General features: G+C 62.9%; 4 protein-coding genes, 1 long non-coding RNA gene and 2 other non-coding genes across 16 annotated transcripts; 5 read left to right on the top strand and 2 right to left on the bottom strand.

The window, feature by feature from the left end:
* The first annotated feature begins 17601 nt into the window (after window positions 1-17601).
* On the top strand, window positions 17602-24238 carry PPP1R26 (protein phosphatase 1 regulatory subunit 26). 8 transcript variants are annotated; one of them, XM_037127779.2, is made up of 4 exons: window positions 17602-17679; window positions 19526-19709; window positions 20044-20177; window positions 20421-24238. In XM_037127779.2, the coding sequence occupies exon 4, from the start codon at window positions 20478-20480 to the stop codon at window positions 24066-24068; it is 3591 nt and encodes a 1196-aa protein (XP_036983674.2). In that variant the 5' UTR covers window positions 17602-17679; window positions 19526-19709; window positions 20044-20177; window positions 20421-20477; the 3' UTR covers window positions 24069-24238. The 8 variants fall into 8 exon arrangements, with proteins under 8 accessions (XP_036983674.2, XP_036983677.2, XP_036983676.2 ...); XM_037127782.2 differs by having other exon boundaries at window positions 17640-17679; window positions 19592-19709; XM_037127781.2 differs by lacking the exon at window positions 17602-17679 and adding an exon at window positions 17739-18479 and having other exon boundaries at window positions 20418-24238.
* Window positions 24239-29371: 5133 nt separating this feature from the next.
* PIERCE1 (piercer of microtubule wall 1) lies at window positions 29372-31216 on the bottom strand. 2 transcript variants are annotated; one of them, XM_037127609.2, is made up of 3 exons: window positions 30992-31216; window positions 30194-30272; window positions 29372-29604 (listed from the first exon to the last, which is right to left on the bottom strand). In XM_037127609.2, exons 1-3 carry the CDS (start codon window positions 31132-31134, stop codon window positions 29413-29415), a joined length of 414 nt encoding a protein of 137 aa, XP_036983504.2. In that variant the 5' UTR covers window positions 31135-31216; the 3' UTR covers window positions 29372-29412. The 2 variants fall into 2 exon arrangements, with proteins under 2 accessions (XP_036983504.2, XP_053523825.1); XM_053667850.1 differs by having other exon boundaries at window positions 29405-29558.
* Window positions 31217-32115: 899 nt separating this feature from the next.
* Window positions 32116-34693, top strand: MRPS2 (mitochondrial ribosomal protein S2). Its single transcript, XM_037127817.2, has 4 exons — window positions 32116-32193; window positions 32416-32541; window positions 32847-32976; window positions 34038-34693. The coding sequence occupies exons 1-4, from the start codon at window positions 32154-32156 to the stop codon at window positions 34615-34617; spliced, it is 876 nt and encodes a 291-aa protein (XP_036983712.2). The 5' UTR covers window positions 32116-32153; the 3' UTR covers window positions 34618-34693.
* A 10406-nt stretch (window positions 34694-45099) lies between these two features.
* LOC128627829 (uncharacterized) lies at window positions 45100-49499 on the top strand. Its single transcript, XR_008392133.1, has 4 exons — window positions 45100-45310; window positions 45988-46043; window positions 47133-47185; window positions 49136-49499. It is a non-coding gene; the product is annotated as an uncharacterized LOC128627829 (long non-coding RNA).
* LOC119036165 (small nucleolar RNA SNORA17) lies at window positions 45786-45914 on the top strand. The gene has a single exon (XR_005079935.1). It is a non-coding gene; the product is annotated as a small nucleolar RNA SNORA17 (small nucleolar RNA).
* On the top strand, window positions 46419-46562 carry LOC119036164 (small nucleolar RNA SNORA43). Its single transcript, XR_005079934.1, has one exon. It is a non-coding gene; the product is annotated as a small nucleolar RNA SNORA43 (small nucleolar RNA).
* A 2536-nt stretch (window positions 49500-52035) lies between the features above and the next one.
* DIPK1B (divergent protein kinase domain 1B) lies at window positions 52036-60290 on the bottom strand. 2 transcript variants are annotated; one of them, XM_053667809.1, is made up of 5 exons: window positions 60138-60290; window positions 55993-56127; window positions 53916-54023; window positions 53622-53798; window positions 52036-53173 (listed from the first exon to the last, which is right to left on the bottom strand). In XM_053667809.1, exons 1-5 carry the CDS (start codon window positions 60288-60290, stop codon window positions 52361-52363), a joined length of 1386 nt encoding a protein of 461 aa, XP_053523784.1. In that variant the 3' UTR covers window positions 52036-52360. The 2 variants fall into 2 exon arrangements, with proteins under 2 accessions (XP_053523784.1, XP_036983688.1); XM_037127793.2 differs by lacking the exon at window positions 60138-60290 and adding an exon at window positions 59150-59487.
* Between the last annotated feature and the right edge of the window lie 658 nt (window positions 60291-60948).

Here is a 60948-nt window from a genome sequence, read left to right on the forward strand (position 1 = left end):
CCGGATGGGGAAACCGAGGCCCCGGGGTGTGAGTTGACTGCCTGGCCAAGACGTACAGGGCCCGGGGGGCCACTGGGTGAGTTCCCCTGCCACAGCACGGCCCTTGGGGGGTCTGCCCCATCAGAACCCCATCCGGTCTGCTGACTCGGCCGGATTCGAACCTGCACCTGGACGTGCCCGGCATCAGGGAGGCCAGAGGGAGGTGTGGGCACCTGCCGGCCTGTGGGTGCCTGGGGTACAGGGGCCCTCCCCCACTCTGACACCCTGGAGAGCAGGGATGGTCACCTGTTCACGGGCAAGGGGGCCGAGCCCAGGAAGGCCCAGCACCCGGCACTGGGGCGGGGGGACGGGCACCAGTCGCCAACCCTGATGCCACCTCCACACTGGGCGGCACCGAGCCCCACCCCCTCTCCCCCAAAGGGAGGCAGTGAACGAACCCCCTCCCAGGCCTCCTTCGGCTCCAGCGTGGGCGGCTCGCTCCCCGAGCAGCCCTCCTCCTCCCGGACGCTGAGCCGCGGCCCAGGCGTCCAGAGGGAACTCACTCAGGGCGATAAAAGCACAGGGCACGGTATGGGCAAGGATTCTGAGTCCGAGCCAGCGAAGGGTTTCTGTGCTCGGTGACCCAGTTTCTCGAGGGGGTGTGAGGGTTTGCGTCAAGTTGGAACAAATTAAAAGGCATCCGTCTTCCATTCAGGAGGACTGGCCCCGCGGGGAAGCAAGGCCCTGTCTCCGCCAGCAAGCCCGGTGCCAGGCCATTGTAGGGACGAGGGTGCCCGGCTCAGGAACACAGCCCAGGCTGGGTCCTCACACGCACGGAGCCTCGCCCCCGCTTGGCCCGTGGCCAGGACAATCCCGGCTTCCGGAGGACCCCCCCATTCCTCAAGGTGCCTCCTCCAATCCCAGAAGGGGTGACCCTAAGACAAGACCCAGAGGCTGGGGGTAGAGCAGGGACACACCCTTGACCTGGGCTGGGGTGGCAGTGTGACCACCGAGGAGAGGACAGATGTGCTCCGGGCACAGCCTGGGGAGGGGCTGGTGACAGTGGGAGAGGGCCGACCACCGCGCCCCTCCCTGGAGAAGAGGTGGCCTCCGAGCTCACCAGCCCGTGTTCTGAGCCCGGGACCCACAGTGCGCCTCTCCCCGGCCGGGCGGGCCCTGCCGCTGGCCTCCTCCTGTGCGGGAGGCCCCCAGACACCCCGAGGCCACACCCCCTTCCTGTGCCCGGCTGCTCTGCCTGCCCCCGGGGAGGACCCCGCCACCTTCTCACCCTGACCTGGCTCCGGGGCACACCCTGCCGGCCACGTCCCAGACCAGACCCCGCCCTTCCCTCCGGCAGGTTGGGGCCGCTGCTCCCGGCCTTGAAGACACGGACTCAGCTGCGTCACCCACCTGTCCAGCCACCCTGCCCCGTTGTGCCCCCTGCCCTGACCACGGCCACCCTGCAGGGGCCCCCGCTCCCACCCACCTCACCTGGCCTCGGGCCCCCGTCACACAAAACAGATGGTTGAGGGGTTAGCAGCACCTCCTGGGGCAACTAGAGGCCCCTACAAGCCCCAAACACAGACGCCAGTGCCCGGGGGCCAGCACACTGGTCGTTGCCATGAGTTGGGGCCAAGGACTGCTGAGCTGAAGCATGGCCCAGGGCAGCAGGGACCCGGCCTGAAGTCTCACCAGGGGCAGCGCCAAACTGGGCCACCTGCCCGCCCCCCCCACCCCCGCCCCCACAGGAACTCTGCTCACACCCGGGACCGCCTTGCTGCCTGGGCCCCTCTGCCCAGCCCTCCCAGGCCTGGTGTCTGCGCAGACCAGAGCAGGCCTGCACTTGCTTGCTCTTGGCACGTGGCCAGGCAGCCCCCCCCCCAACCCACGCCCTTGCAGCAGCCCCTCACCCTCCCCCAGCTTCCAGTTCTCCCAGGCTCCTGTGGACGGGCTCCCAGCGCCCTCTTGTGGACAGTCAGGAGCAGGCCGTCCCCATGTGTCCTGGACAGCGGCAGGCCCCCTCCCCACCCCCCCACAAGGTGACTGAGGTGACCTCCCACGGTCAGGGATGGCAGGGCCCCAAGGGGACAGAAGGTCAGGCCGAGCTGAAGGGAGGACGCCCAGCATCCCTGCCTGTGCGCAGCTGTCTCTGACGTCTTGGGGCCCAGGGCCATGGTTTCAGATTTATTCAACCCAACCAAGGGCCCGAGGGCCCTGCCGTGAACCGGGCCGGGTAGCCCTGTCCCCAGAGTGCCCGGTCTGGGGCAGACAGTGGATCGAGCCACTTGGTCGCCCAACAGAGAGGTGTGTGCCGGCCCCGTGGGAGCCCCAGGGAGGGGTGCGTCCCCCACCCAAGCCTGCAGGGTCGGGTGGGGACACACCAGGCTGGGCAGGCAGCAGGGGCTGGGGACAGAGCAGAAGTGGCCGGGGCCACGGGAGCCAGCAGAGAGGGCTCAGCAGGGACCACTCCGGGGGGGCTGGGTACGGGAGTGAGGGGTCCTGAGCAGGGGACCCCGAGTGGCAGACAGATGAGTTAGGGAGAGGACCCTGGTGGCCTGGGGAGGGGAAGAGGGGACAGAGCCATGTCAGGGCAGAGCCAGCAGGCCTGGTGGCTGGGAGGATACGGGGGTGAGGGGCACAGTGGGACCCCAGGCCAAGGTGGGACCACAGGAGGGGAGATTTCCAGAGGGAGAGGTGCGTGGGCTGGGGGTCCTCAGGTGGCTCCTGCAGGGACTGGTGTTTCCAGTGCAAGGACGACAGGAGGCTGGGGACCCGGGGGCAGCATGGCCCCCAAATGCCCCCCCCACCAGCAAGGCCCACCGGCGTGTTGTCAGTCTCCCGACCTGAAGGACAGCCCCGAGGTCAGGACTCCCGTTTGCAGCCCAGCAGCTGGCGGGCAGCTGTGGTGGGAAACCCCCCTTAGGAGGAAGTGCAGGCTCTGCTGGCGAAGGGAGGAAGGAGCACAGCGTCCCGTGAAACAATGTTACACATCACTGTCCATGTGAAGCCCACCCAGGGGGCTGCAGGGGGCTGGGGTTTGCGCTGCGGAACGTCAGGAAGAGCTATCTCGGATGTCGCGGGCCATAGGCCTGGAGACAGGGGCCCAGCTCCCGGTAAGTCCTCAAAGCCTGCTGGAACACGGTGGCGGCCAGGGGACAGCGCAGGGGACGGGTACCCAGTGGGCAGCATGCGGGGAGAATGCCCTCTGACCGCAGGCACCAGCCACCCTGCACCCCCAGGAGGGCCAGGCTTCCCTCGAGCACAGGCAGGAAGCCCTGCACCGTCACACAGGGACCAGCCAGCGGTCCCCAGGGCCCCCGTCCCCACGGACGCTGAAAGGGCCTCAGAAATCCCACGAAAACAAACTCTGCCCCTGAAGCGTTTCCTCCCAGCACCTGGGACACACGTGGCCCCGCCCACCATGCTGACGGAGCGCGTGCGTTCACGTGTGCGAACCACGTGTGTGAACCAATGAACACCTTCGGCCCCCAGCCCCGGAGCGCAGGCGCAGCTTTACCCGCGCGCTCCCCATCCCCCCCCACCTTCGCGTCACCGCAGGCGCCAACGCCCGCCAGCTACGGTCAGGAGTTTGCTTCCTCTGTCACCCTCTGTCACGTGCCTCCTCATCCGTGTCCCCGCCCATCCGTGGCTTGGGCAGTGATTCTCGACCCACACGCCGCCATCAGAATTTTCAGCGCATGCTGTAACGCAGGACTGCTGGGTCAAGGGCGCTGACCTCTTTTCCCTTAAACTGTCCAATGACCACAGCCAGCACGACAGCTGTCCGGTGTGAACGAATCAAAGTTATCCCTATTTGGGGGATCAGGTCAGCAAAATATATCTTTTTTGGTGTGCTGCAGGACTTTGGTAATTAGGTTACGTGTGCCACGTGATGAAAATGTTTCGGAATCGCTGGCGTCACGTGATGCGCTGTTGGCAAGCCCCTGGCACAGGCCGGGTCTCAGTCCCAGCAGTGTGACCGTCCATCAGTGCAGCGACCCCGCAGGAAGCAACACCCGCCTTCCTGCTCCGAGCCTTCTGCTTCTGTACCAGCCGAGTGCTGTGCACTCCGTCCCGACCAGTCCCCTGCCCCCGGGGGACAGCCTTCCAACCTGAGCCCACAGTTCCCACAGCGGGTGTTCCAGCCTGTCCTTCCGTCGGTGAGAGACAGTCCTGTTGGCACAAAGTGAGCCCAGGGGCCCTCATCTCCAGGCACCAGGGCCAGTGTCCGGAGCTGATGCTGGTGGTGGACACAGTCCATCTCAGCAGAGGGCCACAGAGAGCACCTGAGGACTGCCCACCTGCCACCAACACCTGCGTGACACCCAGGCCCTCAGAACCTGCCTGCCCCCAGGAGAAGCCCGTGGGGGGCAGGAGTTCCTCCTGGTGGCCTCTCTGTGAAGCAGAACCAAAGGCCTGCCTGGGGCCAGAGGTCTGGGACCTGGCTCTGGTCACCTGGGCACTGAGCAGAGACCGTCCCCACCCCCAGGAGTCCGGGGGCTGCTGCTCTGGGAAGGGGACAGAAGACAGACAGGACACCCACGGAGACACGTGCTGAGCTCTTCCTGCCTCTTCCTCCCACCCTCGAGCCCTCCCACCCTGGGAGCCCCTGGTGGTCAGCCGGCCTGAGCAGAGAGGGCGAGAGACCCGCCTCCTCCCACCTGCAGGGCTGGACGAGACTCAGGAAACTGCCGAAGCCCTTCTTTCAAGGCAAGCGGATGGTCAGTGCCAGGAACGGCCGCCAGGAAAGGGACTTACCGCGCCCAGCTTCCAAGGAGCCGGGAGCCGGGAGCCGGGAGCCGGCGCCGGCCTTGCCTCCAGGGGGCGCTTGCGGTGTGGGGACCGGTTTCCTTGGTATTGGAGTGAATTGTCGGCAGGGCGCTACTGCCCCCTGCTGGCCGCTCTCCTGCCTGCACTCCACTCCTCTCGCGGGGGAACCCTGGCACCCGGGGGCTAGAGTCTGCTCCTCTGCACCCCGTTACCAAAACCACAGAAGCAGGGCTCGGGCTGCGTGAGGCGAGGGGCGGGCCAGGGAGGTCCGTGATGAGGCCTCCCTTCCGGGGGAGCAGAAGCTCCTCCTCGCTGTGCCCTCCCACAGCCCTCCCTCTGTGCTCCAGGACAGAGCCCCACCAGGACGTGACCCGGACCGGCCCCCACACACCCTGTCCCCAAACGCGGCCACGCTGGCCATGGGGGCTCCGAGGCGTGAGTGTTGGGTGCACCATGCAGTTCATAACCACGAGATACACATGTGAGAACCAGACAAAGCCTCCTGCCCCGCCCCTGTCTCCACCTGGCCCCCTCGGCACCCAGAGGGGCACTGCAGACCGGCAGCCGGACCGGCAGCCGGACGGCCAGGTGGCCCAGGGCCCTGCAGCCCTTTGGCGACAACAGGGGTTAGGCGTGGGCCCAAGAAGGACTGGCCTCGGCGCCCTCACCACCCAGACCAGGCTCCCCTGTCCCTCCTCACCAGCCAGGCTGCTGGGTGTGGCCGCCCCTCAGCCCATGGGGTCTCCTAGACTCAGGGCCAAGAGCAGGAGGTGGAGGAGGCCCCGGCCCACCAGGGCTCTTTCTGCCCCAGGAGGACCCTGAGGGGAAGGTGTTTAATCTCCAGGCCCCCCACAGAGGGGCCTGTCCCCCCCCCGCCCCCCCCCCCGTAACATGCCAGGTTGTGCAGACTGGCAGCCCTGGTTATTACCAGCCCGCCCCTCAGCACCGGGTCACCACAGAAGTGGGTCCTGGTTTCTCTGGGCGCCTCCAACCGAACAGAACTGATTTCCTGGGCGTGGAGCTGGAAACTCTCATCCCTGGTTCCCGAGAGAGCGGCCAGGAAGCTCAAGGAGGATTTGTCAGAAGCTGAGTCTGGGAAGCACGGCCCAGCAGGGCCCGGGGCTCTGGGACACTCCCGTGCACGTTCCCGGCACTGACCAGCGGCTTCTCCCCCATTTTTTTCAAGAGCTTCCCCAAAAGAATTGGAAACATTCTAACGAAAGCTTCCATGCAAATGTTCACAGCAGCCAAAACATGGAGCCCACCCATGTGGCCCCCCACGGGTGACAGGTGAACACGTGTGGCCCATCCACTCTGCCTTGGAGAGGGACGTGGTTCTGACACAGGCTCCGTGGATGAACCTCAAAAACATCACGCCAAGGGACACAAGAGGTCACACGTCAGGTGACCCCTTTCATGCGCACTACCCAGAATAAGCAACTCCATACGGACAGAAAGCAGACAGTGTTTCTGGGGCCGGAGCTGGGGGTGGGGGGCGGGGGTGGGGACTGATGGCCACGGGGACAGGATTTCTGCCGTGGTGACAGAAACCACTTGGAACTGGACAGGGAAGGTAGTTTCACGTCCAAAAATGGTTAATTTTGTGTTATGTGAATTCTTCATTTTATCTTTTTTAAAAGATTTTATTTATTTTATTTTTAGAGAGAGAAGAAGGGAAAGAGAGAGGGAGAGAGACATCAGTGTGTTGTTGCCTCTCATACACCCCCCCCACTGGGGACCTGGCCCTCAACCCAGGCACGTGCCCTGACTGGGAATCGAACTGGCGACCCTCTGGTTCTCAGGCTGGCACTCAGTCCACTGAGCCACACCAGCCAGGGCTCTCTCCTCCCTGCCAGACATGCTGAGCTCCAGCAGGGATGCAGCAGCTCTGAGGCTGGGGCAGTCTGCAAACCTCACCTGCCCCCGGGGGCTGGTCCCTCCTGCCCCAGACATAAGAACACGGTGTTCCTTCATTGGAAACATTTGTGTGAAGCTCCGTTCCAGCCCCGAAACGGTCTTAGGAGCCCACTTCCCATCAGGGGTCTCTGTCCCTCTCCCTGGAGCTGGGTGGGCTATGATGCCTCTTACTCCAGGAGAGGAGGGGGATGGGGACCACATGTGTCCAGGGGCTGGTCAGCACCCGCCTGGCTGCTTCATCTGGTCTTTCTGGAACCCCAGTCTCCTGGACCCTCCCTTGGGATGTCCAGTTTGGAAACTGGCCACAGCACTGGGAGAGGCCACAGGTGGATGCTCTGGCCAACGGCTACAGCTGAGCCCAGATGTCCTCACTCCGTGTGACGGTCCAGCCTCAGGTCACCTCCAGCCCAACACGGAAGAGGCAAAGCCATCCCATTGTGTGGGCCCAAAGTCCCGACCCCTGGGCCCCACGAGTGTGACAAAAGCCGGGTTGTACCATGTGATGTCACTGCAGCTGAGCGGTGCCTGTCACAGAAGTGGATCACCGGCCGTCAGGGGGGCGGCATCGTGCCATGGCTCCTTCCAGTCAGAACAACCCGAGACCAAGACTGTTTCATGTCTCAGGTTCGTGAGGGGCAAGGGTCTGAACTGGCCTGCAAAGACCAGCGGGCTTCTTGGGGCGCCAGGCCCGCTGGGTAGCCCTGCCGGTCAGACCTCTGGGCCCAACTCAGCTCACCCCAGAAAGGAAGGAGAGCAGGCGGGAGGGGCCTCAGCTGGTGACACCAGGGGAGGCGTGGCCTCGAGGGTCCAGGCTGACAGTCTCCCCTTTATGGACCCACACGGAAGGTCTCCCTCTTCAGGGCACGACACACGTGCAGAGGAGCACCCACACCCACCTGCGCACACACACACCCCGAGCCTGATGGGAGCGGGCTGCTCGGAAGATGCGCCGAGTTGATCCCTCTTACTTCTGAAGTGTGGCGGCTCTTTGAGGTCCTGCCTGTCCCCATGGGGCGGGCGCCTGTGGCCACCCTGCCGCTTCCCCTGCTGGAGTTTTCTCCCACCGTCTGCAGGCGGCCCGGTTCGGGGGAGCAGGGTGCGGGGGGCCCAGACCCTCTGCATGGAATGGACACCAGGGGCTCTGTGCCTTCTGTGCAGCGTCGGCCAGGAAAGCCACCGCTGTCTGTCCCTCGCGGCTGTGACACCAACACGCGGAACACGACGCAGCAGCAAGTGAGAGAGAGAAGTGTCCATTTCTTCCTCTTTTTTAAGATCAAATTGAGAGAAATTTGTCCTTTCAGTTGATTGTATTGGAAGGGTTTATTTAAGTTACTTTAACCTTAGCAAGTCTTCACAATGTGTACCTTTTTTTATGTTAAAATCCTATAAAGGATGTTTCTAAAACCGAGGCCACCCCAGACATTTCCTTCAGGAGAAAGCTTGTGCCCGTAACTGAAAGCTACCCCCGAGGCGTCCCCCACAGGGGGGCGCCGTCCCTGTCAAAGCCTCAAACACCCACTGGAGAAGCCCGACTCGGACCGAGCACCGCCGTTCAGTGGGACAGACACGACAGGAGAAGGAGCGGGCCCATTTCCGGGACCGAGCAGAGGCGCGCACACTCGGCTGGAAGTGCAGGGGAGGGCGGGCCTCCATCAGGCAGGAGCGGAACCGGGGAAGCTCCGGGCAGATCCCGCAGGCCACGGAGATGCTCGGTGTCACCATGTGGGGGCTGCAAGGAGAGGCAGGAGTCACCACCCCCAACTAAGCCCCCCACACCCAGTGTGGTCCAGAGTCAGTCGGAGAAGGCGGGGGACACACGTCAGGAGAGGGAGCCCAGGCCACGGAGCCCTGAGACTGGTGATTTGAAGGCGGAGGGAAGCCACTGTGTCACTGATGGAAGTCTCACGAGGCGCCACTGTGTCACAGGCCTCCAGTCACTTCAGAGGTGGGGGACCGCGGCCTCGCTCACCTGCAGGGAAGCTGCCTCCGGCAGCAAGGCCGTGATCCGCACCCCGGAGCAGCCTCGGGGGGCCCGGGCCATCCCCGCACTGCATCCCCAGAACCCAGCCCAGTCCTGGGTCGCGTTCCCCCCACTTCCCGTGATGATTTCACTCGAGGAAAGTTCAGGCCTCGGGGGGACACGAATAGGTGGGGAACCACCGCCCACCATGGGCACTTCCATATTTCCCCTGCAGAGATTTCCTATCCTCCAAATTCTCCACGCTAAGCTTCTGCTACCTTTGAACACTGGTGTTAGGAGGAGGGAAGAGACACAGAGACACCAGGTTGTGCCTCCACTTACTGGGGATCGAACCCACGGCCCTGGCGTATCAGGACGGTGCTGTAACCAACTGAGCTCCCCAGGGCTCTACACTGCTTTCATCACTTGAGAGGAGCACGCAAATGTTGGCACGGACCAGAGGTTAAATCACCTCCTCCCAAGAATGATGGCGGCTGCGAGAGGGCCCTCGAGCCCGTGAGCGAGCGCTGCAGGGCCCGGCCTTGCCATCCACCTGGACCGTTCCTGCAAACACGAATAGTGGCCCAGGGGGAACTCAGGAGAGCGGGGCGCATCAACGGGCACGTGGGGGGGTCAGGGTGACACCCCGCCCCACGGGCTCTCCCAGAACGGGCTTCCGGAGCCAGCGGCTCCCCCTGGACCCTGGGGCTGCTGTCGCTGCGGAGCACGGCCTGGTCCCCGGGGAGGGGCTGTGCCCCCTGCTCCCCGAACTCCGCGGGGAGTGCCCGGCCCCCGCTGCCAGTCCTTCCTCAGCGGACATTTCCCCAAATGTCAGGAGAGGCCTGTGGACCCTCCCTGCCCAGCCCTGGCCCAGAGCCCCGGCAGGGGCCCGCAGGCGAACAGCCCACCCCTCCCCTCGGAACCTGCAGGGGCGTGTGGGGTGGGGGCTTGGCTCATTGGTTCGCCGTTTAACAGCTTCACTGTGACGCCATTCCGAGGGCATCGGACTCTCCCACTGAAAGTGCACTGGCCTGTGGCTTTCGGGATGTCCACCAGATGTACAGTCACCACCGTGGAATTTAGGGCATGTCACCTCCACACACAGGGACTGCACCTGCACCATCACCCCAGCCCGGCCCGGGCCACCCTCATCCACTGCCCTTCTGTCTCCCGGAGAGCAGGCTGCTGCTCCGGCCCCACCGTGCTCACCCAGGGGTCTCCTGAGTGGACGTGGGGACCGTCCCCTATGAGCCTAAGTATCCCCCCTCCATGCCCCAGCTGATGGCAAGGATCCAACTCTGGCTGGGCGTCTCCTCAGAGAAACCCAACTGTCATCCATCGGGCCAGCCTTGCAGTCACTTCGGGGGGGTGTGGCCCCAGAAATGGGCAGTCAGGCCCCAAGCACAGACTGGTCCTGACTCAGGGACTTGGCAGCCGCACAGTGGCACCCACGGTGAGAGCCGGGCAGACAGACTGCGCCCGAGGCGTCACCCGGCCGGATGAAGGGCAGCCTGGCCCGCGGCGGGGGCCTGATCGCCGGCGATCCTGGCCACATCCGGCCCCGGGCCCAGGATGCCTTTCCCCGTGAGGGAGCCTCAGCCCTTTAAATGTCCAATGTCCTGGGCAGCTTCTCCTTTGCTTCCGCTGCTTTCAGAGGAAACCCAATTACTTCCCAGTCGGCGCCCTTGCTGTAAATGTCACTTGCAATGCCATGAGCAGCGAGCGCGGCTCTGAAGGTCAAGGGCACGGCAGCAACAAACACGGACTCCAGTGAGGACCCACGTTCAGCCTGCCGTGGCAGCTGAGACCCACCCTTGTCCACGGAGGGGCTTCCAGGCGGCCTGGGCCGCCCTCGCCAGCAGCTGGGCCTCCCCCTGCACACGCCGGCCGGCCCCGCACATCACCTCCACGGGTGTGAGAAAGCCGCTGGCAGACAGTCCGGGAGCAGCGGGGGTCAGCGGCCCTCCCTGGGCTCGGAGCCCCATCAGCCCTTAAAAGGCTGCCACGGAAGAGGGAAGAGGCCGGAGGAAAGTGGCAGACAGGGAACAGGCGGGTGGAGACGGGAGAGGAAGGGGCCTCGGAAGGGCCCCTCGAGGCCTCAGCCACCGTCCCCCATGGGCGCAGGGCTGGGAGGCCACCACCCCATCCTCAGAACACGACCAAGCTGCCCAAACAACCAGGAACTCGTCCTGGACCCGTCAGAGAACTGAGGTTGCGGGGTTCGCTGCCCCCCAAAATCAGAAGAGACAGGGACTTGGAGTCTCAGGGGAGGCCGGTGTGGGGCTGTGGGTGCGGAGCCCCCAGGTGCCCCAGTAGGTGCGGCGGGAAATGCTGGGGGCAGATCTCCCAGTGTCCCTGGGGACGGTCCCCCAGCCCCTCCGCCGCCAATCCCTCACAATCCATCCGGTGCAGCCCGGCCACCCCTGCTAGTTCCCTGGGCCCCGGGGGCCCCGGGGGCCCCGGCCTGCGGGTTTCCCGCAAGGTGGCAGCCAGGGCTGGGGGCTCCTGCACTTGGGCCCAGTCCCCAGGGGAACAGAAGAAGTGAGCCCCCTTCCTCGGGGGCCAGCCTGGCAGGAGGGGCACGCGGGTGACAGTCCCTCACTCCTTTTTCACTGCAGTGGAAACGCTTGGCTCCTGGACCCACCCGGGAAAAGCCGGCGCCCCGCCCTCACCTCCTCTGCACTGGCCTGTCTTTGAGGAATTGACCCTCGACCCCCCCCCCCAAGGGGCCCAACTTGGGTTCTTCTTCACAGGTTACGGTGAACCCCATATTCGCACTCGTCACCAAACGGCCGCGACCCATCGCCGCTGTCACCGTCCCTGAAGCTCGGGCCACCCATTGTCTGGCCCAGGGGCATCTCCTCAAGTGTCACTCAGTTCTTTCCAGTGGCCAGCAGGACCAGCCCGTGTCTCCGCTGAGGGGACAGAGTGGCGCACCCTCCCTGGAGGCAGAGAACCGATGAAGCCGGAAGGTGGGCCCCGGGCTCCTGCCCCCGCTCAGGGCCGCCGGCTCCAGAAGCAGAGTGGACTCCCACTTAAACGTGTCCCGGAACCAGGTGTCAGGTTCGGCTCGTTCTATCCTCCGAGGCCTTTGGTTAAGTCCCAGCACCAGCAGGGAAGACACTGCAACTCTCGGTGACCCGTGCCCTGAAGGTTCACCGCTGTCACCTACAAAGGCCTCAAGCCCAGGGCGTGAGGCAGGACATTCTGAGACAGGCTCTCGCTGCTGCCGGCCTGTCCCTAAAGCTTGGGTCCCCAGACCTCAAGAGGGCAGCCCGGCAGAAGCTCCGTCTCCCAAGTGGCACCTCCCGCCCAGGGCAGGGTCCCCTTCACCACCCCACCCGCGTTCCCGGCCGGCTCCAGGTTCCTCGGGGGAGCTCGAGTCTCTCATTTTTCAGTCCCAGGACACTGCCTGTGTCCTGCTCTGTCCTGCCAGCCCGAGGCCCGGGCCTTCAGGGGACACCAGGAACGACGGTCTTCAGGGCCCAGACTTGGAGGCCAGCTTCGGGTGTTCTAGGGGAACCTGGCAACTCGCACCGCACAGATGAGCCTTCCTCCGGACAAACCGGCCCTTTTCCAGAAGCCCAGCCAGCGACGTGAGGGGGGCAGCTCTCCCGCTCCGGCGTTGCCGCTGAATGCCCTGGGCTCCTTCTCTGGGGTCCTAGATGGAGCCCCTTCCCCAGGGGGCCGGGGCCGGCTGGCGGCCAGTGCTGGGGTGGTGTCCGGGGGAGCCGCTCGGCTGTCACGGTGACACTGCGTGACGCTGCGTGACAGCAACCCCATCCTCAGGTGGTGCCAACACGTCTGTCCACGGCTCTCAGAGTGGGGCACTTCTGTCTCTTCCTGGCCTGGGTGACCAGCTGCAGAGGGCAGTGGCTGGTCCCCCAGGGAGGCCTGACCTGTGGCCACCCGGGCCTGCTCCAGCCGATGCCCAGCTGGTGTGCAGACAGCGCCCCCCTGTGTGCAAGGAGGGTGGCACGGGACACAGGGATCCAGGGCTGTCCCCAAGTCAGTGGGCGGCGGGAAGGGAAGGTCACCGGGTCCCCAGTGGCCAACCAAACAGCGGGCACCCAGCCGGTCACTGGCGAGACGCCTCCGTGGGGCTGCGTGGCCCAGGCCACAGCCTCCCCCTCTGAGGCCCCCACACCAAGAACCACGGCTGAGTGCTATGTCCGTCTCCCTGGTCAGCCTCCCTCTGCCTTTGGCCAGCAGCAAAGCACACACCCTGTCACTGTCACTGTCACCGTCACCAGAGACTGTGGCTTCGGAAGGCGGGGGTGATGGGTGTTCCCGGCTGGTTCCTATCACAGGCTCACCCGCCGTGCAGACAAGAGCAGAAGGTGCCGGCTGGGCAGGGGCCTCCTCTCCGGGTCTCCAGCCTCGTGTCTGGCCAGCTCGCCAGGCCACACCGTCTACGCAGGGGCCAGGAGGGGCAACTCCCTGGGTCCTGCCCCCCATCTGGGCCCAGCGCCGGTGGGTTGGGCATATGGACCAAAGCCCCGGACCACTGGGCACTGGAGGGTGAGTGCGGTCACTTGTCACACTCTCGGGAAGGAGGTGGTCAACTGGAAACTGAAGAGGTGGCCCAGGGGCAGCTGCGTCTGACTGTCCAGTTTAAGGGCGAGGGACGCAACCCCGGTCACAGCTGGGGCTCCACAGTCCATGCGGCCCCGCAGCTTCCTCGGGAGGGCGGGTGCCCCGCATCAAAGAAGATGGGTCCTGAGGGTCAGTGGCCATGGCAAGGACAGTCACCCCAAGACAAGCCTGGGTCACACCCACACCAGCGCCTCCCTCCCGAAAGGGCCCAGCCGCTTGCCATCGGCCAGCGCAGACCTCTGGTCTTGTCCCGGGGCTACGGGGCCAAGGCAGGGCCGAGAGCAGAGCGGGGCTGTTCCTCCCAGTCGTGGACCAGAGTGAACAACCCCAGGGAGTGTGGGGTGGGGCAGGAGACATGCGGAAGGTGGGGGACACTGTGGAAGGCGCTCTGGAACTGACGGGGCTCAAGGCCCGGGTGTCCCTCTCCCAGAAGGTCACCGGTCAACTCCTCTGGCCCCAGTGGCCCTTTGAGGTTCGGGGAAGGCACGGCTCTGCACACGCCTGACTCTCTGCAGTGGGATGGAGCTAATGGCTCTATGAGAAACCGGAAACCTTCACCAAGGGTTGGACCCCCCAACTCATCTCGGAAACAGGCCCCCTCATTCCCAACGCAGGCGGCTTTCTGCCCAAACCATGCACCACCCCCAACCGCCTTCCCACAGCTCAGCCGGGCGGTGTGTGCCGCCTTCGGCCACAGGACGGGCACCTGGAAGGAAGTCTGCGGGCTGGGGGACATCTTCGAGGCTCTTGTCCACACTGCTCTGCGTTCGCCGCCCGGAACCCCGCCAGAGCCTGCTGGGGACACGTTGTGCCGGAATCCGCTCCTCTCTTCACACTCACAGTTTCAATCCTAACGGTGACGCTCTCGATCAGGTTGCACCTGAGTCGTCACCCTCTCACTTCTCGACAAGTGCTCGGCAGCCTTGGCCACAGCCAGCTGCCCAACCCCCCTCTGTGTGGCCCGCACAGCCCCGCTGAGTCCCCTGGGGCCACCCCAATGCCCAAGGGGTGCTCCTGGACCCAGGTCATGCCTGCCGGGCACAGCCCGCCTCTGGGGGCCTCTGTGCAGGGGTGCACAGTCCTGGCCACTTCCCTCACCCGGGGCAATGTGAGGGGCCCTCGGCTGAGGCCTCCAATGTCCCCACGCCACAGCCAGCTCCTCTGCCTGGTGCCCTATCCCGGGGTGACGCTCACTGGGCCCACCCACTGCTCATCCCGTCTGCTGGGAGCAGGCCTGAGCTGGGCTCCTGTTCCAGACCTCTTCCGGGGCAGAGGTGCTCAGGCCCAGGGGACCCCATGCCGGCCACCACTCAGCACCACCAGGCCCCCAAGGGCAGCAGCAACCCTCCAAACGTGACCCGATAAGAAGAGGGACCTTTTCCGATGTATTTTCTGCAAAGAACTGGGGCAGGAAAGTACTGTATTTTGCCGTGCATGATGCGCTCCCAGGTAAAACGAGTATCCACGTTTTTGGCCCAAACTTTCAGGGAGAAAATCGTTTGTTTTAATTTTTTAATTCACTTTTGTACTTGTTTATATTTAGAGACAAAGCCAACGCTCGTGTTCCAGGTGCCATTCCCCACGCAGCTGCTGTTGCTTTCCAGTTACGCGTGGAAGGCGTGAGCATAAATGAAAGAACTAAAAACCTTTCTCCAGCCCTGGCTGGTGTGGCTCTGGGGACTGGGTGTCATCCTGCAAACCGAAAGGTCACTGGTTCAATTCCCAGTCAGGACACAGGCCTGGGTTGCAGGCCAGGTCCCCAGTAGGGGTCGCCAGAGAGGCAACCAGACATTGATATTTCTCCTTCTCTTTCTCCTTCCTTCTCCTTTTTCTAAAAATAAGTAAGTGAAATCTAAAAAAACAAAACAGTATAACAGGAATAACAACACACTTGGCCAGCCCCCGACCCAGGCCACTCCCCACAGAAACCCCAGCAATGGCGGCTCAGGCCCACGGAGGACAGTGTGAGTCTGCTTCCCTGGGCCAGGCGGAGGGTCACCTGCCCACGACCCCTCCCCAGCCGCAAGCACACCTGGATGGGGCGCCACCTGGGCCCAAGGAGAACCCGCTCTGGCAGGCACGGCCTGACTTCATTCTCTCGGTCGGGGACTCAGCAGCACAGGGCGCCCCTCCCATTTCCCCGGCCCCTGCGTGCCGGTCATTTCAGGGGGCTTCCTCTAACAAGGGAAGGACAGTCTCTGCAGAGACCCACCTGGACAGGATGGGGGCAGGGCCCGGGGGGTGGTCCCCACAGTGCAGACGAGCGTTTTACATCCACAGACAGAGGGACTGTCACACCTCCTCCGTGGAAAACCGTCTGTGACTAGTGGTGCCATCGACCCTGTAAAGGGAAGCAGACCAGCCGGCCCCTCACTTGGAAACCCAGCCCTTACATCGGGGAGTCCATGGGAAATATCAGCGGTGAGAGCTGCCCGGACCTCTCACCCCAAAGCCGGGGACCGTGAATGAAAACCCAAGTAGACCTGGCGACGCGGCACCCTGAAAGCTTGCATGTCGCAAAGAAAACAAGCAAAAAGCCAGATCCCAATTAAAAAGAAAAGCGAGAAACTAAAAAGTAAGTGGCTAGCACACGAGTGGGTGGCGGAGATGGGCTGGCATCCCCAACAGAAAAGACGTCTGGGATGAGAAAAAGACACAGGGCCCGAAAGAAAAACACAAAATGTGCGAAGAACACAGACAGGCACCTTCCCAAAAGGCCGATGGTAAAGTGAAAACACGTTCAGCAAAACCAGCAGAAGTTAAAGGGGACGAAAAGGCAGTTCACCCACCCGTGAGACGGCCAGGCGGCACGGAGCAGCCTGCTCACCCCCATGGGGGACAGCACAGGCCGGGCCTTGCCGGGCGGCATCTGGGCAAGACCTGCCCTGGCCTCTGGCCGCGAGGGTCCCTTGTAAGCATTCACCCTGTGCACACCCCAGCCAGTCCCCGAGGGCGTGGCCTCCGGTCACCGCAGCACTTCTTCAATCACTGAGAGGACCCACCCAACATTTATCGTCCCGGTTCCTGGGCTGCTACGTGATTCATTAGGTCTGTTTCCCCCAGTTTTTGGTAGTAAATAGTGCTTTTGTAATAAGAAAACACTACTCATTAAAACAATTTGCCAAAGCACTAAATCCACATTTCAACGGGGTTCTCGACACGTGGCCCTCCAGCTCCCCAGGCTGATGGAGACAGGGAGCTTCTCCCCTCCCGGGCCCTGCGGCACAGCCTCTGGTTTCCCACCCTGTCAAACCTTGGTCATTTGCAAGACAGGAAGCGAACCCCTAGTTCATCCTGAAATCCATCTGTGACGGGGCTTCGGAGCCAGGCTGTGGGGATGGACGGACAGAGGTACTGGCGTGTCTTGCTCTTGATCTGCCCCTTCTACCAGCAGGGTGGTCCTAGCACCCTGAGCCACACCCACCACACCATGAGCCTCGGGAAAAGATCTCCAGACAGTATGAAAAGTAAAACTGGAAACTCCGACATCGTGCCTTAGGGGAGGAGACCAGAAACAGAATCAGACATCAGTCCAGGTGCGTCCCAAGTGTTTTCCTCCCTCTTCCCAAACAGGCCAGATGCCCAGCACGGGAGGAATGCTGGCACGGGCTGCGGATGTAGGAGACAGGCACGCAATTCTCCAGCCCCCGCCCCATCCTCCAGCCCCGACACACTCTCCCCCGGGTCCAGCGAGCAATTCTTGAGTGACTGAGAGAAGCTCTCCTAGGGCAAGTTCTGGGCTTCTATTAAACACGAGGCTGGAACCTGGCCGGCCTTGCTTCCTGGACCACCACCCAAAGGTGAAGGCAGCTGGAGGCCTGGGCAGTAGGCTGGACAGAAAGCTGGCCCTGCGCAGGCGGCTGCGGGGACGTGGCCTGGAGACCCGTTGCTCCCAGGGCTGGAGACCAGGCTCTACCTGCTCTGTGAAGGCAACTTCAGCCAAAGAGGGAGAAGAGGCAGGCACGGTGCGGGGCGCACAGGGGGCGCTGGACCGGCGGGAGCTTCTGGGGTCACCGCAGCCCACAATCACAGTAACGACCCCCAGAATACAGTAGCCATCCAACGCCCGCCTGCCGCCCTCCCTCCCGGCCTACACTGCCCCCTCTGGGTGGAGGAGAGGGGCAGCCTTCCCCCACTCCCAGCGCTTGGCGCAGCCCTGGCGACCGGGCAGTCAACAGTCCCCGAGGGTCCCCGCCTCTACAGCGCCGGGTGGGGGTCAGGCGTCACACCAACAAATCATTCACCAAGGGCGCCAAGACCTTTCCGGGGGCCCTGTCCGAGGCGGGGAGGGTGGGGCGTCCCCGGGCCTCCGCAGCGGCCGGCAGGTGGGCGCGCGCTCGCCGGGCGGGGGTCCGGCCGGGCCGCGCGCCTCCCCCGGAACTCGGCCGTGCCATTCCCATGATGCCCAGCCACCGGGCACGGCTTCCGGAGCGCGGCCGCAGCTCCCGCCGCTGCCGGTAGGTCCGGGGAGGGGGCGACCAGGATCGCCCCGCCCCGCGCGCCCCGCCCTCCGCGCGTCCCTCCGCGCCGGGCGGGGGTGGGAAGCGGCGGCGGGGAGACGGCGGCCCCAGCCCCCTCCGCTCGGCCCGAGGGGCGGGACGCCGGGACCCCGCCGCCCCCGCGCGCCCCCCGCGCTCCGCTCCTCCCCTGGGACGCGAGGAGGGCGGGCGCCGGGTGAGGGGCCGGGCTGCCGGGCGGCCGGGCGGAGGTGAGCGCCGGGGCCGGGGCCGGAGCCGGAGCCGAAGGGCGGCGAGGCAGGCCGCGCACGGCGGCGCTGGGCCCCCGGGGAAGGTGGGCGAGGCGGGGGCGCGCAGGGCGGGCGCTGGGGGCTAGTACTGCCCCGGGCGGGGGTCGCGGCCCCGGAGGCAGCCCTTGGCCCCGCCTCTGCGCCGGCGGCCCCGCCGCGCGCCCGGCGTTCCTGGAAGCCGGCGAGGCGCGGGAAGAAGGGTTCACCCAGGTGAAGCGCAGGTGAGGGCCAGCGGGGCAGCTTCCGGCCGACCCAGCGCTCCCGCCGTGGGAGCTCGGCCGAGGGGCCGGTCTCCCCCACCCCCGCGGAGGAGCAGTCCCGCCCGGTGCAGCTTCCGGGAGGGTCACGGGCGCCCTGCCGGCCCCTGCCCCCCCCACCTCGGACCCTTAAGCAACCCTGGGGGTGCAGGCTGCGCAGAGGCCTGCCCCCTTTCCTGCGGGAGGTGCTCGCACTTACGCGGCTGACGACCGGCTGAGCACAGGGATCAGCGCCTCAAGGCGGGGAGCCCCGGTACGCGGGGTGAAAGGGCAGGGCGGGGTCAGCTGCGAAGGCCTAGCTGGCCTCGGTCTCCGTGCTGCCTGTTGTGAGGTCTGACCTTCTGGCCAGCGGGCGGGAATTCTGGCCCACGCCCACTTCAGGTTGGCCTGCTGGGCCCTCCTTGACTCCGCGGTAGTCTCACGGGGGAGGTGACCATCCCGGGGCCGGACCGCTTTTGCTGATGTATTTGAGGCATGACGTTTAGGGAGCCATACTGTTCCGAATGAGCTGCGCTCGGTTCGCCCTCCCTGAAGGCGCGGGTCTACACTGGGAAGATGTCCCGGAGCCTCCACCACTTCGGCTTGGCTCCACTTGGCTTTGGGCTGCAGGGCTGGGCATCCTCACAGCCACTCTCCCACCTGGCTCAGGTGCGGGGAGGCAGCCTGAGGGCCGAGCCAGCCTCAGCTCCCACTCTCCCCAAGTAGAGTCCAGAGTTTGCCGGTGTGATTCATCGGTGCAGTGGGCTGCTTCAAAGCCAGGGCTGCCACTGGAGACGCCCTCTGCACTTTCCACCTCATTCCTGCGCAACGTGGTTTGACAGTTCAGGATACTGTCTCCTGGGACTCCATCCGCAGAGAGACAGCCCCCGGGGAACGGGCCGCCGCGGTGCAGCCTGGCCAGTCAGGGTCACCCCTGGGGCCACTCCAAGATGGTGTTTCTGTTGAGCCCGTTAACGGCCTTGATTCAGACCCTTCTCGCCCAGGCCTGTGCAGGTGCCCTGCAGTCTCTGATTAATGACCACAGAGAGGTGGGCACAGGTCCCCAGCCAGTGAGAGCCCCCCCATTGTTGGTCCCCCCTGGTCTGTCGGACCGAGGGGGGACCAACAGACCAACAGAGGTCATGGGCTGTTGTGGGTGTGGGCACTGGGGACCAGCTGCACACTCCCCGTGACCCCCCCCACTGCCAGCCCTACGGACGGCCAGTTCGTTGCACACTGGTGCTTACCTCTAGTGGATCTCAGGGTGAATTCCAGAATTTCATTTTGAGCCCCTAAGTTGATGCTGTTTCTTTTACAAAGTTGAGACAATGCTCGCTGCCACGTGGGCCTCTGAATGGGTGTCTCTGCTTCCCGCCCCCCTGGCAGTCTGAGGGGGCCGAGGACGCCGCGGCGTGCCCACCGGGCGACGCAGACCTCACCCCCGCGACCAGCTGGTGTCGGCCACCCCATCACCACCCTGAACCTGGGCTCAGGAGAGTTTCAGGTAAGTGCGAGCTCTCCGATGCTGTGCTTCTGCTCATTGCGCACAGATCAGCAGTAGCAAGTGGCCCTCTGGTTAAGCGCCAGTCACTCCTGCCTGGGCACGTCCGCGCCTAGGTAGGTGGCTGGGCCATCAGCGAGGGAGCTCTTGACAGAGAAGGGCCAGTGTCAGAAGCCCTTCTGGGGGCCTCTCTGCTCGTTAGCCAGAAATAACGACCTGACTCTGTGAGGACGTCTTGCCAACAGGTGTCTGACTCTTTCCAGTAACAAGCAACTCGGTGAAGACGTTCGGGGCGGCGAGTGCCACGTCACTCACTTCACGTAACGTTTTCCTGCAGGGCCTCGCCGCCGCCAAGAATGAGCCACCCCGCACGGTCCCTCTCGGCGCGCGGGGGCCCGAACCCCTTGCTCTTTAACCTGCAGAGAAGCATGTGTGGCCTTCGCCTTGCTACCACCTGGGCAGCTGTTTGAGGTAAAAAAAAAAAAAAGTCTGTTCTCTTGCCGAGAAGGTGGGGACCCACAGCCACCAGAGGGGGACGGAAACCGCAGGGGCTGGCTCCTGAGTGCGGGCGGGCAGAGGAGTGTTCCCTCGCCATCTTCATGGCTCAGGACAGGAGGCCACACAGCTCGAGTCCTGTGGCCCCTGCTGGCCGGGGGCTGCAGGCTCCGCCCCCTCCAGCCGAGGTGCCTCACCGCTCTGCTTTCCCCCCAGCAGGATGTGAAGCCAGCGGGCGGACGGAGCCCGGCCTCGGCGCGCCTGCCTGTTGCTAGAATGTTCCTCATGAACGCCCCTCCTGTGCTTGCTCTCCAGTCCACATGGGAAGCCTTCGGGCGGCCGGGGAGCTGTAGGTTTCCCGGGCGCTTCTCGGAGCCGGAGGGCGCGGGGCGCGCAGCTGTGAGCGCCAGGGTGCAGATGGTCATCAGCACGCTCCAGGGCGACCGGGCCGCACGGGGCAGGAGCCAGGAGCAAGCCCTGCACAGAGGCCCGCGGGGCCGCGAGGCCCAGCTGGCCACCAGCCCCACCTCGGCTGCCTGCGGTGGTGCTGCCGATTTTGGCCCCAGGCAGGAGGAAGAGAGCACGGACGTGGGGCCCCCAGTGCTGGATTCGGACAGTGATGACTCTGTGGACCGTGACATCGAGGAAGCCATCCAGGAGTACCTGAAGGCCAAGAGCGGGGCCGCCCAGCCCACAGCCGCCGGCGGGGACAGTCCGCGCCAGCCAGAGCCGCCTCAGAGCAGCGCCCCACCTGCCCGGTGTCCTCCCAGACTCACACCGGGTTCAGGAGGTGCCCCTGGCAGCCGCGTGGGAGCCAGCGAGGCCCCAGGCTCTTCCTCCCCGCTCAGTGTCAGTAGTGAGGACTCCTTCGAGCAGAGCATCCGGGCAGAGATAGAGCAGTTTCTGAACGAGAAAAAACAGCACGAGGCCCCCAAACTGGACGCACCTGGGGACAGGAAAACAGACCCTGGCAACAACTTGGCCAAACCCGCACTCAGATCCTTCAGGGAGCCCGGTGTGAGGGCGCAGCGGCAGGAGTTGGCCGGCGCCGGCAGGGAGTTTGTCTTCCGGAAGCCTCCCAGGTTGGCAAAGGCGCCTGCGCAGCCCAGAAGTCTCAGGTCCAGAGCCACCACCGAGCCTCTAGAGAGCTTGGGCAGCCCAAAGCCAGCAGCACCCAGGCCACCAGCAGCACCCAGGCCTCCGGCCGCCTGCCGCATGGTAGAGGCCCAGGGTAAGGGCGGGGCCAAGAGGAACCCCTGCCCTGGGAGGCGGGGCCAGGGAGCCAGGAGCGCGGCCAGTGTGCGGGAGGCTTCCGACTCTAGCAGCGACGACGGCATCGAGGAGGCCATCCAGCTGTACCAGCTGGAGAAGAGAAAGGAGGCGAGTGGAGACCCACCGGGGGAGGGGCCGCCCGAGCCCCCCGCCCGCAGCACGAGCCACGCCACGAAAAGTGCCTTGCCCGAAGCCCACAGGAAAACGCTGGGCAAGAAGAAGCCGGTGACCTCGAAGGCCGTGGATCTTGGCCCCGGTGGCCCTGACCCTGACCGTCCCTCCAAGCCACCAAAGGAAACCAAAGTCCCTGCGGCCCCAGGACACACAGCGTCCAAGAGCGAGTTGGCGGACGGGTCCTCGTGCCGGGCAGACACGTCTGCTGAGCTGATGTGCGCCGAGGCCATCCTGGACATTTCCAAAACCATCCTGCCAGCCCCTGGGGAGGGCGGTGACGGACCCCTGTCCACCAGCCCGCTCCCTTGTCCCCCCAGTGTGCCTTCCCACTCCGACGGGGACAGCAGCTCTGTGGACAGTGACGACAGCATTGAGCGGGAGATCCGGACGTTTTTGGCACTGAAGGCGCAGTCGGGTACTTTGCTGTCCAGGACGGAATCCTGCCCGCACACAGTGCAGAGCCCGCTGCCTCCGCCAGGCCCCCACGGGCAGGCCGGTGGCCTCAAGGCCCCTGCCTCTAGAACGCTGGACCTGTCCCCAAGCCGCAAAAGGAGACGCCGGGGAGGCGGCACCACCGTGTGGTCATCCACACCCAAGAAAGTGAGCGAGGTGAAGGAGGGTGCCCCGGACAGTGACCCCGGCCAGGGAAGGGCCAGCGAGGCCCCTGGCAGGGAGGGTGAGGCCCAGCCACTGCCCTGCGGGATAGTTGGGCTGGGTGACGAGCACATGGCCCCGGACGCACGGGGCAGCATGTCACCCAGCCCCGGGAAGGCGGTCGAGTCGCGGAGTCTGGACGAGAAGGGGAGCTCTGAGGACAAGAGCAGCTCGCTGGACAGCGACGAGGACCTGGACACCGCCATTAAGGACTTGCTTCGATCCAAACGGAGGCTCAAGAAGCGCTGCAGGGACCCCAGAGCCGCGTGCAGGAAGAAGGTCAGGTTCAGCACCACCGAGGCGCAGGCCGCCGGCCAGCAGGGCGGCCTCCAGCGCGGCTGGAAGGAGAGAGGCCCGCACCTGCTGAAAAGCTGCCTCTCCAAGGCCAGACGGGACGGCAGGGAGGACCCACTGAGGAAGCCTGCCAGCGTCTTCTGCTGCGGGACAGAGAGAGGGAAGCCGGGGGGCAGCACCGGGCCCGCGGACACAGCCCTGGCCCTGGCGCCGGGGCGGAGAGCCCGCCGAGGGGGCGGGTGTACCGGCGAGGCCCAGGCCGGCTCCCTTCGTGGCTCGGCCGCCGGCCCCGGCCCACGGTCTGAGGACAGCAGTTCCGTGGACAGTGATGACAGCATCGAACTGGAGATCAGGCGGTTTTTGGCTGAAAAGGCCAAGGACTCTGTGAGCGGTTTAGAGGTTCAAGGAGGAGGTCCCACCACAGTCGGGCCGGGGAGTGTGGCCAGGCCAGAGCCACCAGGCCGGAGGGCAGTGGTCCCAGGACTGGCCCTGCAGCCCGGTGTGTGCACACAGAGCCAGAGAGGCAGGGGGACCCCTCAACCAGCCGCGGGACCGAGGGGCGGCCCCCACGCAGAGCAGGCCTGCCTCCCCGCTACCCTGTCCAGAGGCCAGCAGGCGCCCCCCAGGAGCACCAGTGAGGCTGCGTCTGCCAGAGGGGCCCCTGCAGGCAGGAGAAGCCTCTACCCTCATGGGGACCGGCGCGCACGAGGCGCCGGGCCTGCCTCTGCAGACAGCGCTGTAGGTCAGCCGTCCAGTTGTGCGGAAGCGGGCACTGGGCCAGGAAGCCTCAGTGGGACCCTGCCCGTGACCTCTCAGGGCCGGAGCGCCCTGACTCGGAGCCTGGGAGCAGACAGGGAGGGAGGGCCCCAGGCCGGCCTTGCTCTCCCGTGGGGCAACTTCACCCACCAGAATCGGCTGCAGAGCGCGTGGGCGCTGAGCCCGGAAGGCAGGGATGCAGCGTGGAGGGGGGGCCTGGGGAGCGAGAGGGAGAAGGGGGTAGAGGGCCAGGCCCAGGGCGCGCCCAGCCTCGCCCCGGACCCGAAGAAGAACCTGCCTTTCACAGGCTTCTCGCCGCTGCGCTCCACACAGTTATTCCACTTTGGGAACAGCGTGGCCTGGGGGGGCAAGCCGGCCAGCCTCTTCGGCCCCAGCCTGGGCCTGCCTCTGCAGGGCCCATCCTTTTCCGCCTTCAGAGAGGCCCCGGCCGGCCCCGGCCCCGTGTTCGGGAGCTCACCCTTGCTCGCGAAGAAGGACGGCGGGCGCTGGCCTCGGAGGAAGGCTCCGGCCTCACTCGGCTTCCGCAGCAGCGGGAACCTGAGTTTGGACAAGGACGTTCTGGACCTGAGGTACGGGCGGGCGGGCAGAGACCTTGCCAAGGACCAGGAGGCCTGGGGCAGTGACGCCAGCGAGCTGAGCGACACCTCCGTGGAGGACGGCGGCCCCGTGGCCCCAGGCAAAGCCCTGAAGCTGTGAGCACGCGTGTCGGGTGGCACCATGGGCAGAGGGGGTGGGAGCCGCCGCGACCACCCAACCACCCTGTACATATGTACAGAAACGAGATCGGTGCCCCTATTTAACACGTGTCCTGGTAAATATGAGTTTTGTAGCTTTTTTGTAAATTATTTAAAGTGCTGTAAAAACTATTTTTGGAGAATAGAGCTGTTTGATTCTGTAGGGCATCTCTGATGGCAGTGTCCGTGGGTCCGTGGAGCCCCCGGGTCCTGCCCCGCATAGCCAGCTCGGGGGACTCAGAGGCTGGCACTCCGGGGTGACTGCAGGGGACATCTGGCTGTGCTGAGTGGGTGGCAGTGGTGCCCCTGAGGTCTCCGTCCGGGGGCTCCTGCACATCACTTGCTATAAGGGACCCTGGGCCGAGAGGCCAGGGCACACCCGCTGAACATGGCTGCCGGGCCCTTGGCCAGAGAAACATCAAAGCACCAACGCCAGCGAGCACGAGGGCCACTTCAGTCCCCGGGGGGCACCCACACTGTCTCCCGCCCAGTCCTGTTCCGTGACCCCATGGTTCTCACAGTTCAATAAACCTCTTTGTCCACGGGAGCCCCTGGGTCCTCATTTTTAGCCACCGCCCTCCAAGGTAACAGGAAGCCTGTGTGTCCTGAGCACCCGTGTCCAGCCCCCGTGAGCACCAAGGATGGAGCCCAGTGCCCTTGCCTCCCGTGGCGGGTGAGGAGGGCCATATGGGGTCCCACTCTGCTCTACACGGGGCCCGCGGCCACCGTAGACACGGGAGGAGCAGCTGTGTCCGCAGGGCTGGGCCCTGACCAGTCGCCACATTTGCATGCAGGTGGCCTGCGGGCCCCGACTTTAGAATCCTGGTCTCCGCCCGACTGCCGTGGCCCAGGCACGAGGTGCACTCTGCAGCCGGAGGTAGTTGGGGTGCTGACGTGCAAGTGGGTTTTCCGCAGGTCTGCACCCCCAGATCCTGGCAGTGACCCCATCCGGTGACGAACACAGCCCTGTGCCAGCACCACCATCAGCGCCTGCCGGGTTACCGGTGAGGAACAGCCCAGAAGCCAAACTGTGGGTGCCTGTGAGGTGCGCCCCCAGATCAGCGTCATCGAAGACCTGCTCCTGGAGAAGCAGTTCACGTGACCCCCGGCTTTAAATCGTCCTTGATTTTAAGGAGTGCGGTGAACGCTCAAAAACAAGAATCCGAGTGTTTTGTATACAAGGACTGGTTTTTCAGCGCCCATAAATCCAGCGCCACTCGAGAATCAGTTTACTAGTTTGCCGTCCTCTGGCGGCCCAATGTCGGGGGCCTGGGTCCGGCCCGAGCCACGGACGCCTTCCGCCCTGAGCACCCCGCTCCCTGTGCCCAGACCCGCCTCCCCAGCTCCCACCACCTCTGCGACCCAGAGCCCTGTCCCGTGTGCCAGCCGCCACTCACACGTGTCTGTTTTCACAAACCAGACAGACACCAGCAAATACCGGAGTCTCGGCTGCACCCGTCCGGGAAGGGGGCTGCAGTGGGGTGGCTGCCAGCGTCTTGCCCCCACCCCAGCTCCCGGCCTGACGGTGCGGCTCGCATGGCGGCATCACAGGACCTGCTGCTTGAGACGCTAAGTGCACACCCACGGGTGAAAGAGGGCCCCAGTGGACGATGTGACTCGGTCTAGCTGCGATGACTGTGGAGACGTGGGGACGAGCCACACCCACAGAGCCAGGGAGCAGGGTGGCGGGTCTGCGAGCCCGGGCCCAGCTGCGCTTCCTTTGGTGCAAGGCCGCAGGCAGACATGGCAGCGTCTGGGCTGGGCCTGGGGGTCACACACAGTGTCCGCCGAGCTGCTCCAGTGCTGGTCAGGAGTCTGCGGAGCAGGAATGGGGCTGGGAGGAGGGGAAAGGCCTGGCGCTTGGTGTGGGGTGCTCTCCCCCCACCTCAACCGCGTGGGGGGTGTTCTGTAGGGGAGGGTTGCCCTTTGCCCAGAATCGGAACCGGCTGGTGGTCGCTTTTCTGCCTGAGACCCACTCACATAGGGAAGTGGGGCACCTTATGGAAATACAGCAGGTCTTGTCACCTTGGCGTCCCTTCCTTGAAGTTACCTGAGGGTCAGTTTGGAGGCTGAAGCAGGACCGACCCCCCTCCCCGCCACCCACAAGCCACAGCCAGGCTCACCCGAGGCCAGACTGCCGGGGCTGTAGTTTGGGGGCTGGGGGCGGGGGCAGAGCAGGACATTCGTCACAGAACCTTCAAGGCTTCCGGAGTCCCGTGTGCTGGACGGGGTTTTTTCAGTGTGGATCTATTTTACTATGTATCTGAAATCTCATACTGTGATTGACTGTAATTAACAGGTAAAAGGTCACTGAAGAAAAACGCACAAAGGCAGGTGAGCACAGGCTTTCAGACGAAGTTACTGGGTTGCAGCCAACCCAGCCGCTAAACTAAGGGATTAGTGACGAGCTATGAAACTTCATTTATCAGCGTTTCCTTTCAGAGTGGAACGAAAGGCCAGATTAAGAAACACCTACTCGTGGCTGGAGAGAGGTTTCCAGGAATATCTGTGAGGTCGAACGTTCCGGGGAAACGGGATCGTGCCGCCCTGCGTGTTTCCGTGGCCTTTCCTGGGGCTGTTCCCATCTGATCTGAGGTCCTGAAAGCACTCAGTACACAGGGATTCCAGTTTGAAACATGCTAAAGAGGTTCAAAGTTCACAGCATCTGTGACGGGGGCGCTGCGTCTGACCCTTGCCAGTGCGTCCTAGGAAGTCGGGGCCCAGAAGTGAGGTCAGGCACTGGTGACCTCGCCCCCCAGGACATCCCCAAAGCCGGTTCAGGCCCAGAGCCACCTCCTTCAGAGCCTAATTTTCCCACCCAATAAAGGGGGTGCAGGAGTAAGATCTGCCCTGGGTGGGCGTGTCCGAGGAGGGGATGGCTTCAAAGCCCCCTGCGAACCTGAGCCTCCGGCTCCCAGCCCCGGGCACCAGAACTCGGATACCGGGAGCCAGAGCCGGAGACGGTGACGAGGTCTGGGAAGACGTGCACGTATGGCAAAGGCATTTGTTGCCATCTTTCCAGGCTGTCACCGCTCAGGATAAATGTCCCGAGTCTGACTTCCCCTTAACACGTTAGCAGCTGTTGCGGAAACATTATCAGCTACGACCAATTAATTAAAGCACTTCAGCACCCAATTACGATGCCCCCATTCACTTCGTGACGCCTGCCGGTGGGCTTGGCATCCTTTTCTTGGAAAATAGCTCCATCCCCGTTTTAACAAAGTCTAACTCATCAGCCTTTTCCTCTAACCAACCCACCCAAGGCCAGAAAGACACTTCCTAGGCCTCCTCCTGGAAACTCTGGTTTTCACTGTCCTGTCTGCATGTCAATCGCCAGCCAGAGCCCCGCAGCCGACTCAGTGCTGGTCCGGGTTCAGCGGCCCCCCCCCCCCCCCCCCCGTACTCGGCCTCGGGGAAGCCGCCTGTGCTCACAGCATCTCAGGCAGGAGAACAAGCCGTTTGCTCAGGCTTCACCACCCCCTCGCCCCTCGGTGCTGCTTAACGAGCCCTCCGCTCTGTGGCCAAGGCAGGACCGGTTCTTCCTGGTGAGTTTATGAACTAGGGTGGTCGCCATTGTTTCTTTTTTCTTTTAATTTCTGCAGAGGCAGAACACAGAAGAGTTCTTAGTATTTTGATGGTGTTTCTTTATTTTTATGTTTGATTTGAAAGAGGGAAAGAGGAAGGGAGAGAGAAACATCGATTGGTTGCCTCTCGGACACGCCCCCGACCTGGGACCAAATCTGAAACCCGGGCCTGTGCCCTGACCAGGAATTGAACCGACGACCTTTCGCTTCGCAGGATGACGCCCGACCCACTGAGCCACACCAGCCAAGGCATTTTGCGATGTTCGTGATGGGAGCTGTGAACACCGACTTTCGGTCAGATGCCTGGTGTCTCCTTTGGCTTCCAGGCTGAGGGGACACGCAGACCCTGGGTCAGGCTCCACTTCGTGTCTTTTTATTAAACGTCGATTTTCTAGGGAAAGCATCTTCACTCCAAATTGGACGTGAAGAAGACTGCCTAAATGTTTACTTGGTGTCTTAATAACAAAAGGGTTTTCGTTGTCTTAAATTTTTTTAATTTTTTAAAAGATTTTATTTATCTATCTCTAGAGGGGAAGGGAAGGAGAGAGGGAGAGAAATATCAATGTGTGGTTGCCTCTCATGGGTCCCCTGCTGGGAACTGGCCTGCAACCCAGGCATGTGCCCTGACTAGGATGTTGTCTTAAATTTTTTACATATTGATTTTAGAGCGAGACATCAGTTTGTCGTTCCATTTACCGATGCATCCATTGGTTGATGCTCGTACGTGCCCTGAGCAGGGATCAAACCCACAACCTTGGAGAACTGGGATGATGCTCCAACTGAGCTACTGGGCCAGGACAACAAAGTTTTATGAAGAAATAACCAGTTGGTGGTGAATTTCTCCCCCAAATTCATATATTAGTAAAATCTCCTTGGGGGGGAGTCCCTGTAGAGGAGATGTCGGGGGTATGAGCAACGGTTCTCCCGTCTCATCCCCAAATGTGTGCTGCATGTCTACCAAGGGAAGGGGAGACCCGCGTTTGAGAGGCACAGCAGCCGTTCCTTCCTGCGGCACCCCTAACTCCCGGAGACCACCGAGGAGCGCGGACCACACGGAGATGGAAGCCCACTCGCTACAGCTCTTCCCTCTGCCCGTTGCTCTTCCCTTTCTGTTGAAGGCTTTAAATGGACACACAGGCAAGAACTGCCCCGTGGATACCGGCCCCTCAACGGGAGCTGCTGTTTCATTGACTGGCCCTCCCACCAGACCCTCCTTCAGGGGCTGGAGGACGTCCAGCGGCACTCCGAGTCTGTCCTCTGTCCTGCCTGCTCCTGCCTGGCACCTTCCGGGTGGGCTCTGCAGCGCCGCCCCCTTGCCCAGCTCGGTCTGCCCCGGCAGGCCACTGTCCCCTCCCTCCGAGGGTGAGCAATCACCAGTAGAAACAAGACTCCCAGAGACACAGGTGGACAGCGTTCAGGACTCCGTGAGGGTCCCCAGCTGGTCTGAATTTGCTCCTTGGTCACAGATGAGTCCATGAGTCTGGAGACAGCAGCATTTTAATGCAAATTCAAGGCATCAGCATCCTTCCATCTCAGATGTAAGACTTAAGACATGAAAGTAGGATGTCTCTAATCTAGGGAAGAAAAATACATTGAGGGCAAGTGGTGTACTCAGTGCCTTCACCATCGGGCAAGTTGCCAGAGACCCGGGGACTGGACAGCAACTCCCCGGGGGGCCTGTGCTGGGGGCGGGGAGGCCTGGTGGGGAGGGGGCCTGGCTGCTCAGTCGCTGCAGATGGACGGCCTGCTGGCGTTGTAGCTCGGGTGGAAGTTCAGCCGGTCAAAGGAGGTGATGCAGTTGTCCACGCCGGTCACGATGCTCTTCTCCAGGCAGACATTGAAGGAATTGTTCTGGAACATTCCAGTGGCTGCTAGTCGAGTGGAAAATTTACTCGACTTTGCATAGAATACTTTCTGGCAATAAAAAGGGAACACAACGGTGCGTGGCGCTGCCCTCAAGCAGTCAGTCCTCGGGTGTTTGGGGAGAAAAATAAGAATTTGTTGAGGGAATGTCTCTGATTCCTGGGACTCAGAGAAGCCAGACCAGCAGGACGGCCTCGGGCGCCCAGACCATCCCGCCCCGGCCTCATGCCCGGGACCAACAGTGCCTCCCTCCACACACTCGTGGAGCCTTGACCGGGGTCCTGCAGGAGCCACCCCCGGTTTCTGGTCGGGAAGCCTGCCGCTAGGCCAGCGGCTGGGCCTTCATTTATCTGCCGCAGCAGCGCTGCCTGCAGTCGCGAGACTGGTTGTGTATCCACGTGGCCTCGTGAGCGGGTCTACAGGCGCTTGTGTCCTCCCTGAAAACGTTTCTTTGCAGGTCCGTTTCTACCTGGCCCTGACCCAGGGGCTCTGAGGCGCCCCTCCCACTGGGCCATGGTAGAGCATTGGGCCCCTCCCACCCCATCCCCAGGACGTGTTGCCCTTTGGAGAAACCCAGGGTATGGGGTGCTTCCAGAGACTCCCCCCTGTACCCCCTCGCTCTCCCGTGCTTCCTGCTTACCGGCATCTCGTGCACCGTGGGGGCCTTGCCCCCGTAAGCTTGGTTACTGGTCCTATACACCGAGACGGGCGCTTTGGTCCTGGCAGGTGAGAGAGGTTCTGCATCTTCCATCCATTTTGTCTAATTCTGCCCAAGCCACCGCCCTAACAGGTTTGGTTGGTGGAGCCTTGTGGGAAATGCCCCAGGTTGGAGATGCAGCCGTGAGCGGGGGCTCGTGGGAAGCATGGGCCCCCTGGTCCTCTCTGCTCACCTCCATTCTTGCCCTTCATAGGCAGCCCAAAACCCTAGAGAATCTCAGACAGACACCACCCAACCTTCCACCCTCCCAGTAGTCTCTCCTGGAAGACAGGGGGATAACAGCCCCACAGCACCCCACCGGGGTTGTGGAGGGCAGGGAAGGCTGCCCCACCCTTGGCACCCTGGCCCAGCCGCGCAGGAGGGAGGGAGCGCGAGTCTCGGACTCCAGGTCACATGGCCTGAGGCGGGAGGTCAGAGGCTCACTCTGAAGAGGTTCCTCTGAGCCCGGGAGGAGTGGAGACTCACCCCAGCCAGGAAGCGGGTGTGTGGCCTCTGCTGGCTGGGCCACCGACTGGTGCTTCTAAAGCTTTGGGCAGCACTTGTGCAGCTCGTGGGTTGAAGAGCTGACTTGGGAGCCAGGGCAGACTGGGGCCCTGGGGACGCTTGCACCCAGGCCTATCTGAGCAGATGCAGGACCGGCTGAACCCCTGGCTGCCCACTGAAAAAGGTGGCCTCTCTTCCCTCTGCGTTTGCCAGGTGGCCCCTCCCTGTGGTTCTCACCTGTAGCCCCGGAACCACGCCGGGTTATTGAACCTGACCGGCAGGTTCTCATCTATGCGGTAGTGGTCGCTGGTTTTCGGCAGGGGGGCCTGGGCCGCGGGCTCCGCGGGCTCCGCGCACTCTTGGGGGTTCTCCTCGGACATCCGCCGTCCGCGGGCGCAGCACCAGGGAGAGGCAAGGCAAGCAGCAGCCTCCCCTCAGCCCGCGGCACGAGGGTCGCGCGGCGTCCCGTTGCTAAGCGACGGCTCGGTCACCTGACTGGGCGGGGGACGTACTTAAGGGAGCAGTAGCTGCCGGGCCACGCCCCTCTGCTGGTCTGGAATGCGAGGTCTGGAATCTTCCGGGGCGAATACGCAGGACCGGCTGGTCGGGATAACAAAGCATCTCTTCCTGGGGTGGCAGTACCGGGTACCCGGGATGCGTGCGGGGCGGGCTGTCCTCACTCGCAGGTCACGTCCTGACCTTGTCCCGAAGGGGTGCAAGGCGGGCGCCCGGGTTTCACCAACCGCTTGCAGGACTTAATGTGCCGCAGGGCAGACCGCGCGCAGGGCTCCGCGCTCTGGGTTCTGACGCCCATGGTGCATGCCAGGGATGCTCCTTGACCCCGCCACTTCGTGCCCTTGTACCCAGAGAATGCATTTCGACTCCAGACTTGCCTAAGTTTATGGAAACCTTCTAAGCCAATAAAAATTAAAAACAATTTTGGAGTGCAAGAGGTTGGGTTAGACTGGCCGAAGGTGAGGAGGGTGCCCAGGCCCGGTGGGTTCCCACGGGGACGGCTCGTGGGGCACTCGGCCGCGAGCACTGCAGGGAGGGGACGAGCGAGAGGGCCAGGGGCCGTCCCCAACGCCGTTCCGAAGTGCTGTCGGGGTCTAGGGGAAAGGGGTCAGGGCGAGGGGACACACCCCCCGACCCCGCACTCGCTCGGACACCGGTGCGGCCCTCCGGCCTCCAGCGTCTGCAGTGCGGGCTAGGCGGGGAGCACGAGTCCGACTCAGCCGGTCCCGGCCCGCACTGCCCGCCAGGCGCCTGGCGAGCTGGGCTGCAGCACGGCGCGGAGCCCGCAGTGGCACCTCCAGGCCTGCAGAGGGCGGTGCTGCGACGGCGCAGGCCGCGGCGGAAGAAGAAGCCACTCTGGCACCGCAGCCGCCTCCTCCTCACCATGGCGCCCGCGCGCGCCCTACCCCGGCTGCTGAGCGCGGGTGAGCGCGCCCGTGGACCGCAGGGGCCTGCAGGGTCGTATTTCCAGGATCCCCGCCCCGGGTTTGCAGTGTCGCTTCACCGGGACCCTCACCCCGGGGCTGCAGGGTCGCTTCCCGGGACCTCCGTCCTGGGGCTGCAAGGTCGCTGCCGCACGGGGTCCCGGAGGCGGGAGGAAAACCGGAGGACGCGCGCCGTGACTCCGCTGTCCGCTCTCTCCACAGGTGTCTGGCCCAGGTCGCTGTGTTTACGTGTCCTCAAGGCGGCGACCCCCAGCCCGGCCCGAACGAACAGCAGGACGCTGGGAAGCGCCGCGGCCCCCGCCCCGAGCGAGTCAGAGGATAGCGGCGGTAAAGCAGATCCCTGGGCAGATGGGCGGGTGGGTGGAGGAGCCAGCGCTCACTGTTTCGGATTGAAGTCATCTGTCGCCAGGAGTCCTGAGTGCCCCTTGGTTTAGTTGTGAAACCCTGGAGGGGTCCGCGTCAAGTGGGGAGAAGGAGCGGCCTGTACCCCAGCAGCCCCACGGGCTAGGTGCTGCGCACTGAAAACGGGCTTTAGAATGACCCCCACCCACCCCTGAACGAGGCTGGGGCCAGCGCCTCCCGCCACGGTGCATCTCTGGGGCTCAGACCCAGCCTCCTGTCCTCCTGGCCAGATCTCCAAGTCAGGGTCCTCAGCGAGCCGCTGAAGCACTCCGACTTCTTCAACGTCAAGGAGCTGTTTTCCGTGAGGAGCCTCTTCGATGCGCGGGTGCACCTGGGACACAAAGCCGGCTGTCGGCACAGGCAGGTGTGGGGCCCTGGGGGGACAGAAGGTCTGGGGAGGGTGGTAGGGGCAGGCCCCGAGGCCCAGCAGAGGAGTGGTAACTGGCCCCATCCCATCCTCTCACGTGGTGGGCATGCCCGCTGCTCGGAGAATGGACCAGACAGGGCTGGAGGAGCAGGTAGAAGGCCAGCGAGGAAAGTGGCCTGACCCCTGGGGCGGAAGAGCTGGAGCAGGGGGAGGTGGAGGGGGCAGAGCTGGGGTCTGGGGTTTGGGGTTGGAGGTGAGGGATGGCAGGCAGGGCACAGCGAGAGTGTCAGTGGCCTTTACCAAGGTGACGGGAATGAGGGGAGACCTGAGGGACATCAGGAGTTGGGGTCCTGTGAGGGGTGACACCTTGGCCACCCCAGCATGGTGTCACATGGGTGCTGGGAGGGAGCACTTTGGGCCTGGATGGCTGCCTCATCAGTGGGGCACCTGGAGAGGAGGGGCGGTCCCAGGAGGGGGGGCGCAGCAGAAGGCAGAGTTTCACTGTGGGGAGGGGGAGCTGGGGGCAGGGACTCCTCCAGCTTTCTGCCAGTCGAAGGGATGAGAGCCAGGTGCGAGTGCACCGAAGGGGAAGTGCGGGTGAGAGACCCTCTGGAGCAGACCTCTGTGTCTTCGGGGTTCCCCCGCCCCGGGCCTGGCTGCCCCCTGACCTGACCTCTCACACTTGTGGTCTGGGGCTACCCCTGCTCTGCTGCTCCCTGAGCCCAGCCCCTGGACGGTCTGGATAAAGCCTCCAAAATGACAATGTGACAAAAGGGGCCATGACGTTATGTTGAAACACCCAGATGCCCCCGTGGGATGGACTGTGTTAGGGTCCCCGCATGACAAGGCGCAGGTTCCAAGGCTGAGCTGTATGTCCGAGACCTGGAGGTGGCCTGCAAGCCAGACCAGCCCCCCTCACTCCCTGCCACCCCCCAGCTGCCCCAGCCCTCACTCACAGGACAAAGTCCTCCCTCCTGTCATCCTGGGGGAGGAGTGTCCCCCACGGAGGACGAGGGGGGGCCCTCTTCACACTCCTGGGTGGGGTCTCGGGCAGGTTCATGGAGCCCTACATCTTTGGGAGCCGCCTGGACCAAGACATCATCGACCTGGAACAGACCGCCACGCATTTGCAGCTGGCCTTGAACTTCACGGCCCACGTGGCCTATCGCAAGGGCATCATCTTGTTCGTGAGCCGCAATCGGCAGTTCTCGCACCTGATCGAGAACACGGCCCGGGACTGCGGCGAGTACGCCCACACCCGCTACTTCAAGGGCGGGCTGCTGACCAACGCGCCGCTCCTGCTGGGCCCCGGGGTGCGCCTGCCGGACCTCATCATCTTCCTGAGCACGCTCAACAACGTCTTCGAGCCCCACGTGGCCGTGAGGGACGCAGCCAAGATGAACATCCCCACAGTGGGCATCGTGGACACCAACTGCAACCCCTGCCTCATCACCTACCCGGTTCCCGGCAACGATGACTCGCCCCCGTCCGTCCAGCTCTTCTGCCGGCTCTTCCGGACCACCATCACCCGGGCCAAGGCGAAGCGCCAGCAGGTCGAGGCCTTGTATCGGCTGCAGGGCCAGGAGGGCGCTGAGGGCCGGGCCCCTGCAGACCCTTCTACCCCAGGGACGTAGGCTGTCCCCCCGACTTGTCTGCCCTCCCAAATAAAAACAGCAGCCACGCCCGTACCTGGCTGCGGCCTTTAGTGCGTGTGAGTCTCCCCGGCCTGGCATCTTACTGCTGGTTGCTGTCACGGGCAGCTGCCCACAGAGCGCAAGTAGCCTGTCTGGGAAGGACCTGCCAGGAAACACACTTGTCCCCGAATCCCACAGCAGGGTCTGGGGTAGGGTGGCCCTCATATGGCTGGACATGTGCCTGGGTCCTGCAGACACGTTGGGGGCAGGAAGAACGGTCCCAAGTGTCCCGTCCAACACCTACTGGGTTTGGGAGACGGGAACTGTGCGCTGCTCTGAAACCCTGAGGCACCTTCATCTCAATGTGTAAACCTGTGAAAATGCGAGCGTCCAGCAGGGGGCCCTCTCTGCCCCTGAACCGAGTTCTGCAGAGGGGGCTCCAGAGGCCGTGGGGGGACCCAGACGCTGACACCTGAACACGAGACCAAACTCACTGAACGGAGTTCTGGCCCCCCAGGGCTGAGGGTGGCACAGAGGCCAGGCTGTCCTCAGGGGCAGGCCTGGACAGGACCGTGAGTGACACAGAGGTCTGCGCTTGGCCCTGCCCCGACACCCAGAGGCTGGGGATGTGGCCAAGTCAAGACCCTGACACCCAGTCCCTGCTCCTCAGGGACCACACACCGGCCTCCTGCCATCCTGTCCCCTGCAGACCAGCAGGGAGGGGCCCAGGAGTTTGCTTGCTCCGCTCCAGTGCCTGGGGTTCTGGGCACAGGTGGGCAGCCTACGGGGTGAGGGCAACAAGGACCTGGAGGGAGGACTCGGGTGGGCCTGGGGGCCTCTCGGAATGGACCCAGTGACGAGAGCCCAGCTGGGGAGGCTTCCAAAGGGGCGCAGGTAAAGGGGGACCCCGTCCCTGGCAGAAGGGGCCTTCACGCTTGCCACCCTGGAGGTGAACCCCAACAAGTTCCCAAAGGAGTGAGTGGGCCTGGGAGGGGCAGAGGCTGGCCCCGAGTCCCCCCTCTGCGACCAGCGTGTCTGACGTGCCCCGTTGGCCTGGCCTCCTCCGAACCCTGACCCGTAGGTGTCTTGGCAGGGAGGCACTACGGTAGTTTGAGCCACCAGAGCAAAGGCAAGAGCAGGAGGGACCCACCCCATGAGGGCAAGGGAGCTCTCCGAGTGCAGCCACCGGGGTCTCAGAACCAGTCCCAGAGACGGCCGGGGGGAGGTTTCTTGCCCAGCCAGCACCAGGGTCTGGCCTGGGGCTTTGCCTCCTGAGTGGCCGCAGCCACAACCTGTGGGGTTGGGCCCCCCTCCTCCCTGCCACCAAGCCGCAGCCTTTGCCGGGTCCAGAGTCGAGTGTGAGGTTATCCAAACCCATTCCTTCTGTTGCCCGTCGGGACCTGGGCGTGAGTGGTTTTGTCCCTCCTTCAAAAAATAGTCCCAGTGTAAGCGTGGGTTGGCCCTGAACCTGGCCGAGCCCCACAGCGTGGGCCCCGGGAGAAGTCGGCCAGGCCCCCGGTGCCCGCCTGGGAGGGCAGCGGCACCTACCGGACCTTCGCCACCACCCAGCAGGTCCGGGCCCTGCTATTCAACCCCACCCGCTTGCTGTCCCTGTCCTCGAGCCTCTTCTCGACACTTCCTGTCAACAGGGCCCTGCGGCAGGTGCCCCTGTGTCTGCCACACGTGTGTTCACGTGACGTAGCACTTGTTATTTGAAAGGGGAATCCAAAGTGGCGTCATGATTGCATGTGAACACGGGCCCTGTTAGTGAACCTGCGTGCAGCCGAAGGGTGGGGACCCCGGAGCCAGGCCAGCCCCTGGGAAAGCACTGGGGCTCGTGGAGCGGTCACCGTGGCGGCAGAGCGTGGGATCGGCGCAGGGTGTGGACAGCGTGGCATTGCCCATCGGCGCAGCCGCTGCAGGAAACAGTACAGAGGGGCCTCTAACAGTTAAAAATGGAACTCCTGTGTGATCAAGCGACTCAGCTCCTGGGTGTTTATCTGAAGGAAACGAAACACGAACTCGGAGGGGTGTTCGCGCCCCCACGTCCCCTGCAGCTTTACCCGAGACGGCCAGGAAATGGGGACAACCTGAGTGTCACCAAGGTGATGGGTGCAAACCAGACCTGTGCCGATCATTCGGCGACACGCACCTGTATGGATCGTTACATTATCACCAGAAACTCTCATGTGTTAATTTTTTAGAAATCAGTGGTGGCCCTGGCTGGTGTGGCCCAGTGGATTGAGCACAGGCCTAAGAGCCAAAAGGTCGCTGGTTCGATTCCCAGTCAGGGCACAACACGCCTGGGTTGCAGGCCAGGTCCCCAGTTGGGAGCATGCAAGACGCAACCACACACTGATGTCTCTCTCCTCCTTCTCCCTCCCTCCCCCTCTCTAAAAATAAATAAAATCTTTTAAAAATAAGTGAGTATGGAGTTTCCATGGGACCCAGCCGTTCCACTCCCAGGCACGTTCCTGAGAGGAAGGCAGGTGAGCAGCTGGTGCAGGTTGTCCCTGGCGGCCGAAAGGTGGGCGCGAACCCCACGCCCACCAACAGAGGCTGGAGAGACGAAAGGCGGGCGATCTGTTCGGTGAGAACCACACGGCATAAAATAGAGTGAATCGGGGCTGCGGGCTATGAACACGGGTGGGACTGGTGAGCACCGGGCTCAGTAAGGCCACAAAGTCCGCACTCTGTGCCTAGGACAGGTCCAAGGGGACGCGGAGGGGGCTGCAGGGATGCGGGAGGGGGCTGCTCCGCGGCGCTGTCTACATGCCCCCCCCCCCCCGTGTGCCGTGCACCGCGGCACCTTGTGCATTTTCTCGGGGCGGGTGGGAGGGGACAGCGCGCCACGCAAGGTGTAGCTCAGTAAGCCTGTTTCAGCCGGTTTCCCTTTATTTTTTTTACAGGTTTTATTTACTTATTTAGAGAGGGGAAGGGAGGGAGAAAGGGAGAGAAACATTGATGTGTGAGAGACATTCATCTGTCACCTCACAAGCCCCCAGCTGGGGACTCGACCTGCAGCCCGGGCACGTGCTCTGACTGAGAATCGAACTGGCGGCCTTTTGGTTCTCAGGCCGGCACTTGGTCCCCTGAGCCACAGCAGCCAGGGCTCCCCTCTGGCTCTTACAGTCCCTGCACCAGCTGTCATGGCGCGAAGGATGTTTGGTAACAAGGTCCTCAGCTGTCGGGGCCCCATGGACTCTCGGGAGTAGACCAGGGAATCCTGCCACCCGAGCCCCACTTTACAGATGAGGAAACTGAGGCCCAGAGGGGGCCTGGGAGGTAGACCCAGGGCCTTCTCCGGGAACGAAAGCTTCGCATCTCTCCGCAGGGGGCCACTGGGCATTAGAATGCGACATTTTTCGAAGGAGGCTGCCTTTTGAACCATGAAGTGATCTTCAGGCAAAACGTGAAGGACATTAACAACTTTTCTTATTGTTTCAAAGAAAAGCCGAGGCTTGGTGTTTTATTTTCACCAAAGGGGAAAATACAAGATCATTTAGGACTTGCCTGATCCAAAAACCAGCTGCTGGAGGGAACTCTGGGCCCTCTGGGCCCACGGCCACTTCCCTTTCACCCCCAAACCAGACCCTTCCGAACTGGCTGAGCCCTGCCCTGACCACCTCAGAGCCAACCCCGGCAAAGGCGGCATCTCCCAGCCCCCAGGGCACAAGTGAGCCCAGCACATGCATCCCCTCAGCCACGCAGCACCACAGCCAGCTGCCAGTGTGCCCCCGCCACGGGGGCCGGGGCTGCAGGTGTGCTCGTGCAGCGGCGTCATCGGGGGGAATCAGCCCTGACCCTGCCTCCATGGCCGCCATGGGGACGGGCCGCAGCTGTGCGCCTGCTCACAGGTGTCTGGACGGGGGCGGGGCAGTGGCGGCAGTGTGGCACTCCCTCTGGAGACAGGGATCAGCTCTCTCCCCTGCAGGGTAACTGAGGAGAGGGTGTGTGTCCCTTTGCAGAGGGGACTGCGTCTCCAGCTTGTCTCAAGTACGTGCACCTCCTCCATCTGGAAACAAACACTCGAGCCTCTGACAAAGGCCTGCCACAGGGCAAAGGCCCCACGACCCCTGAGCCCAGCTCTGAGGGCGGGTCTCCCTGGGGCCTGGAGGTCGGCCCGTGCCGCAAGGCGGGGCTGAGACGGGAGGGCTGACCCCGGGACAGCGGTCACCCCACAGCACATGTGCCAAGGCCCCCGTGGATCCAGGAATTCTTCAAACACCCCAGCAGACAAGGGGATCACAGAGCAGTTGGCCTGGGTGGGGACACTTGGGACCAGCCTGTTGGATGCCACCCTTGAGGGAGCCTATGCACTCGGTGAAGTGGGGTCACGCGTGTGCCTGACCATGGACACAGGGCTTCACTTTCCTTCCAGGGTCCACCCGTGTCCACAAGGGAGACCTGTGCGCCCCCAAGAGCACCCCCGCCACCCACCACAGGGAAGAGCCCTGGCGCGTTCACACTGAGCTGGGCTGTTCCCTAGGCAACCCTCATGGGACAGTTGAGAAACTGAGGCAGAGCCTGCCCCTCCCCCAGGTCTCACCCCTCCCGCGGGGTCTGCTTTGGGAATGAGAGCCCCTGGGATCCCAGGGGTCCCCGCCTCCCCAGCCCCTGCAGCCCTCCCATTCCCTCCAGTGACACAAAGACCCAAGCTCAGCTGTGGGCGGAACTCGCCTTGCAGAGCAGGGCCTGGCCCCCTGACAATAATGCATCCTCCTCACTTCTGAGCTCGAGGGACAAGGGCCCGATTTGTGTGACCATACAAAGGACGCTTTTCCCATGTCAATTTGGGGGTGTCACATGTGAGAACTTGTGCTGAGACAGAACCCCAAGTTCTAGCGTTCACGGTGCGTGCCGCCGAGTGGGATGGAGGCCGGGTGACCTAGCGAGGTGCCCGAGGGGACTGTCGTCCTTCCTCAGTGCCAGCTGGCAGCGCTGGGGGTGCCTGCTCGGACCGGCCAGTGCTTTCTTCCAAAAGCTATCAGGAATCCTGAATTCTGTGTGAACTCGCCCCATTTTAAAGTCGCTACGTGGCACAAAAGAAAAGTTGTTGGAAAGACTGGGCCCCCAGTTTCCAAGCCTGATGTCAGGGGTCCGGTGTTTGGGGTCCCCAGGTCCTGTGATGACATCTCATCTGAGACTTGTTCGCTGCTCGGGGCCTTCCCAGCAGGAGAGTCTAGACCACCTCCGTGGGGACTTGGAGAGCTGCTCGCTGGCAGGCAGGCGGGCATTGTCCCCCTACTCCTGGGAGAAGGCGACAGACTCCAGGGGCCAGGTCCCTACCCTCCAGTCTGCTCTGCTGGGGCGACATGGCCAGCGCCGGGGCCAGAACCCCAGGTCGGTCCAGGCTGGTTTCAGAAACTTAGCCAGCAGGAAACCTTTTATTTTTTATTCTCATTCCTTTGACCTGAGTGTTATTAATAAGGTGAAACATTATAACAAAACCCTGTGTTGCCCTGGCCGGTGTGGCTCAGCCGTTGGGCGTGGGACGGCAAAGCTTCCATTCCTGGCCAGGGCACAGCCCGGGTTGGGGGCCTGTGAGAGGCAGCCCAACGTGTTTCTCTCTCATACCGATGTTTCTCTCCCTCTCCCCGCCTCCCTTCCCATGTTTCTAAAAAACAAGTGAAATCTTAAAAAAAAAAAAAAAAAAAAAAAAGCAAAGGAAGGAAAACCACTGTGTCTGTTTCAGCTAGAAAAAAAAGAACTGGACAAAGCCCTGGCTGGTGTGTCTCAGCAGATGGAACGCTGGCCTGTGAAACAGGGTCGCTGGTTCGATTCCCAGTCAGGGCACACGCCTGGGTTGTGGGCCGGGCCTTCAGTAGGGGGCGTACGAGAGGCAACCACACACTGATGTTTCTCTCTCCCTTTGCCTCTGTAAAATTCTGAAAACACAAAACAAAACTGGAGTTTGGGGAAGATGCGAGAAACAGAGCAGAGTGGCGTCCGCCGGGGATGTCCTGGCAGAGCCGGGACAGAACCGGCGCCTTCCTGACGGTGCTGTTTTCCCTTCTGGGTCCGCCTCCTGGCACAGGTCTAACTTTAATGACCAGGCTCCCTGTTTGTTTTAGGAAATGTGCAAACACGTCACAGCGAGACTGTGTGTGGACCTCAGTCTGATTCAGGGGCACATTCCCTGCAAGGTATTTGGAAATTTCCAAACTGCCATGAAACACAGACATGGCCCATCTTCCCAGCACCGATGCCCCGCCCCCACCCCCAGGTGTGGTACTTTGTGTCGGAGTTGGGATCAGACTGGAAAAGTGTGCTCGGCTTTTGATGACGTCACCCTCTGACCCTCAAACATGGCCGTAGCTGCAAAAGCCAACTTGCAAGAGACGACAGGTTCGCTCACCGGTGTTTACAGATGGGCAGGTTTGTGATGGGGGCCAGGGGAGGCCCCCCTGCTCTGGGCATCAGTGGGCTCTGGCCCTTCTCCCCGACCTGGACAGCCACCAGCCTGCTCCTCCCGCCTGCGGAGGGAAGGGCCACGACCCACGGAGGTCCGGCCGTGGGCTAGCAAGGAGCCAGTCTGCCCACTAACTATGAGAGAGGCCGAGAGGCCCCACAACCTACCCATTTCACAGATGAGGAGACTGACACCCAGAGAGTTGGTCACATGGCCCAGGGTCCTTGAGGAGGGACGAGGTCAGAGGCAGGACAAACAGCCCAGAGTCTGTCACCAGCCATTGCTATCTGGCCTCCGACTAACCAGAAGGAACAGTTATCGTCACCTGGCTCCACCTGAATTATCCATGGGAGCTCGGTGGGGGAGCTCGGCGGCCACCAGCACCCACAGGACACAGCACGGGGGTCCCCGTCGGGGCATCCCTGGTGCGCCTGTGTCAGTCACTGACCCTCTGGCCCCCACGGGGAACCCATCTCCCACATTCTTTTTTGTCTTTAATACTTTCTTAAAGATTTTATTTGGGACTGCTGGACTTCCGCCAAGATGGAGGCATAGGTGCATGTGCCGTGCCTTCTCACACAACCAAGTTTAGAGACAACTAAATATTAGCAACAGAAAACACAGCCAGAACACGGAAAATTGAACTTTTCGGAAGTCCATTAACAACAAATTCTTCAGCCTGACCGGTAAGGGGCAAAACCAGCGGCTGGTGAAGTGGAGTTGCACAGGAAAACTCGGTCAGACGGACTCAGGTGCGCGGAATCCAGGTGCAGGGTTGGACCTAGTGAGCGACCGAGCGAGCCACCAGGCGAGCGATCGCGGGGGAGACAGCGGGGAAGCGGTGCTGCGTGTTGACTGTGGTCGCGCATTTGTGCGCGGGTGGACAGGCGAGGGAGTGGGCGGTTGGACCGGGACCCAGCGGGTCCCCGCTGCACGCGGCAGGGAGGGCGCCGCCATTTCCCTGCTCTGACCCCACCTCCACATACAGCGTCACAACCCAGCGACTCTGAGTGGCCCGGCCCAGGTGAACCACCTAAGCCTCTGCTCCTCACCCAGTGAGGCCGCCCTAAACAGCAGAGGGGGCCGCCATTTCCCTGCTCTGACCACGCCCCCACATATAGCGTCACAACCCAGCGACCTGGGAGTCCAAGGTGTCGCTCCTCACACTTAAAGAGCGCGAACAGACCAAAAATGGCCCAAGAAGATCTCAAAGCCCCAGAACCTATAGACCTAAGCGATGAAGAAATAGCAAAAGTCTCAGACGCACAGTTTAAAACACTGGTGATCAGGATCCTCACAGAACTGGTTGATTATAGCCACAGATTAGACAAATATATGAAGGCAAAACTAAATGAAATGAATGGAATTGCACAGGACACCAATAGCAATGAAAAGGAAACTGGGACTCAAATCAATGGAGTGGACCAGAAGAAAGCAAATAATGGCCAAACAGAAAAGAGTCAGGAAGCAAGAATTCAAAGAAATGAGGAGAGTCTTAGGAACCTCCAGGACATCTTTAAACGCTCCAACATCCGAATTATAGGGGTACCAGAAGGGGAAAAGGCACAGCCACCAATGGAAAACTTATTTGAACAAATAATAAAGGAGAATTTCCCCAATCTGGCAAAGGAAATAGACTTCCAGGAAATCCAGGAAGCTCAGAGAGTACCAAAGAAGTTAGACTCAAGAAGGAACACACCAAGGCACATCATCATTACATTAGCCAAAATTAAAATGAAGGAGAGAATCCTAGAGGCAGCAAGAGATAAGGGGACAGTCACCTACAAAGGAGTCCCCATCAGACTGTCAGTGGATTTCTCAAAGGAGACCTTAGAGGCAAGAAGGGGCTGGAAAGAGGTATTCCAAATCATGAAATCCAAAGACCTACAACCAAGATTGCTCTATCCAGCAAAACTTTCATTTAGAATGGAAGGAGAGATAAAGTGCTTCTCAGATAAGAGCAAATTCAAGGAGTTCATCAGCACCAAGCCCTTATTATATGAAATGTTAAAGGGACTTATCTAAGAAAAAGAAGTTAAAGAAACATGAACAGTGAAAGGACAACAAACTCACAGTTATGAACGACCACACCTAAAACGAAAGCAAACTAAAAGGACAGCTAGATCAGGAGTGGAAACATAGAAATGAAGATCTCAAGGAGGGTTAGCAACAGGGGAGTGGGAGGAGGAGAAGGGGGGATAAGGTACAGAAAATAAGTAGCATAGACAGTAGGTAGAAAATAGATGGGGGGCAAGAATAGCATGGGAAATATAGAATCTAAAGGACTTGAGACACATGGTCATAAAGTAAAGGGGGGGTAATGGTGGGGATGGGGGGGTAGGGTGGAGGGGAATGAAAGGGGGAATAAAACAACTGTAACAGCATAATCAATTAAAAAAAAAAAAAAAAGATTTTATTTGACCTGGCTAGTGTAGCTCAGTGGATTGAGCTCGGGCCTGCGAACCAGACAATCGCGATTCCCAGTCAGGGCACATGCCTGGGTTGCAGGCCAGTTCCCAGCAGGGGACACACGAGAGGCAACCATACATTGATATTTCTCTCCCTCTCTCCTTCCTTCTACTCTAAAGATAAATAAATAAAATATATTTTTAAAGATTTTATTTATTTATATTTAAAAATCTTTAAAAAGATTTTAAAGGATTTCCTGGAAAGAGCGCCCAAAGCACCAGCAACACAGAGGGAAAATATGCAAACTGGAGCTGATGGACATCGGGGCTCATGAGCCGCAGGACGCAATGGCGGGGGGCAGAAACGGACGGAGAAAGTGTCTAGAGGTCACCGGTCTAAAGGGAGTTCACGCCTGAACGTACGAGCAACTCCAGCGACGCAGCAGCAACCGCAAACCAGCCCGACCAGGAAACCTGGCACAGGCCCGCGTGGCACCGTCTCCGAAGACGGACCGGACCCGCCAACAAGCCCCGAAGGCGGGTTCCGCAGCGTTGATCGCTGGGAAAACGCAGATCGAAGGCGCAATCCGAGACCGCGCTACACACAGAAGAATGACAAGCGTCGAAAACCAAAAACCAAAACAACCTGTGCAGGCGAGGACGGGGATAAACTAAAAAATAAACTAAAAAATACAGGATCCGGCAGAAGTAAGGGTCCTGCTTGAGTGTGGTTAGCAGGGTAATAACGCGGCTGTAATTTACAGTTTTCATTTGACAGTCCACCTGAAATGTCATATGGCATACTTGAGTGTGATGTTATGTTACAGAGTGGCATGCTTATGATTTTGTAATTAAAAGGGGGCGTTACTTGTGTGGAACCCTGTACATAACCCAGCTGACTTCTCCATCCACCACCCACGGGTGTCGGACAGGCGGACTCACCTGTGGGGAGCTTGCCGTGCGGGGCGCACATCCCCAGAGGGGAGGAACCTTCCAGAGACGCGACCACGCCTTTCAAAGGCGACCCCACAGCCCTGCATGCGAGTCCCGTGGCTCCTCCTCCTCACAACGCGTGGTGCTGTCAGGGGTTTTATTTGGCCTGGGGTTTTATTTTGTCGGGGGTTTTATTGTAGTGTGGGTACAGGCGTCTCATTTTGGGTATTTCTGTTTCTTTGTTTTTATTTTGAGAGAGAGGAAGCCAGAGGGCCGGGGGTGGGGAGAAGGAGAGAGCACCATGGACCCGTTATTCCTCTCGTTGCCACATTCGGTAGTTGACCCTGGCCTGCGTGCGCCCAAGACCCAGATGGAAGCTGGGGCAGCGCGCGGAGAAGGGGCCCCAGCTCAGAGCGCACCGCGGGGCCCGGGGCGGGGACCGTCAGACACCGCAGAGAGCTAGCACCGCTCTAAGCGCTTTGCACAGGCCGGCCGGATCGCGCCGTTCCGCTACCCGCGGCAGGCAGGTCCCAACCTGCGGGAGGAGGGCCAGGGCTGCGCCACACTCGCTGGCCGCACGCGCTCGCGGGAGTGGCGGAGGCCCGGCCGGCGGAACGGGATAGGGCGGGCCCGCTAGAGGGCGCTGCGGCGCGGCCTGGGACGGGCGCGGACTGGCCCTCGCGGGCCGCCGTCCGCCCTATAAAAGGCGCGGCGCGGGACCCTGAGCTCTTTCCGGGCGGCCGAAGTAGGGGTGTTCATGGCTTCGCTGCGTGGTCGTGGCCCGTGGGCGCCCACCCGCCACACCTCCACGCCGCGCCCGGGCCTTGCTGGGCGGACCGCCGGAGGCGCCTGTGGACTCGGAGCCTTCAGGGGGGCGCGCCCAGTGGAGAAGAGGCGGGAACGATGAGGGAGCGGTCCCCGTCCACCCACGCGGCGCAAGGTGGGCCGCCTCCCTGCGTGCTAGGCGACTTCCGAATGGCCGTCGGTGTGACTGCTGCAGGCCGGCGCGGTGCCTGGTGCCCGGGGGGTCGCCTTGTCTTCCGTGCGATCCCACTGCGTCGTAACCTTCATCTCCACGCTGGGGCAAAGCGGGGAGCCACGGGGGGTAACGGTCTGCTGTGATCTAGAAGCCCGGTGGCAGGGTCGCGTTGCGGACCAAACGCAGCAAAGCCCTGGCTGGGCGACGTGCTTTTTCTGGATTTATAAGAATCTCGTAGGCTGGGTGTTTTTTTTTCCCTGAGGAGTTTGCCTGCTGGAAGCTAAGCCCCCAGGAGGGCACCCTGGAGCCGGGGTGAGTTGGCAGGTTGGTGCTGGAGCAGGTGGGCCCCTGAGGTGTAGGCTGCAAAGGAAGGTCTTTCTGGGTGCCATCCTTAGTGACTGTGGGGACTGAGACCCGGAGTGGATGGTCCCTGCACACTGCCCCTAGAGGCGTTGCAGATGTGGCTGCTGTGTCACATTTGTGTCATTAGGTGGCAGAGATCAGAGAGGCCTGTCTACGTCCAGCGTTCTGGCGTGAGCGCCCGGATGATTGATGGTCTGACACTTGGCGGCCAGCTGGCCCCTGGTGGTGCTGGCGGCCAGAAGCCAGTCCAGTAAAAGCTCCTGATTCTTTCCTAGCTCGTCTGACAACAGGAGGCAGGAGCCAGCTGCCAGCGAGGGGATGAGCAGAACAGGTGAGTGGGCTTGGGGCAGACTTGACAAGGACCTGAGCGTTCCTTACTGTCAGGAAGCATTCGTGGGTAGCTGTTCAGACTGCAGCCAGGGCCACCAGAGAGCCTGGTGGCGGGCATAAGATAGGCGGGTGGCACGGGAGTTTGAGGGAGTCTCGGGCGGGGCTTGGTTCCTGTGTCGCCACCCTCCCCTCTGGTCTTGGGCACTTCCATGTGACCATCCTCATCACCGGGAGGGAAGACGCTGAAATCTCTGGGCAGGGCCCTCCTGGCTGCACCATGGTGCCCATGGCAGCTGTGGCTGTTTTAGGCACTGAGTGGGGACAGCAGGTACAGGCCCGGGGCCCTGGCCCTGGGTGGTCGGGAGGGGGACAGACAGCTGCCCTGCAGGTGCGGGATTGCCGGCACCACAGACGCGGCTGCTGTGCTGCACCTGTGACGCCAGGGCAGAGAGGAAGTGGCTATTTCTACGCTCAGTGCTCTGAACCGTGGGCACTAAGAATGGTTTGTAGCCTGACAGCCCTGCGGGCGCCCGGCCAGCAGGCAGCGTGACGCCAGGGGCACTTGCAGGTGGGCCTGCGTTCCAGCTGCAGTTGGGACCCCCAGGCAAGACCCGCAGCACTCCGGGCTCCCTCCTCTTCCCGAGTCAGATGAGGCTGTTCTGAGGACTGAAGGGGAGGGGAGTGTGCTTGAGGGCATGCACACCCTTCGGTGGTCGTCTTGGGCAGGTGTGCCGCACATCCTGGGCTGAGAACCTGTACACCAGTGTGCGTTTCTCGTGGGCTGCGGGGCCCTGGGTGGGCCAGCAGGAGCACCTCGCACACAAATGCCCCCATTGTAGGGACTGATGAGACCATCAGAGCCCAAAGAGGCAGGAGAGGTTGGGGCCATTGGGGCCGAGGGTAAGGGAGTCAGTGGTTCGCTCCCGGCACTTGCCTGTCGATGAGTTGAAAATTAGGGCCCACCGGGAACTCCTCAGTGGACGGACTGACTGCACGTGCACTGTGGTCCCAACCAGGGTACTGGGGGGCGTCACTCTCGGTAACCCCACTGGGATGGCGGGTGTCACCGGGCTCTCTTTGTCCCCTGCAGGTGGAGAGGCCAGTGCTGTCGCAGCTGCACCAGACCTGGGGCCACGTGCTCAGGTGAGCAACCCCGTACTGTTTTTCACTTTGACGTGAGAGAGAGACATCGATTTTTTGTTCTGCTTCAGGATGTGTTCGCTGGTTCCTTTTTTTATGAGCCCAGACTGGGGAGTGAACCCACAACCTCGCGTGTTGGGGTGATGCTCCAGCCAGCAGAACTGCCCGGCCAGGGCTTCCTTGTCTTTAAGTTTAAAATCGGAGGGAGACGTCTCGAACCTGTTTCCTGAAATGAGTAGGTGTGAGAGTTGAACAAACGCTGTTCATCGGTAGCTCTGCACCAGAGGCGACTTGGGGACCCTCCCAGGACCTGGCACTGCCTGAGGCTCCCTCCTGGGCAGAGGCCGGGTGCTGCAGGGGCGGGGCGGGGTGCAAATGTCTGCAGCGCTGTGGCCGGCTTGCCCGGCTGCAGAACCACATCGGAAACCAGCGTGTGTGGTCTGGGTCTGAGGGTCGGTTCCCTGGGGCTCATTTGGGTGTTGGGCCAGCATAGGTGCCAGGCCAGTCTCCCGTCCTTGTTTCTTTCTCAGGTCTAGGGGCCCGCCGGGCAGTGGGGTGCATGCGGGCGTGGGCTCTGTTGCCCCAGGGCTCCTTTAGGGCAGGCGGTTGAGTGGGGTCTGAGGTTAGAGGACTCGCACCCTCACGGGGAGGCTGGTTGGCCAGAATCGGAGGTCAGGCAGCAAGTATAGAATTATCTTTTTTTTTTTTTTCTTTTAAGATTTTGTTTTTTACGAAGGGGAAGGGAGGGAGAAAGGAAGAAGGACACCCATCAGCTAGTTGCCTCTGGCACACCCCGCCAGGGCTCCGGCCCGCAGCCCAGGCCTGTTCCCACATCTCAAACCAGACCGCCGACCTTTGGGTTTGGGGTGACGCCCAACCCACTAAGCCACACTAGCCAGGGTAGAATTGTCCTCGTTTGGGGAAGGAGTTGAGGTCTCCAGCTAAGCAGAGCCGGGTGGCCTCTGGCTGGGAGGGGGGCTGCCCCGGGAGGGGGGCTCTCGGTGGGACACGCTCTCCTGCACCTGGCAGCAGCCTCTCCCAGAGCCTGGGCCTGGCGGGTGGGGCTCTTCAAAGTTCGGTGTAGACAGTCGGCGCTTCCCCGGCCAGGGCTGAGTCGGGAACTCACAGGTGGCCCTGTGACAAAAGCCTACGAAGCGCCAGGCCTGGGGGAGCAGAGTTGGGTGTGGAGGCGGGGTGACTGTCGGCTGACCTCCGTCACCTCACCCCAGGTGGGGTGTTAGTTACTGATTGCCGTGTGATAAGTGGCACAGGATCTCTGAGCTCGAGGACAGCAGAGGGTTGTCACCTTGCCGTTCTAGGGGGTTCAGAGCGGCCCGGCTGGGTCTGTCATGGGGCTGGGGCAGCTGCTGGGGCCCTGCTCTGCCCTGTGGGAGGCTGTGCCCACTGCTGCATGCCAGGGAGCAGTGTCCTTCAGCAGGTTTGGGGACAGAATGGCTGCGTTAGGAGAAGGGACACCTGGACCTTGGGGCCGTTCTTGCTGCCACTGGGCAGCCGCTGGGTTTGGCCACCTTCCCTCGAGTTAGGCATTGGGTTTTCCATGGCTTGTCTCCAGGGTGACATGGAGTGGCAGGACTTAGTGGGCCTGCTGACCAGAGAGGGGGACGAGGGGGTTGCTCATGTCCACTGGTGAGCCCAGGGGCCAGCTCGGGGCTGGAGCCCATGGGGTGCAGAATGCAGAAGGGATCCATCCCTGCGGGTGACTGGGATTAGAACCCAGCTTTGGACGGAAGCTTGCTGTGGGGCGTGGTGTTTTCTTAGAGCCCGGAGCTGGTTTCTGGTTTTGAACTTTCACGAGGCTAAGTGTGTTACTTTTGCCATGAATCTCACAGAAATTGGGCGGCAAGGGGAGGGTTCAGCAGAGGGAGCTGGGCTCAGTGGGGGGGGAGGCTGGGGAGCCGGGGCGGCTTCAGCAGCCACGTCTTTGCATTCCAGGAGCCGTTCTGCTCCGCTGTTCTGCTCCCCTGGTCGAGCTGAGAGGGCCGAGGTCTGGCGCCGGGTGGTCCAGGAAGCGTCTGGCGTTCTGTCTACTGTTGGGGCTGCGCTGGACACGCCCAGGCACCCTCCCTGGCTGAGGGGGGAGCCGAGAGCCAGGAAGACCTGCCCCGCGGACATCACAGCAGCCGACGTGACGCAGAGCGGCCGGTGCAGGCCTGTCGGAGAGCTGGGGCGGCCGTGACCTCGGGACGAGGAGGCCGTCGGTGCAGGTCGCTGGGAGCAGCCTGTGCTAGGCTGGGCCCCTACCGTCCTCTGTGTGGGACCCATGCAATAAAGTGGCACCTTTTGTTTACAGCACACAGATGACAAGCCTCCAGTGAGTGGATGTCACAGAACCCTGCACACTGCGTCAGCCATTTGTAACGCAAGTTGGGAAAAATTGTTACTGTGTGTGTGTGTGAGAGAGAGTGAGGAAACTTACCTGTGATGATAGGCTGTCCCCCAGTCACGAGGGGGCTGCTCCTGAGCGGTGACGAGGCTCGTCACAATTTCACGAACTTAATGCCTGTGGGAGGACAGGCTGCCCACGCCCACGCCCGTCCTGCACACGGCACGTCCCTGGGCAGGGATGGTGGCGGTGTCGTGCGGTTCTCACCATACGTGCAGACAGCACACGCAGGCCAGCGGGCTCACTGCACAGGATCCTCGCTGCGGGGTGGGGGCGGGCCGGGGGCGGGCGCCGAAGCTCGGTCGGTCCCCATTCCCATCTTTGTTTGTCTGACAACGTTTCTGGAAGGTTCCGTGTGTCTGACAACAATGCGTGTTCCTCCCAGACTTCACGCTGTACTGTCCAGGGTCCCTTCCACGGAGACCTCACGGGTCCTTGGGACCCCCTGTCGAGAGGCTTAGTGACATATTTCAGGGTGGCTCGGCCTCTGGTGCCTGCACTGTGGCGCCCAGGGTTCCAGGTGGCCGGGGCACTGTCCCATGCTGGACTTTGAAAGGCAGCCTTGTACTGTCCAGGTCCTTCTGACCTCGGGGACACAGCGGTGGCAGGAGCAGTCCAGAGAGGGTTCCTGGTGTCCAGGCCCCTTGTCCCACCTGAGCCTTGTGGCCAGCGTTGCACTTCCCGGATGAGCTTTGTCAGAAGACAGCCCTGCTCGGAAACCCAGTGGCATCCCTTCCCTTCCTGCCTTCTGTCCCCAGTTCTGCCACTGTGGTGCCTTACCAGTAACTGTCCTTTGCGTCACTGGCGGGGTGGTTTGACCACATGAAAACCTGTGCAGGCAGACACCCTTTCTCAGGTTTTCCCGGGGGTGTCTGGGGATATGTTCTCTTGGCATCTGTCTAAACCTCTTTCTGAATTTCCAGGCCACCCTTGGCTGGCGTTCAGTTCTTCAGCTTTGGACCCTGCTGCTCTAAGTTGTCACGTGACAACGTGGCTGTCCCTCCAAGCATTGGTCTGTGGGTGCCCCTCTTGGCAGTGCTGCTCCCAGTAGAGATCTGTGCTTTCAGTCCGGGGTAAAGAGCTTCTCCAAAGGTGCGAGTTTCTGTGCCGTTGGTGTGGCTGCAGCGGCCGGGGTGACCGACCGTGGAGAGGCGGGTGAGCGTCAAGCAGTTCCGGTTGTCCCAGCGTCCTGGCTCGGCTGCGTAGCAGCACCACTAGCAATGCTGCATGCGGGCCCCAGCGTTGCCCGAGTTCACAGTGTCACCCTAACCACAGTGGCAGGTGTGGAGCCACGAGAGAGCCCTTCCAACTGGAATAACATGCTCACGTTTTATGCATTCATGACATGCCTTTCTGTTAATTTTTCTTGACGTTACTAGGCTACATGGTTTGTGAGTTTTTTCAAATTGTTACAGATCAAAAGTCTTCCAACGTTATTTACTAAAAAGCCACATCTAAATGGACCCGCACAGTTCAAGCTCGTGTCCAGCAAGTCAGCCGTGACCTTGGCGAGCAGAGGTGGCTGCCTGTGCGTAGCCTGTCATCCAAAACTATTTGAATTCTCTCCCCCCAAGGATGGGGAATCTGGATGGAAGAGATAGGTGTTTTGATCAATAATGGGTACATAATTGAAACTTTGGAACATGTTTTACCCAAAATGTGTTAAAATGAATTGAAAATGTAATGCCTTCTTCAGGGAAAGTATTTCTGTGTTGGCAAAACTTGAGACTAAATTGGTCTCGAAACAACTATTTTTTCCTTCAGATTTTATTTATCCGGAGAAGGAGAGGGGGATAAACATCAATCGGTTGCCTCTCACTGGCCCCCCAGCTGGGGACCTGGCCAGCTGCCCTTCTCCCTGAGCCACACCCACACCCCCCACGGGTCAGGGCATGGAACCCATGATGTGCATTTCCCTGGCCTCACAGGCTGAGTCTAGAGCTTGAGGAAGGTGTGTTCTGGCTCGTGGGGCCCCCTGTGGGGAAGGGGTGTCAGGCCCTGGGGTGCACGGCCTCCCGCTGGAGTTCACACCCAGCAGTTCACCGGAACCAGTGAAAGGGCCCCTGGGGGGCCTGAGTTCTGAGCAGCAAGCTTGACAGGAGACAGACCACGGTTCGCCGCCAGCTGCTAGAACGCCCTTCCTGCGGGTCCAGGCCTGCCTACTGCCCGCATGGCTGGTCCCTGGGACTTCAGGAACCAGAAAAGAGGGTCGGCTTCCAGCATCCTGTCACCCACAAGGTCCTTGTCCCTGTTCATCACCCCAGGCGGCTCCAGGAGTCTGAGCATCAGGCAGGGCTCTGGGAGGCCCCCTGGGGCCCCCCGCAGCTGTGCCCCAGAGCCCACACCACTGTGTGCGGGAGGTGAGGGCAGCCACCACCCCACACCCAAGCTGCTGCGGGTGTGGGGCTCTGGGGTGCAGGGGAAGGGGATGAGCGGAACTCCAGAGGACTCACAGAAGAGCTGTTTATTCACATCAAATGTACTTGAAAGTAACAAAACCCAACTTGGCCTGGGTAGGTCCCCTTGGCCAGCCCTTGGTGAGGCCCCTGGTCCTCGGTCCGGCCTTCCCCCTTCCAGCCTCTGGTGCCAGCTACCCATCCTGACTGCTGGACCCTGGGGGAAGGGAGAGGCGAAGTACAGCGGCCTCCGATCACCAGCCCAGCTCCTGCAGCCCCATCCCTTGTCCGGTGGTGACCGGGTGAAGAGGCCAAGGGCCGCTGCAAGGCCCCAGAGTGAGGGGCCCAGGCCCCAGACACCGAGTCCTGGCCCCGCCGTCAGGAGTACTTGCTGTCGGAGATCTTCTTCCACAGCAGCGTCTTGAGGTGGCTCAGCACCAGCGAGTGGTGCGCCTCCACCTGGCTGGCCAGCCCGCTCAGCGTGGTGCAGGCGCGCAGCTGCTTGCCCAGCTCCTCGCGCAGGTCGGGGGGTGCGCCGGGCAGCAGATAGTCCCGCAGCAGCTCGCACACCTTGGCCAGGTTGGGCTGGAGGAGGTCGCCTTTGCACTGGCGCATGAGCTTGTCACAGGGCGCCCGGCAGTCGCGCCCGTAGGTGCAGTCGGCGCTGCGATCGCAGCGGCGGCCGCGTAGGAAGCGGCGCACGGCGGCCTCAGGCGCCACCTGCTGGAGGTCGGCCATCCGGAAGTCGTGCTGGGCCGTGTAGCCCACGTTGGCCAGCGTGGTGTCGCACATGTAGAAGTTCCCGTGGGTGCCGTGGAAGAGCTCCTCCACGAACTCCAGCAGGCCGATGGCGATCTTCGCCCGCCAGGGCCACGCAGGCCCCAGCCACTGCTGCAGGGTCCGATGCAGGGCGGCTGGCAGCAGCGGGCGCAGCAGGGGAGGGAGTGCGGCACTGCGCCGGGCACCGTGCGGCACGCCCTCGGTGACGTAAAGGTCCCCACAGTAGCCCAGCAGCCGGGCGGCGTGCCCCTGCCCCCCCAGGGAGAGCAGCAGCAGGAACTCGTTCTGCTGCAGCAGGGCCCACACCGACTTGGCCTCGGCCAGCGACACCCTGCCGTCCTTGTTGAAGTCCGCCATGAGCAGGACCTGGCCAGCCAGCGCAGGCAGGGAGGGCAGGTCTCCCAGGTTCGCCTGACGTGTGGGACCGAAAGAAAGGGAGACAGTGGCCTCAGTGCTGGCCCTGGTGTGGCCCTGCTGAACCCTTGGGTGCTGGCTTGGAGGACTGCCCGTGGGATCACCCGACAGTCAGGGGAGCCCGGGACCTGACCCCACCTCCCGGAACCCCACCCTGACGGCCCCCCAGCTGCATCTCTCCGTTAACTACTCCGAGGGACTGTACCTGTGGGCCTGGGGGGGGGGGGACACTCAGCACAGAGGTGAGAGCCTGCTGGGTGGGCCGGTCACTGCTCCCCTGCTCTCAGCCCACACCTGCGGCACCCCCTCTGCACACACATGGGGACAGCAGGCGGTTCTGGGCAAGGCTCCTCTTGGAGCTGGGGGCCCTCACCCAGCCCACCGCCGCCCTGAGCACACGCCGCTGGGTGTGAACTGGGCGCAGCCCCAGGCAGAGCCAGCTGACCTTGAGGAAGTTGAGGGTCATCTCCCGGAACTCCTTGATTGAGGTGCCCCGGGTGGGCTTGTCGAACAGCACCAGCTCCCGCCGGGTCACCGCCTCTGGCCCGGCCTTGGGGTCCAGGCCGTCCTCGATGCCACACTTGATGGTCACCTCCTTGCCCTGCCACAGCCCGCTGTACACCTGGATGGGCCACAGGGGCCGGCTGTGTAGGGGACCCTCCCACTGTGCCCAGGTCCCCGAGCCCCCGGACACCCTGGGGCGGGGGACGGCCCGGCCACACCAGGCCTGCTGGCTCACCTGCCGGCCAGGGGAAGCGGAGAGGCAGGTCCTCCACTCCAGCGCACGCAGGCTGCACAGGTCCCGGCAGAGGGGGCCAGAGATGATGCCCTTCCGGTACTGGTCACACTGAGGAGAGGGGTATTCCAGGAAGGGGCCTGGGGTCGTGGGCCGCTCCAGCCCTCCCCCACCCTGTACATGCTGCACCCCCCAGGCTGGCAGGTGGAGGCCCTCATCCCGTCTGCAGGTGGCTCCCTGGCTCTTGGGCCACAGCACCTGTGAGAGGGGCCCAAGCGCCCTGCAGCCAGTGACCAGGCAGCTCCTGCCACACGGCCCAGGACATGAAAGCCGCCAGCTCCTCAGAAACAGTGTCCGTGCCCACCCTCCCTGGTGTGGCCCGTCCCTGGTGGCTGCCACAGGAGCAGCAGAACCTGTGAGTCTGGGATGCAGTCGTGGTGTGGGGCGAGGGGGGCGCTGTCTGTCCCCTGTACCCTGCGGCCTGCCCCTCCCCCACCCTGGGAGGAGCTCTCAGCAGTACTCCCGTCCCTCCAGAGGAGCTGCTGCCCCTGCCCCTTCCGGCAGGCCAGGGGGCAACAGAGCCAGCCCTACCCCTCAGGGGGGCCGCTCTGACCCCCAGACCCCGGGGGCGGGGGACCTCTGCGGCTGACCATGCTCTGAGCAAGTCACATCCCCTCCTAGTCTGTCTGCTGTCTGCAGACTGAGCTGTGGTGGGGACCCAGTGATCAGTGCCCACCCAGCACCCAGAGGCCTACGAGCACCTGATCCCTGAGCCCAGGCCCCACCCTCGACGCCTGGCCTAGAACAAGCTGTGGAACCCTTGGGAGGCAGCCCACAGCCCCCTCACAGGGCAGGCCGTTCTCCCGTGGAAAAGGAGGTGTCTCCAGAGACCCGGGGACAGGCCCCCAGAAGGGCCCGCTGACCTGGCCAGCGTACTTGAGAAAATGGGGGCTGCTGCTTCCCCCTGGCAAGAGAGCAGGCCCCCTCTGCTCCCCCACGGCCCCTGCGGCGCTCTGCAGGATGCGGGGGTGGGGAGGTGGTACAGGGGAGGGCGTGGTCTGCTGCCACACCGGAAGTGCTCGGAAACATCTGCGACACTGACCATGTGCTTGCTGCACCCTGATGGCCAGACCCCAGCCCTCAACCCCCCCCAGGTGCGCCCCCCCTCACTCCAGGTGGTGCACCTGTTCCCCACAGCCCTTGGGCTGGCCACCTGTGTTGTCCCAGGCTGCCCGGTCCCCCTGGGCCCCCCAGGTCCCCCCAGAGGCCCAGGCCCCATGTCCACCTCCAGCCCCTGAGCCACGTGTCTGCAGCCAGCTCTGACCTGGCCCCCGAGGGCCACAGTGAGCTCGTCTGGAGTGAAAGCACGTGTCCAAGAACAGAGGGCAGACCCAGAGGCCCTCCCCCAACCCCAGCACCAGGGCTGCGTGCTTGTGCCCGGTGCTCGCTGGGCCCCTGGGAAGTGCTCAGCTAGCAACCCAAGAACCCAGCGTTGCTGCGAGTCCCATCGGGAGGGCTCCCCCGTCCAGTCCCCCAGGCCCCTTCCCACCACCATCTCTAGACTTTTCCAAATTTGGCCCCGAAGGAGGCCCCAGGCTTTCTGAGCTGGCTTCGGTCACCACCGAGAACCCAGGACAGGGGTGCCCCCTGTCCTTCCAGCACCGAAGGGACCCCAGGCCGCCCAGCCCGTGTGGGGCAGGTGCAGGCAAGTTCAAAGCCCAGGTCTCCCCTTGGCCACAGACCATGGCTTCACTCTGCTGCCGCCTCTGATGGCTCCCTGTCTCCGGGGGGGGGGGCCCTCCAGGTCCCCAGCATCGGCCCATCGCTGTCTCCCACTCGAATATCTGGAGTCTGCCCCTCTGTCCATCCCTGGCGGCTGGCCAGCTGGCCATGCTCTCCTGGGTGCCCGCGGCGGCCTCCCTGCAGTCCCGCCCCCTCCCGCGGAGGCTGCCCCAGTCTCCGCCACCCCCAGCCAGAGGGGCCACCTGAAAGCCCACCTGCGGGGCCTCTGAGGAAGGACTGAGCCTGCCTGGGGGCCAGCAACGGGGGCCCCACACACCCGGCCCCGGGGGACACTTACAATGACCGCCTGGCAGATGTGCCCACGGCAGAGCTCGGCGTAGGACGAGTAGTTCACGTACACCAGCCAGCTGCCCGCAAAGATGCCCAGCCAGACCAGGAAGACGTACTTGACCCTGAGGCCCGGGAGCCGGCCCTGCCAGGGGAGGCAGCGCATGAGGGAAGCGCCACATCCGGGTGCACCGCCCCCAGGCTTCGCCCCAGAGCTGTCCGCCACCCAGGAACACGGTGGGGTCTCCTCCGGTCTCCCTCCCCGCTCAGCACACCCATTCTGGTGGAGGTGGGGCACAGGTGCCCAGACTTCTAAATACACAGGCGGGCAAAGTCAGTTTCAAAATGGGGCGATCCAAGGTCGTCGTCACCTCTATATTTTGCTGAACAAAGACACTTTCTACAAATCACTCTCCTGTCTTGCCCTCACTTCAAGATGGGTAACCTCTGCAGAGGGCAGCCGTGGCCCCGGGCCAGGCCAGCAGGGAGGACAGACCTGGGAGCCCACCGGGGCCGAGGGCAGGGTCCGCCAGCCATGGAGATGCACTCACGCACCCGCGGTCCCAGCAGTGTGTACCCAACAGCCAAAGCTGGGACACGACCGGGTGCCATGGACACAGGCCTGGACAAATACCACGGCCCCTCCGGGCAGTGGGACGTCGCCCTGCCCTGACCAGGCAGGGAATCCTGACTCCTGCTACAAGGGAGAGGGACCCGGGGGTCCGGGTGCCTCGTGGAATAGGCCAGTCACAGAGGGACAGACCTGGTGGGGTCCCACTCACACGAGGTCCCTAGAGACAAACTCAGAGATAGACGGTGGGGCCGGGGCTGGGGGAGGGGTGGGACGGAGTATCCACGTGGGAAGATGGACTGTGCTGGAGAGGATGGTGGTGTCGGCTGCACAGCAGCGGGACTGTCCCTGAGGCCACTGAGCCGTGGGCCAGGCCAGAGGATGGACTTTGTGTTGTGTGTAATGTGCCACAACAAAAAGTTAGTAAGACTCGCAGCCCTGGCCTCGCAGCCACAGGCTCAGTCCCAGGGGTCCGGGTAGCCAGGAACTGCATCCGTGCAGGGCTCCTCCCCACCGGCAGCTTCTCTGGGGGACAAGTGGAAGCACAGGGCATGAGGCCCCCAGAGCCACGGCAGGTGGCCAGGGGGCGTGTCTCCCACACAGCCCCCTACGATTCGGGGGCACCACCTCCCGTCCCTACCCCGTCCTGATAACGCGCAGGCCTTGCAGGCTGCTGCCCAGGAACAGTGGCTGAGCCCTAGGGCCCAGGAGAGCAGGGGCCTGAGGCCCCAGGACAGCCTGTCCCCACAGGAGGCACCACTGCCACGCCACACCCTCCGTGGGCCGGGCAGCAGCCCCTCCTGCGTCCTGGTTAGCAAGGCTGGGGGGCTGGGGGCTGCGCCCATTCCCCACCAAGGACAGCGGCAGCTGAGTTTAGGACGCACCCAGGAGAGACAGGGCTCACCTCCTGTCACCCACTCCCACTGCAGGCCACCCGGGAGGGACTGCAGGGGGAGGACCCCGTGGACCCGGGGGCTGGCTCAGCACCTCAGTCGCCACAGGAGCAGTGGGGACCGGAGGGGCCCTGGAGCAGGGCAAGGGAGTATGGCCGCAGACCCATCTGTCCCTGCCACCGCGCCTGCTTCCGGCAGATCCGTTCAAAAGGAAAAACAGGAAAGCAGGGAAACAGTGTGGGGGGTGCGGTGCAGGGGGGCTGGGGAGGGCTGTGGCAGGACAGGGTCCGGGCCAGCGGGCTGGTGGTGACCACACCCCAAGGTGGTGGTGGTGGTGGTGGGCGAGGTCTGAGTGAGCTTTCAGCACCACAGGGGGTCCAGAGGGCAGTCTGGACTGGGGGGTGGCAGTGGGGACAGGGGCGGTGTGTGTGTGTGTGGACCAGGCTGCACGGGGCGATTGCAGGAGCAGGAGCCTGCCTGCAGGGGGCCCCAGACACAGAAGGTTCCCCCAACCCCACCAGTTCAGGCCTCTGCCTGCTGGCCCTTCGGGTACACTGAGGCCAGCTGACTAAGTCTGCTGACCCCAGGTCCTCGTCTTGGTGGACACGTCCTCCAGGAGCAGCCCCGGAAAGCCACTGGCACAGGGCAGGCCTTCCTCCTGGGGAAGGGCCGCTAGTGGGAGTGGGGAGGGCGGCTCAGGGGGCAGTACCAGCACAAGGACCTGTGGCCTGCAGGCTGGCTCCCACATGCACGGGTGGGGAAACTCGCCACTCTGCGGGGGCAGGGTTCAGACCACGGGAACCCCCTGGAGCTCCTCTCCAGCCCTGCAGCCGTTCCTGGCTGCCCTGCAAGGCTCAAGGTCTTCCAGCAGCACTGGGGGCCAGGGCATACTCCACCTCCCCCGTGGAGGGGGCACCTCGGGCCCTTCAGCTCCCCACCTGCCCAAGGCTGGGTGAGCACCACCCACCCTGAGGCCGGGAGCAGGCAGTGAGGGCATCCAGCACGAGGTGGAGCCCGCAGAGTCCCCAGCTGCCACCCTGAAGGAACCTAACGCCCCCCCCTCCCCTCCAGCCCCAGAAAAGCTCTGGTCAGGCCCGGGCTGTGGGCATCACAGTCACCGAGTGCGGGGCAATGGGGTCGGAATGCTTTCAGACTCTGATAGGGCCTGGCTTGTCACCCAAGCCAGAGGTGACAGGTCCCACCCTGCAGCTGGCACCCAAGGCAGCCTGGGCCTCCCCTGCAGAGGAGGACCCTGGTAAAAACGTGTCTCATGCAAGGTCAAAGTGGGGTCAGGGGACACTGGCTGTCAGGGGGGATGACCCAGAGGGACGTTATGTATGTCCTTGGGGTATTTCTGTGCCCCAAGTTTTCCACAACAGAAAAACCAACCTTATCTTTAAGTAGAGGAAAGACGGGCTTTTTGGTGGGTTTCTAGGCCCCGGGGAGCAAGGTCCAGTCCAAGAGGGGGTGGGGCCTTCTTCAGCACTGGGAGCTGCGGCGCAGCACGGGCACCACCAGGCCCCTCCGCTTGCCCCAGCAACACTGCTCACACCAGCCTCCCAGCTGCCCCGCGCCCACGCACCCTGCGTCCCGAATCCGTCCCGGCCCCCCGGCCCCCCAACCCCCCAGCCCCCTCCCAGGGCTCGGCCGCCGCCCGAGCAGGGAGGACGCGCGGGGTGGGCACGGGGCCGCCGCGCGCCTACCTGCAGGCCCTTGGAGAATGGGCAGAAGAGCACCAGGTGCGCCAGGCGCCGCAGCCGCCGCATGGTGGGCGCCGGGCTGCGCGGGCCGGGCTCCGCTCGCCCTCAGCCCCGCGGGCCGGCCCGCAACGGCCGCGCTCCCGCCACCCCCCGCGTCCCCGCGAGGGCGCGCGCCTCCGCCAGCGGCCGGAGGGAGGGGGCACTTCGGGGGCGCGCGAGGGAGAAGGCGGGGAGGGGACGCGCTGGAGAGGGGAGGAGGAGAGGAAGACTGAGGTGGGGGCGCGCAGGGAGGGGGTGCGGGGGTGAAGAGGCGGAAATTACGGCGGGGGCACAGAGGGGCGCTGCAGTACAGGCGCGTGGGGATGGAGGCGCCCGCGGCCCCGCCCCACCCCACCCCTCCTCGTCCACCCCAGCGCGCCCCCAGTCCCACTGAGAACCGGGAGGGCCCCCAGGACCCGGCCCCGCTTCCTGGAGCGGCGGCGGCGGGGCTATCACACGTGAGGCCATCGCGGCGCAGGTCAGAGAAGGGGCAGGAGAACGAGTCTGGCGGCCTGCAGAGGACCACTGGGCTGGGGGCCGGGGGCACTGAGGCCGGGGGGACGGGGACGGGGACGTGTCGGGGAGAAGTCTGGGGACGTGGCGGACTCCCACCACCCGGCCTGGAGGGGCGACGGACGGCCTGGCAGCGTCTGCCCGATCCTTCCATTTTTTAAAGGACTCCAGTGGGATGCACCTTTTCTGCGGTGCTGCTCGGCACTGTTTACTAGCCCAGCCGGGCCTGCACGGGCACTTCCGGATGCGGATCCGTCCCTTCCCCCACCCACGCCGCGGACACGCAGCCCGCGAGCTCTGCGGTCGCCTCCCGGGCACTTAAGTGGAGCGAGCCGGGACGGCTTTGGCTGCGGGCCCTGGCCCCTGGGCCGGGCGCCCTGGAAAGTGGGCCCCTCTCCCCCGCCTCGGGCACGGACGCTGGGTTTCTTCAGCCCCTCACCGCCGGAGGACGGTCGAGTTGATTCTGGATGGGGAACAGAGCTGCGTGAACCTTGGCGTTCTGGCGCCGGTGCAGAGCTGCGGGGATTTTGAGATTTCGTCCCCGCCGTAGGCTGCGGAAGGCTGGCCGCCCGGCCGCGCTGTCCACTGTCATTCCTGAGTTCTAGCCGGTCCCCAGGGTGTGCGCGGTCTCTTCGTGGCCTGTCACGTGCGTTTTCCTATTGACCCACGATGCTGAACAATTTTTCATGTGCTCAGTTGCAATCCGTATACCTTCTTCGGCAAAGTGTCCATTCAATTTCCTGTGCGTGTTTTGTGTTGCTCCCTTGTTAGGGGTTGTGAGAGTTCTTAGTGCCTTCAGAATAGCCGGACATGGCCCCAGCAGGTGGTCTGCAGCGATCACTCTCCCCCCTTCTCCGCTCTGTGGGTGGTCTCAGTTTTCCTAACAACGTTGCAGTCCAGTTTACTCATTTTTTCCCTCTTACAGTTGGTGCGTTTCATGTGTCATATCTAAGAAATCGGTGCCTAAGCCCGGGGCCGAAAATATTTTCTTAGCAGGCCCAGCCACCACACATTGAGTCGCTTAGTGCCCTCGGGCACTCAGCGTGCTCAGCATAGTCGTCCTTATCCTCACTCAGATCCAGGGCCATGTGGGTCCCCAGGTGGTGGCCCAGAATTCAGTTGGTGTCCCCCGGGTCCCCAAAGGGCCCCCACAGGGGAGAACAGAGGCATCTTATCAGGAGGGTCAGGGCAGAATCTTGAATGGACAAAAAGACCTGGATACCCCGCCCCCCCCCACCTCTCTGGGACAG

This window comes from Artibeus jamaicensis, unplaced genomic scaffold, assembly GCF_021234435.1.
Source record: "Artibeus jamaicensis isolate MK-2021 breed Jamaican fruit bat unplaced genomic scaffold, CSHL_Jam_final contig_471, whole genome shotgun sequence".
NCBI classification, from domain to species: domain Eukaryota; kingdom Metazoa; phylum Chordata; class Mammalia; order Chiroptera; family Phyllostomidae; genus Artibeus; species Artibeus jamaicensis.

Bases quoted from the DNA above. Each gene is read 5' to 3' on its own strand.
- PPP1R26 (XM_037127779.2), top strand. From the start codon at position 20,478: ATGTTCCTCATGAACGCCCCTCCTGTGCTTGCTCTCCAGTCCACATGG.
- MRPS2 (XM_037127817.2), top strand. From the start codon at position 32,154: ATGGCGCCCGCGCGCGCCCTACCCCGGCTGCTGAGCGCGG. The intron at 32,194-32,415 runs GTGAGCGCGCCC...CTCTCTCCACAG, and splicing joins ACCCCGGCTGCTGAGCGCGG to GTGTCTGGCCCAGGTCGCTG. The intron at 32,542-32,846 runs GTAAAGCAGATC...CCTCCTGGCCAG, and splicing joins CGAGTCAGAGGATAGCGGCG to ATCTCCAAGTCAGGGTCCTC.
- DIPK1B (XM_053667809.1), bottom strand. From the start codon at position 60,290: ATGACAGTGGACAGCGCGGCCGGGCGGCCAGCCTTCCGCAGCCTACGG. The intron at 54,024-55,992 runs GTAAGTGTCCCC...CCCTCTCCTCAG, and splicing joins ACATCTGCCAGGCGGTCATT to TGTGACCAGTACCGGAAGGG. The intron at 53,799-53,915 runs GTGAGCCAGCAG...TGGCCCATCCAG, and splicing joins CCGCTTCCCCTGGCCGGCAG to GTGTACAGCGGGCTGTGGCA.
- PIERCE1 (XM_037127609.2), bottom strand. From the start codon at position 31,134: ATGTCCGAGGAGAACCCCCAAGAGTGCGCGGAGCCCGCGGAGCCCGCG. The intron at 30,273-30,991 runs GTGAGAACCACA...CTCACCTGCCAG, and splicing joins GCGTGGTTCCGGGGCTACAG to GACCAAAGCGCCCGTCTCGG. The intron at 29,605-30,193 runs GTAAGCAGGAAG...TTTTATTGCCAG, and splicing joins CCACGGTGCACGAGATGCCG to AAAGTATTCTATGCAAAGTC.